The sequence below is a fragment of the Lepidochelys olivacea genome (genome assembly GCF_965140295.1).
Source record: "Lepidochelys olivacea isolate rLepOli2 genome assembly, chromosome: 15".
Lineage (NCBI taxonomy): Eukaryota > Metazoa > Chordata > Testudines > Cheloniidae > Lepidochelys > Lepidochelys olivacea.
Window position 1 is genome coordinate 2,258,718 of NC_140425.1, and position 71,148 is coordinate 2,329,865.

Below are 71,148 nucleotides of genomic sequence, written 5' to 3' on the forward strand. Positions count from 1 at the left end.
GGCTGGATCCAGGCATGAATAGGAGCTGTGGGAATCAGAGACAGGCCTGGCAGAGGCATCTTTCAGAGCAGCAACTGGGCTTCAGCTGGGGCATCTCTAGCGGCTGGTCCAGAACCCTCCTACCCAGGCTAACAGTGCCAGTCTGTGAGTGGGTGGGTGATGGATGAAGCATCCCTCACCGTACAAAAGAGACAGGCCTTGATTGTAGTGACTAAAAGGGGATTCTGTACTGAGGCTACTAGACACAGATAGACCCTGTGGTCCTCTTTGGCTGTGTATCTGCCATCCTGAGCTGCGTAGTTTGACCGCACAGGGTCTTCCTACATCCTGGCCTGGCCGCAGTGGTCATAGAAGGGTCTGCTGATAGTGGAAATGAGGGGTAATAGGAGATGATCAGCGATGGAGGTTCAGCAGCTATATGAAGCCACCAGAGGAACTGATTAGACACTAGGGGCTGAAATGCCAGCCACACACAGGTGGCACCCAGCTCTATGTATCCGCTCTGGCAGATGTGACCAGCTCCCTCTCCCTGTTCTCCTGGTGCCTGGCTGGGACCAGCCCCTGGACAAAGAGCAGCTGGTGAACACCACACCCAGGTGAGACAGAGGCAATGCTGCTATGAAGAGGGAAGTGCCATGAAGATCTCTCCTCTTCCATAACTTCCCCCTCAATCAAGGGCACCTGCTCCTTGGGGATACTGGCTGCCCAAATAGCCCAGACAGCACAAACTGCCCTCCTCTGACTATGACTAGCCAGACAATCATGCCCTGTCCTGTCTGACACAGACCTGGCCACGGTGAGGACATTTAGGACTTCCCAGCTCCATTAGGGCGGTTCAGCTGCCACGATGGAGCTGCACACCCTGGGTATATGCCAGCTGGTGCCATGCACAGCAGCCTGTCCGCTTAGCAGCACACCTGTGCCCTGAGCACAGCACCCCAGCGCTGCACCCCATTGAACAGAGACCAGCGCAGGACCCTGCTGTCCCAGCCCTCCAAGGAACAGGCCCTGCTGCCTGAGAGACGCCTCTCCCTCCGCGAGCACAATGTCCCATGACAACTATGTACCTCCGGGGCCCGACACTGTCTCCAATGGGGGAGGTTCGTGAGTACAGGAGTCAGAACCCTCATGGGCGAAGGGCTTAGATTGTGGAACTCCCTGCCACATGAGAGACAAGACCACGGGCCTCAGAGGGATCAGAACTCAATGCAAAACTCATCTCTTCAGCTTAGTTTCCCCTCAAGAGCTCTCCACACACAGGCTTTGTCTTCACTGCCAAATAATATGTGTTTTTACACTGAAAATGGATGCAAGAGGCTAGGCAAGGTCAACCATGGGCAGCAGAATATTGTTGACCCATGGTAGAACTCCACTAGAACTTGACAGTGGGCTGGCTAACGTGCGGTCATGACCCCCCCCCCGAAAAGAAATCCATCTGTGTTGCAGAGAAGACAATAGCCAGAGGCAAGATAAGCCTTGGCCAACTTCACCCACTTAAACACACCAGAAAAAATAATGCTATGGCCTGTCAGTGAAGAGAGGGCAAGAGAGTTTGTGTGATTGTAATTGGACTTTAATAACTTGGCAGGGACTCAGCTGCTCCCTGATGATGCCCATAAAGGTCTATAAATAAATAAAGAGATAAGTGGTGGGGATCAGCGATTCCGTTAGAGAAAGGCTGGCTGGGGAATCAGTGAGACCGGGACAGTGATGAGTGAGCAGGGACTGAGCAGGCCAGGCGTGGGCTGTGAGATGTCAGCTTCTGGCTTGGAATCGGGATAGGGCTGAGCAGAGACAGACTCTGCCTTGGACAGGATCTCTGAGACAAGCCTCGGCCACAGAGTTCAGATCCAGATCACAGCTCCCCCCAAGGTCAAAGCAGCAAGGTTGCCCCGCCCAACCCCCCTTTTCAAAGCCCCCTCTGGAGTGGAGCTAAGCCTCTGGGAAAAGGCTGGCCCCTCCCAGTCTGCGAAGCAGTGTGCTCGAGGAGGTGCTTGGAGCAGTGCCAGCCACCTGCGGTTTCCAGCTCGCATGCTGAGCCAGCTCCAAAGGCCACTGGAGTCTATGGAAAGATCCCCACTGATTTCAATTGGCTTCAAACCAGGCCCACTGTGAGCAACCTCCTGAGCAGTATGAAGCCATTTCCCAGCCCCAGCACATGGGAGACCATTCCTCGCCAACGAGCAGCTACAGTGGGGCTTGCTGTCTGCCTCTCCCCCAGCCCTGGTGGGTGGAACAGGCCCTGCTGTATTGAACCTCTTACTGTGTGTTTACTGAGAAATCTCAGCCAATCTTGAAACCCCATCCCTGCTAGCAGCTGCCAGGTGAGCCAGGAACCCGTCCGTCTCCCAGCCTGCCACGCCTGCCTGCTGGGTTACGGGTAGGGCCCTCTCCACTAGCCACCAATGGAAACCTGTCCTGTGGTCAAGTGGGACCTGGCCCCAAAAGCCAGTGGCTCCACAAGTGAACACCAGTGCCTGCCACAAGCTCCCAGCCCTGGCTGTTTTATCTGCATGCTCTGGGCCCTGGGCTCCTGCCATGGTTGGTAAGGCTGCATTTTTCTGTGCCTAGCAGGAGAAATGGGGAAGGAGTGCATGGTCTTCAGTGACAATGTCTTTGTTGATGTCAATGCTGCAGAAGGATACAAATGGTTCTGTTGTTCTCAGCCCCGGAAGGGAGGGCTGTGAATGAGCTCTCTGTGCGGCTTGAAGTGGGAGGAGGGACAAGCCAGGGAGCCAGCTAGGGTGATGGTGAGAGTTCATTCTCGGGACAGTCTCCCTCCAGGAGATGGTGGGAGGGTCCAGCCCCAGCTCCACACCTGGGAGGAGAGTCTGAGATCCTGGAGATAGCAGGCACCATTGGAAAGAAACTGCCTGTTCCAAAGTCCCAAGCTGATGGCATGGCCCTGGCACCGTGGAGTTGGCATAGGGAAGGTGGCCACGACTTCTAGGGAGGGCTGAGCTGCCTTGTAAGAGCTGGCACTGGGATAGTTGCCCAGGAGATTCCATGTTGAAGCAGCATCCCAACGCCCTTTGCGTGCAGTCTGGTCCGACTGAGCCCTGGAAGAAAAGGGAAGTTTGCAGAGAGGAGCTTAAGCCAAGGAAAAGGTGAGGTTCACAGCGGTTTTTTTTACAACATATCTACTGCAATGGGGAGTGCGTGTGTGAGAGAGAGAGAGCGTGCAGGGGACATGTGTGTGTGAGAGAGCATGTGGGGGAGTGTGTGTTGGGTGTGTGTGAGAGAGAGAGAGACCATGCATAGGGGATTATGTGTGGTGAAAGAATGGAAAGGGGTGAGGGGGTGATAGAGTGTTTGTCTGTAATGGGGAAGGGAAAGCATATAGTTAGAGCACTGGGTGGTTGCGTGCAGTGGGGTAGTAGAGTCTGTGTGTGCCAGGACACTGTTTGTAAAGAGTCTGGCTGTCACTGAGAGTGTTTGCGGGTGCAGCAGGGAGCATGGGCTTGGGAGAGGGAGATGTATGGGGAAGAGTGAGAGCCCTCCTTTTCCTCTGGGATGCCTGCTCTGCCGGAGGAGTGCCACTGGGGACAGGCTTTCGGGGCTGGGAGGGCTGCAGGGGTGGGGGTAATTGTGGGAAACCTGCTGTCTCTGGGGGTAGCAGTGGGGGTCATGTGTGTCTACAGGAAAGTGGGGGTAGCTGTAGGGGACATGCTGTCTGGGAGGGGCAGTTGGGGCCATGTTCTCTGTATGGGCACAGCTGTGTTACTCTCGTTAGGAAGGTGGTAAGTCACCATGCCCCTGCTCCCAGTGCTAACAGGGAGCCACAAATAACAGGAGCTGCTCCTTGCCACCTGCCTGCAGGGCTGCAGCCTGCATTAATTATTAATCTACTCACCTAAGGCAAAGTCAATACTGAGGCTGGGCTATGAAAACGATCCCAGGAGTATTTATTTATAAACATCCCAGTGGAGGCCAGGCCTGGGTGGAGGAGAAAGTACTCTCTAGCATCCCTGGGAGCAGGGGGAAATGCCCCCTCCACTCTAATGACCATGGATTGGGGATTAGAGACTCTTACTGCAGAGCAGTCACCGGCTGGAGGAGGCAGTTACTTGTTTCACTGCCCGTGTCTCAGGATTTACAGAGCTGGACTCCAGCTAATAGGCTTTTGTGTGTTTCTTTTCACATTTCATTGAACCTCTATAGCTTGGGTTTAGCCAACATCCTGCAGTGTCCGCAACCCAGCCTTGGGCCAGTGCATGGGAACCAGGAAGTGAAACTGACAAGAAACAGAACCGGAAACTGACCAGCCTGTTTCACTGTTTGCTGAGTAAAAGGCAAAAAGTAAATAAACTGAATGGGCAAAGAAAAGTGAGTTAGATGCTTACAGTGAGACCCTGCTTTGAATGTGTCTGCAGCAGTGACCCTCTCCATACTCAGCAGACCTGCTAGCTGTTTGTGTCTGACTCAATTTTCCTGACCTTAGTGACCAAACAAACAAAAACCCCAATAACTTTTGACTGCTCTTAACTGCTGGAAAGTCACATAGCTCTGGGAGAGTGTGTCAGATTGTATTCTGGCTTTTGCATAATTATAATCAATAATAATAATTATGATTAATAAAATATTAATAATAAATACCTACCTCTTATGTAGCACTTTTCATCAACAGAACTATCAACTGAGTTTCAATGACAGGGCCCCAGTTATCTGATCCCAGAACACAATGGCATTACTGAAGCTGTAATGTGGTCTGCAGAATTTTAATTACCAGCGATGATGCATGGGAAGGAATGAGCCCAGTTTTGCTCTCTGATCCAAGGGCTGGCTGTCAAAAACTGAGCGCATTTGTTCTGGAGGAACAAGAAACATGAAAACCATTGTACCATTTTTATAGTCCCTCCTCAGGGAAGAGATGCTCCTTATAATTGTTTCCCGTCAATAATCACAGGTATAATTAGTGGCAGAGGGAAGGAGCTTGGCCCAGATTCTAATCATGGCAATACGTGCACATCTAGTGCTATGCTTAAAGTCATGGCTTTGCTGTACCCTTGGTAAAGAAAGTGGGAAGGAGTGAGTTTTCAATGCAGTCAGTCTTCTGATGTCACAACCCCTTTATGCTCTCATCACTCATTTGAAAGCTATCTACCAGGAGTGACATTTTGGTCTATGCCTGATCTGCACACAGACTTGTGCCAGTTTCACTATAATGTGCTGTTAAATCAGTGAAAAACCTGTGTGGATACACCTAAATTGATTTAAATGTGGCTTACAATCATTTAGTTTAATTTGGCTTCTAAGTGGTTTAAACTGAATTGAGAAAAAACACTTTTAAACCAATTCAAGAGTGCACATGCGTCTTTGCACTACACCACTAACTTAAGTTGATTTAAAAGCAATTCAGTGAAACCAGTACAACTTTGTGTGTAGACAAGGCCACAGTGAGAATGGCTTGACTGACAGGCCCTTTGCACAGCAGTTTCCCTACACATAGGTGGGGCCCCACCAAATTCACAGTCCATTTTGGTCAATTTCACGGTCGTAGATTTTTAAAAATAATACATTTTATTATTTCAGATATTTAATCTGAAATTTCACAGTATTGTAACTCGGGGTCCTGACCCAAAAGAGGGTTGTGGGAGGGGGGGGTCACAAGTTATTGTACGGGATTCGCAGTATTGCCACCCTTACTTCTGCACTGCCTTCAGAGGTAGGTGGCTGGAGAGCAGCAGCTGCTGTCCAGGCGCCCAGCTCATAAGGCAGCACTGCCACCAGCAGCTTTGCAGAAATCAGGATGGCATGGTGTGATATTGTCACCCTTCCTTCTGCGCTGCTGCCTTCAGAGCTGGGCCCTCAGTCAAGAGCTGCCGTTCTCCAGCCGCCCAGCTTTGAAGGCAGCAGGGCAGAAGGAAGGTGGCAGGGCGTTGCCACCCTTCCTTCTGCACTGCTGCTGGCAGTGGCACTGCATTCAGAGCTGGGCGCCTGGACAGCAGCTGCCGCTCTCTGAAGACAGCACAGAAGTAAGGGTGGCAATCCCACAACCCCTCCTACAATAACCTTGCGACCACTGTTCCCTCTAAGCTGTGCGCATGTACGCACGCACACAGATCCTAAACCCCCCGCACACGGCGAAACACCATGCACACAAATATTTGCACAGAAGCACAAAAATTTGCACAGAAGAAATTTTTTGCACGCACAGCCTGTCAAAAATTAGAGGGAACTTTGCTCGTGACCCACCCCATACCTCTTTTTAGGTCAGGACCCCCAGTTTGAGAAACAGTGGTCTCTCCCATAAAATCTGTATAGTATAGGGTGAAAGTAAACAAAAAAACAGATTTCACAGCAGAGACCAGATTTCATGGTCCATGATGCATTTTTCACAGCTGTGAATTTGGTAGGACTCTACACATAGGGCAGCCTTTTACTGCTAGTGATGGTATTTTCTTTCTATTGTGTAAAAAGAGATTTATTCCTACTTCAGCAGCCAGAGAACCCTGGCTGCCTGTGTGGAGCACCTTGGCCCAGATGCTCAAAGGGATTTAGGTGCATTTCAATGGGAACTAGGGACATTGGAGAATGTGGGCCCTTCTCCCCACCTCAGCAACTTCTGCATGGCAAGGGAGACATGTTTACAAATGCTTCCACTATGCTGCTCATTTTTACACGTTGGGCACTTTGTGGGGTAGAACAGATGCTTGAGTTTGCTGGTTCTGTCAGAGAAAATCTCTCTGTTTCCAGATTAGGCTGTAATAATAATACCTTGCATTTCTATGGCATTTTCATACCAAGTGTGCTGGTGGAGGGGCTACTGTCTTTTGGATGAGCTGTAAAACCAAAGCCTTGGGTGTGAAAGATTCCAACTCACTTCTCACAAATATCAGGGTAGTAGCTCTGGTCCTGGCCCATTTCTGACTATGGTGTCATTTATAATCGCCTGTTCTTCAAATTTCCCCCTGAATTTTCAGCTGAATGCAGGACTTAATATCCTAAATTGTTGTTTAGTGTTCTAGGATTCTGTTAAAGAGCTGCCATGTTCCACCCCAGAGGTGGCTGCATGGCAGTGCTGGGTGAAGTGATTCCTTTTTTGGCCTCCTTTGGGCTAGAAGCTGCTATGAGAACATAGGCCATTATCTTACCATTACTGCCACTCTTGAGAATACTTACAAAACTGTCCCCTGAAGAGAACCTATTAAACCCCAGTCTCTTCTCTGCCAGACGTGTCTGCTGACCATTTGATAAAATCACCTTGGGGGACTATAGAGGTGGGAGTCAAGAGCCGTTAGGTGCATTTCAGTGGGGCTCAGGGGGCTGCTTGTCTAATGAGACAAACGATAGCCTGACCCTGTTGCATTTACACAGCAATGTGATGTTGCCTCTGCATGTTTCAAGGACACAGGAGGTGAGTTATGGTGCAACCGCTCCAGTAGTAGGTTTCCTGTCTAGCATGAAGGTAGAATCATAGAATCTGAGGACTGGAAGGGATGTCTTCTAGTCCAGTCCCCTGCACTTAAGGCAGGACTAAGTAATTATCTAGACCAGCTTTTCTCAAACTGGGTTCTGCGGACCCTGGGGGTCCCCGAGGATACTCCAGGGGATCTGCAGGCATCGCTGATCAACTCCTCCTCCCCTCTATTTTCCGGAGACTACTGAAGCCAAACTGGGAGATTTTAGGTGCTAAAAGTCTGGCAGCACAGCAGGGCTAAGCAGGCTTCCTACTTGCCCTGGCTCCACACGGCTCCTGGAAGCAGCTGGCACGACCCTGCAGCTCCTGGGTGGAGGCCAGGGGTCTCGGTGTGCTGCCCTAGCCCGAGTGCCAATTCTGTAGCTCACATTGGCTGTGAACTGTGGCCCATAGGAGCTGTGGGGCAGTGCCTATGGGCAGGGGCAGTGCACGGAGAGCCCCTGGTCCCCCCACCTAGGAGCCACTGCCAGAGGGGTGTGCCAGTCGCTTTCGGGAGCCATGCAAAGTAAGAGCCGCCTGGCCGGAACCCACACCCTCTCCCACACCCCAACTCCCTGCCCCAGCCCAGAGTCCACACCCTGCACCCAAACTCCCTCCCAGAGCCTGCACCCTGCACCCCCCCTGCACCCCAACTCCCTGCCCCAGCCTGGTGAAAGTGATTGAGGGTGGGGGAGAACGAATGATGGAGGGAGTGGGGATGGAGTCAGCGGGGGGTGGGAAGAGGTGGGGCGGGAATGGGGCCTTGAGGGAAGGGATGGGGTGAGGGCAGGGCCTGGGGCTAAGTGGATGGGCTTGGGGGGTCCCTGAAAAATTTTAAATCAAAATGGGGGTCCTTGGGTTGCTAAAGTTTGAGAACCGCTGATCTAGACCATCCCCAGCAGATGTTTGTCTAATCTGCTCTTTAAAATCTCCAATGGTGGAGATTCTACAACCTCCCTGGGCAATTTATTCCAGTATTTAACGACCCTGATAGGATATTTTTCCTATTGTCCAACCTAAACCTCCCGGGTATTCCTGGTGCTGCCATCCCAGTGGTATCAGCCATTTCAGTCTGTGCCTACATAGATCCCCTTCTAGCCTGGAGGTGTTGGGGTTGGAAACACAGACTGGTGTTTGATGATGATGCCTCTGGTTGCTGATGGGGTGTCTTTGTCATAAGCCCAGGAGGAGACTATCTTTCCTGCGTCAAGCCTGGGGTCATGATCACTGGGCTAGAGGAAGAGAAGTTCATAGAATCATAGAATATCAGGATTGGAAGAGACCTCAGGAAGTCATCTAGTCCAACCCCCTGCTCAAAGCAGGACCAATGCCCAACTAAATCATCCCAGCCAGGGCTTTGTCAAGCCTGACCTTAAAAATATCTAAGGAAGGAGATTCCACCACCTCCCTAGGTAACGCATTCCAGTGTTTCATCACCCTCCTAGTAAAAAAGTTTTTCCTAATATCCAACCTAAATCTCCCCCACTGCAACTTGAGACCATTACTCCTTGTTCTGTCCTCTGCTACCACTGAGAACAGTCTAGATCCATCCTCTTTGGAACCCCCTTTTAGGTAGTTGAAAGCAGCTATCAAATCCCCCCTCATTCTTCTCTTCCACAGACTAAACAATCCCAGTTCCCTCAGCCTCTCCTTATAAGTCATGTGTTCCAGTCCCCTAATCATTTTTGTTGCCCTCCGCTGGACGTTTTCCAATTTTTCCACATCCTTCTTGTAGTGTGGGGCCCAAAACTGGACACAGTACTCCAGATGAGGCCTCACCAATGTTGAATAGAGGGGAACAATCACATCCCTCGATCTGCTGGCAATGCCCCTACTTATATATCCCAAAATGCCATTGGCCTTCTTGGCAACAAGGGCACACTGTTGACTCATATCCAGCTTCTCTTCCCTGTAACCTCTAGGTCCTTTTCTGCAGAACTGCTGCTGAGCCATTCGATCCCTAGTCTGTAGCTGGGAGTCTCTGCTGGGAGCTGAGGTGCCAGGTCCCTCTTGAATGACTTGGAGGAAGCGAGGCATTAGAAAGACGGTAGCTGCTGCTGCCAGGCTGGTGGGAAGAGGATCAGCTTTCCGATCCTTGTGTTCAGGTACAAAGGCTGCCAGGGATACACCAGTGAAGGGTAGAAAGGACAGCAGCAGAGAGGCAGTTTGTGAGAGCATCCCCGCCCCCTCCCCGGGAGGTCTGCCTATCACTAGACGATGACAATAGCCAAAAGGCTGGCACCCTCCTGCCCCCACCCAGCTTCAGATCTGGAACTTTTCCTGTGGACCAGTTTTAGTGGAAGGGAAGCAGCTGGTTCTGCCCGAGACACTAGGCTGCAGTGTTGGGTGTCAGGGATAAGGGAGTCCTGTTACCAGCTGCTGCCCTCAACTTCAGGATCCACTTACAATTTCCATTCATTATTCAGTGCGATGGGAATCTCAGCGGCAACCAGTCAGCACTGAGTGGCGCCCGTGAATACTGCTCCAAAACCAATTCTTCCTAATATGGTGTCTGTTATATGAGGATGTTTCCCTGTTAACAGACTGGCATTTCTTGACTTCTGCCTTTCTGCAACATTGGTTTCTGTAAAGACAGTTAAAATGATTATTAATCCTTTTCTGCCTAATGCAGTAGGGTTTTTTTGTTTGTTTGTTTGTTTGTTTAACACAATACGCAACAATGCTAGCAACAAGACAAACACAGAATCATAGAATCATAGAATATCAGGGTTGGAAGGGACCTCAGGGGGTCATCTAGTCCAACCCCCTGCTCAAAAGCAGGACCCATACCCAATTAAATCATCCCAGCCAGGGCTTTGTCAAGCCTGACCTTAAAAACTTCTAAGGAAGGAGATTCCACCACCTCCCTAGGCAACGCATTCCAGTGTTTCACCACCCTCCTAGTGAAAAAGTTTTTCCTAATATCCATCCTAAACCTCCCCTACTGCAACTTGAGACCATTACTCCTTGTCCTGTCCTCTTCCACCACTGAGAATAGTCTAGAACCATCCTCTCTGGAACTACCTCTCAGGTAGTTGAAAGCAGCTATCAAATCCCCCCTCATTCTTCTCTTCCACAGACTAAACAATCCCAGTTCCCTCAGCCTCTCCTCATAAGTCATGTGTTCCAGACCCCTAATCATTTTTGTTGCCCTTCACTGGACTCTCTCCAATTTATCCACATCCTTCTTGTAGTGTGGGGCCCAAAACTGGACACAGTACTCCAGATGAGGCCTCACCAATGTCGAATAGAGGGGGACGATCACGTCCCTCGATCTGCTCGCTATGCCCCTACTTATACAGCCCAAAATGCCATTGGCCTTCTTGGCAACAAGGGCACACTGCTGGCTCATATCCAGCTTCTCGTCCACTGTCACCCCTAGGTCCTTTTCCGCAGAACCGCTGCCTAGCCATTCGGTCCCTAGTCTGTAGCTGTGCATTGGGTTCTTCCGTCCTAAGTGCAGGACCCTGCACTTATCCTTATTGAACCTCATCAGATTTCTTTTGGCCCAATCCTCCAATTTGTCTAGGTCCCTCTGTATCCTATCCCTGCCCTCCAGCGTATCTACCACTCCTCCCAGTTTAGTATCATCCGCAATGCTGAGAGTGCAATCCACACCATCCTCCAGATCATTTATGAAGATATTGAACAAAACCGGCCCCAGGACCGACCCCTGGGGCACTCCACTTGACACCGGCTGCCAACTAGACATGGAGCCATTGATCACTACCCGTTGAGCCCGACAATCTAGCCAACTTTCTACCCACCTTATAGTGCATTCATCCAGCCCATACTTCCTTAACTTGCTGACAAGAATACTGTGGGAGACCGTGTCAAAAGCTTTGCTTAAGTCAAGATACAATACATCCACTGCTTTCCCTTCATCCACAGAACCAGTAATCTCATCATAGAAGGCGATTAGATTAGTCAGGCATGACCTTCCCTTGGTGAATCCATGCTGACTGTTCCTGACCACTTTCCTCTCATGTAAGTGCTTCAGGATTGATTCTTTGAGGACCTGTTCCATGATTTTTCCGGGGACTGAAGTGAGGCTTACTGGCCTGTAGTTCCCAGGATCCTCCTTCTTCCCTTTTTTAAAGATTGGCACTACATTAGCCTTTTTCCAGTCATCCGGGACTTCCCCCGTTCGCCACGAGTTTTCAAAGATAATGAAATCACAAGACAAAACATAAAACACAAAACAATTTTTGTCACGACAATAGATTCATGGAAATCTGGGTTGCTCTTCAGCTGGTATCAGCTTTTCCTGATTTTTTGAAAGACAAAAAGAACATGTCTCTACCCCTTTTGGGGTGGCAGATTTTTGCTTAAAATATCCCTTTCTTTTACAAATACTCTTGCTGATTGCAGGCAAAACAGAGGAATTACCCCCATACTTTCCTGTGTTTTTGTTCTAGAGGGAGGCCAGGTTTCAATGGCTTCTACCTTTTAAGGGTTTAGGGGAAATTATCCCACTGTTTAGTCATTAAACTCATGAGGTGGTGTACCTCAGTTTCCCTTGCTATATAGGAGACCAAGTTTGTAATGTTTTTTTGCTGTGCTAAGTTTTAAGTTTATTCACAGGTAATAGCTGAGAAGCATCATTACCATATGACCTTAAAGGTTTTTTTGTTTTGTTTTTTTTCCCAAAAATCATACCCTTTACATTGTTACAGGGGTACTTATTAACATTAAATTTATCCCAAAGTTTAATATTAACAATAACATTAGCATCAAATTTATTAAAGGTATCTTGTTATATATACCATGAATTTTATCCTTGGGGTTTTGGTGAATTAAAAAGGAGAGTCATGCATTTAAGCAGACCCCTTTTCATAGAATCATAGAATCATAGAATCATAGAATATCAGGGTTGGAAGGGACCCCAGAAGGTCATCTAGTCCAACCCCCTGCTCAAAGCAGGACCAATTCCCAGTTAAATCATCCCAGCCAGGGCTTTGTCAAGCCTGACCTTAAAAACCTCTAAGGAAGGAGATTCTACCACCTCCCTAGGTAACGCATTCCAGTGTTTCACCACCCTCTTAGTGAAAAAGTTTTTCCTAATATCCAATCTAAACCTCCCCCACTGCAACTTGAGACCATTACTCCTCGTTCTGTCATCTGCTACCATTGAGAACAGTCTAGAGCCATCCTCTTTGGAACCCCCTTTCAGGTAGTTGAAAGCAGCTATCAAATCCCCCCTCATTCTTCTCTTCTGCAGGCTAAACAATCCCAGCTCCCTCAGCCTCTCCTCATAACTCATGTGTTCCAGTCCCCTAATCATTTTTGTTGCCCTTCGCTGGACTCTCTCCAATTTATCCACATCCTTCTTGAAGTGTGGGGCCCAAAACTGGACACAGTACTCCAGATGAGGCCTCACCAATGTCGAATAGAGGGGAACGATCACGTCCCTCGATCTGCTCGCTATGCCCCTACTTATACATCCCAAAATGCCATTGGCCTTCTTGGCAACAAGGGCACACTGCTGACTCATATCCAGCTTCTCATCCACTGTCACCCCTAGGTCCTTTTCTGCAGAACTGCTGCCTAGCCATTCGGTCCCTAGTCTGTAGCTGTGCATTGGGTTCTTCCGTCCTAAGTGCAGGACCCTGCACTTATCCTTATTGAACCTCATCAGATTCCTTTTGGCCCAATCCTCCAATTGGTCTAGGTCCTTCTGTATCCTATCCCTCCCCTCCAGCGTATCTACCACTCCTCCCAGTTTAGTATCATCCGCAAATTTGCTGAGAGTGCAATCCACACCATCCTCCAGATCATTTATGAAGATATTGAATAAAACCGGCCCCAGGACCGACCCCTGGGGCACTCCACTTGATACTGGCTGCCAACTAGACATGGAGCCATTGATCACTACCCGTTGAGCCCGACAATTTAGCCAGCTTTCTACCCACCTTATGGTGCATTCATCCAGCCCATACTTCCTTAACTTGCTGACAAGAATACTATGGGAGACCGTGTCAAAAGCTTTGCTAAAGTCAAGAAACAATACATCCACTGCTTTCCCTTCATCCACAGAACCAGTAATCTCATCATAAAAGGCGATTAGATTAGTCAGGCATGACCTTCCCTTGGTGAATCCATGCTGGCTGTTCCTGATCACTTTCCTCTCATGCAAGTGCTTCAGGATTGATTCTTTGAGGACCTGCTCCATGATTTTTCCAGGGACTGAGGTGAGGCTGACTGGCCTGTAGTTCCCAGGATCTTCCTTCTTCCCTTTTTTAAAGATTGGCACTACATTAGCCTTTTTCCAGTCATCCGGGACTTCCCCGGTTCGCCACGAGTTTTCAAAGATAATGGCCAGTGGCTCTGCAATCACAGCCGCCAATTCCTTCAGCACTCTCGGATGCAACTCGTCCGGCCCCATGGACTTGTGCACGTCCAGCTTTTCTAAATAGTCCCTAACCGCCTCTATCTCCACAGAGGGCTGGCCATCTCTTCCGCATTTTGTGATGCCCAGCGCAGCAGTCTGGGAGCTGACCTTGTTAGTGAAAACAGAGGCAAAAAAAGCATTGAGTACATTAGCTTTTTCCACATCCTCTGTCACTAGGTTGCCTCCCTCATTCAGTAAGGGGCCCACACATTCCTTGGCTTTCTTCTTGTTGCCAACATACCTGAAGAAACCCTTCTTGTTACTCTTGACATCTCTGGCTAGCTGCAGCTCCAGGTGCGATTTGGCCCTCCTGATAACATTCCTACATGCCCGAGCAATATTTTTATACTCTTCCCTGGTCATATGTCCAACCTTCCACTTCTTGTAAGCTTCTTTTTTATGTTTAAGATCCGCTAGGATTTCACCATTAAGCCAAGTTGGTCGCCTGCCATATTTACTATTCTTTCGACTCATCGGGATGGTTTGTCCCTGTAACCTCAACAGGGATTCTGTTTGTTCTGTTTGTTTTGTACCTGTCTTCAGATTTCAGCACTGCATAGTGCATTTTTCTACTTCAGGTTAACCTGTTCCTCTCTTATTTTTAGGTTTGACCTCTTTTTCCACCTTCCTCTGGAGGGTCATAATTTAAGCCTTTTGGTTTCAGGTAGTTTCTTTGCTTACCAGGTATGTTCTTTATCTGCAGCTCCTTTGTGCTGCCATTTCTGTGCAGTTCTCTCCTTTCTCTATCAGTTAGCTAATTTGCATCAACACAGATGCTTTCTGGCTTGCTTTTGGATCCAAAGCCATCAGCCATCAGAGACTGTCTTAAAAGGGATACAATCAACTTTCACCAGAGTTCTGATTACTTTTAACTTTCAACTCCTGCTTCCAAAACACACAGCAATCTGAAAAAGAAAACTCAACCTATCTTGGCTCCTTTTGGAGCCCTAATAGGATTTTAATTAAGTAGCATGTTTTATTTGCATTTCTTTTACCGCTTCTACAATATACACTGCACACATCCTGGGGAAAATGCACATTTCTTCCATAGTTTAACTTCTATAACATTGTATTAGCCATATCAATTTTTACATAAGATGTAACTGTTTCTTTTGTGCTCACCAAGTTTTCATATACCCTTATCAAAGTAAAAAGAAAAGGAGGACTTGTGGCACCTAAGGGTATGTCTACACTATGAAATTAGGTTGAATTTAAAGAAGTCGGTTTTGTAGAAAGCGGTTTTATACAGTTGATTGTGTGTCCCCCCACACAAGTGCTCTAAGTGCATATAGTAGGCGGAGTGTGTCCACTGTACAGAGGCAACCGTCGACTTCCGGACCGTTGCACTGTGGGTGGCTATCCCACAGTTCCCGCAGTCTCCGCCGCCCATCTGAATTCTGGGTAGAAATCCCAGTGCCTGATGGGGCTAAAACATTGTCACGGGTGGTTCTGGGTACATATCGTCAGGCCCCCGTTCCCTCCCTTCCTCCAGGAAAGCAAGGGCAGACAATCGTTTTGCACCTTTTTTCTTGAGTTACCTGTGCAGACGCCATACCACGGCAAGCATGGAGCCCTCTCAGCTAACCATCACCATATGTCTCCTGGGTGCTGGCAGATGTGGTACTGCATTGCTACACAGCAGCATTTTATTGCCTTTTGGCAGCAGACAGTGCAGTATGACTGGTAGCCATCATCGACGTAGTCCTGGGTGCTCTTTTAGTCGGGCGCCTGGGCAAAAATGAGAGTGATTCAGCCAAGTCATTTCCCTTTTAAGTTTCGTCTCATGGCGATTCAGTCCTACCGGCAGTGCACTGTCTTTTAACCTCCAGCCAGCAGAAGATGATGGCTAGTTGTCATTCTGCACCGTCTTCTGCCGAGCACTTAGGAGATGATGACGGCTAGCGGTCATACTGCACAGTCTGCTGCCAGCAAGATGTATAAAGATAGATGAAGTGGCTCAAAACAAGAAATAGACCAGATTTATTTTGTATTCATTTTCTCCTCCCTCCCTCCTTCCCTCTGTGAAATCAACAGCCTGCCAAGCCCAGTTTTGAGTTCTATCCTTGAGGTTTTGAGTTCTGTCCTTGAGGGGGCCATTCAGTTTCTCGCAAAGCCACCCCTCTGTTGATTTTAATTCTCTGTAAGCCAATCCTATAAGCCATGTCGTCAGTCGCCCCCCTCTCCATCAGGGCAACAGCAGACAATCGTTCCGCGCCTTTTTTCTGTGCAGAGGCTATACTACAGCAAGCATGGAGCCCGCTCAGATCACTTTGGCAATTAGGAGCACATTAAACACCATGCACATTATCCAGCAGTATATGCAGCACCGGAACCTGGCAAAGCAATACCGGGCGAGTAGGCGACATCAGCGCGGTAACGTGAGTGATGAGGACATGGACACAGACTTCTCTCAAAGCAGGGGCCCTGGCAATGTGGGCATCATGGTGCTAATGGGGCAGGTTCATACGGTGGAACGCCGATTCTGGGCTCAGGAAACAAGCACAGACTGGTGGAACCGCATACTGTTGCAAGTCTGGAATAATTCCCAGTGGTTGCGAAATATTTTGCATGCGTAAGGGCACTTTCATGGAATTTTGTGACTTGCTTTCCCCTGCCCTGAGGCGCAAGAATACCAAGATGAGAGTGGCCCTCACAGTTGAGAAGTGAGTGGCAATAGCCCTGTGGAAGCTTGCAACGCCAGACAACTACCAGTCAGTTGGGAATCAATTTGGAGTGGGCAAATCTACTGTGGGGGCTGCTGTGATGCAAGTAGCCAACGCAATCAAAGATCTGCTGATATCAAGGGTAGTGACCCTGGGAAATGTGCAGGTCATAGTGGATGGCTTTGCTGCAATGGGATTCCCTAACTGTGGTGGGGCCATAGACAGAACCCATATCCCTATCTTGCCACCGGAGCACCAAGGTGGTGAGTACATAAACCGCAAGGGGTACTTTTCAATGGTGCTGCAAGAACTGGTGGATCACAAGGGACGTTTCACCAACATCAACGCGGGATGGCCGGGAAAGGTACATGACAATTGCATCTTCAGGAACTCTGGTCTGTTTCAACAGCTGCAGCAAGGGACTTACTTCCCAGACCAGAAAATAACCGTTGGGGACATTGAAATGCCTATATGTATCCTTGGGGACGCAGCCTACCCCTTAATGCCATGGCTTATGAAGCCATACACAGGCAGCCTGGACAGTAGTCAGGAGCTGTTCAACTACAGGCTGAGCAAGTGCAGAATGGTGGTAGAATGTGCATTTGGATGTTTAAAAGCACGCTGGCGCAGTTTACTGACTCGGTTAGACCTCAGCGAAACCAATAGTCCCACTGTTATTACTGCTTGCTGTGCGCTCCATAATATCTGTGAGAGTAAGGGGGAGATGTTTATGGTGGGGTGGGAGGTTGAGGCAAATCGCCTGGCTTCTGGTTTCGCACAGCCAGACACCAGGGCGGTTAGAAGAGCACAGGAGGGCACGGGGTGCGCATCAGAGAAGCTTTGAAAACCAGTTTCATGACTGGACAGGCTACGGTGTGAAATTTCTGTTTGTTTCACCATGATGAAACCCACCACCCCTTGGTTCACTCTACTTCCCTGTAAGCTAACCACTCTCCCCTCCTCCCTTTGATCACCACTTGCAGAGGCAATAAAGTCATTGTTGCTTCACATTCATACCTTCTTTATTCATTCATCACACAAATAGGGGGATAACTACCAAGGTAGCCCAGGAGGGGTGGTGGAGGAGAGAAGCACCAGGAGGGGTGGTGGAGGAGGGAAGGACAAGGCCACACAGCACTTTAAAAATTTAAAACTTTAAAACTTATTGAATGCCAGCCTTCTGTTGCTTGGGCAATCCTCTGGAGTGGAGTGGCCAGGTGGCCAGAGGCCCCCCCACTGCGTTCTTGGGCGTCTGGGTGAGGAGGCTATGGAACTTGGGGAGGAGGGCGGTTGGGTACACAGGGGCTGTAGCGGCGGTCTGTATTCCTGCTGCCTTTCCTGCAGCTCAACCATACTCTGGAGTATATTGGTTTGATCCTCCAGCAGCCTCAGCATTGAATCCTACCTCCTCTCATCACGCTGCTGCCACATTTGAGCTTCAGCCCTCTCTTCAGCCCACCACTTACTCTCTTCAGCCCTCTCCTCCAAGTCATATTGTTCTTTCCTGCACTCTGACATTGTCTGCCTCCACGCAGTCGTCTGTGCTATGTCAGTGTGGGAGGACACCATGAGCTCAGAGAACATTTCATCACGAGTGCATTTTTTTTCGCCTTCTAATCTTCACTAGCCTCTGGGAAGGAGAAGATCCTGTGATCATTGAAACACATGCAGCTGGTGGAGAAAAAAAAAGAGGCAGTGGTATTTAAAAAGACACATTTTCTAGAACAATGGCTACACTCTTTCATGGTTAAAACCTTGCTGTTAACATTACATACACAGCACATGTGCTTTCGTTCCAAGGTCGCATTTTGCCTCCCCCCACCATGTGGCTAGCCCCTCACACCCCACCTGCCCCCGTCTAACAGCGGAGAACATTTCTGTTCAGCCACAGGCAAACAGCCCAGCAGGAATGGGCACCTCTGCATGTCCCCTTAAGAAAAGCACCGTATTTCAACCAGGTGACCATGAATGATATCACTCTCCTGAGGATAACACAGAGAGATAAAGAACGGATGTTGTTTGAATGCCAGCAAACATACACTGCAATGCTTTGTTCTACAATGATTCCCGAGTACGTGCTACTGGCCTGGGGTGGTAAAGTGTTCTACCATGGTGGGTGGAATAAGGCTGCCCTCCCCAGAAACCTTTTGCAAAGGCTTTGGGAGTACATCCAGGAGAGCCACAAATGCCAAGGCAAATTAATCATTAAACATGCTTGCTTTTAAACCATGTATAGTATTTTAAAAGGTACACTCACCAGAGGTCCCTTCTCCACCTGGCGGGTCCGGGAGGCAGCCTTAGGTGGGTTCAGGGGAGACTGCCTACAGGTCCAGGGTGAGAAACAGTTCCTGTCTGTCGGGAAAACCAGTTTCTCAGCTTGCTTGCTGTGAGCTATCTACAACTTCATCATCATCATCTTCCTCATCCCCAAAACCTGCTTCTGTGTTGCCTCCATCTCCATTGAAGGAGTCAAACAACACAGCTGGGGTAGTGGTGGCCGAACCCCCTAAAATGGCATGCAGCTCATCATAGAAGCGGCATGTTTGGGGCTCTGACCCGGAGCGGCCATTTGCCTCTCTGTTTTCTGGTAGGCTTGCCTCAGCTCCTTAAGTTTCATGCGGCATTGCTTCGGGTCCCTGTTATGGCCTCTGTCCTTCATGCCCTGGGAGATTTTGACAAATGTTTTGGCATTTCGAAAACTGGAACGGAGTTCTGATAGCACGGATTCCTCTCCCTATACAGCGGTCAGATCCCATACCTCCTGTTCGGTCCATGCTGGATCTCTTTTGCAATTCTGGGACTCCATCATGGTCACCTCTGCTGATGAGCTCTGCATGGTCACCTCTGCTGATGAGCTCTGGCCAGCGTGGCAAGCTGCAGGTGACCATGCAAACAGGAAATTGAAATTCAGAAGTTTGCGGGCCTTTTCCTGTCTACCTGACCAGTGCATCTGAGTTGAGAGTGCTGTCCAGAGCGGTCACAATAGAGCACTCTGGGATAGCTCCCGCAGGCCAATACCGTCTAATTGCGTCCACAGTACCCCAAATTTGACCTGGCAAGGCCGATTTAAGCGCTAATCCACTTGTCAGAGGTGGATTAAGGAAATCGATTTTAAGAGCCCTTTAAGTCGAAAAAAAGGGCTTTATCGTGTGAATGGGGGCAGGTTTACATCGATTTAATGCTGCTAAATTTGACCTAAACTCCTAGTGTAGACCAGGGCTAAGACACTAACAAATTTATTTGAGCATAAGCTTTCGTGAGCTACAGCTCACTTCATCGGATGTTTTTGCAAATACAGACTAACATGGCTGCTACTCTGAAACCTTATCAAAGTGACAGTTTGATTACTCAGAGCTACCTTAAGGCTCAGTGTTTCTAACATTGCTTCTTTGTGCACCTCACCCCTGCTGTTGCTCCAGAAGGGCACACTGTCTTTTTTAATTTCTTATACTTTTACTACAGCTCTTATCTGCTATTTTGTTACCAAAAAACAAATCCAGAATCTTTTCCTATTTTCCTGGCTTTGACTGCTCTGCTTGCAGCCACAGCTTTGGTTTTTAAAAAGATATTGAACATTATAAAGCATTAAGGTACCTTAAGGGTTAAATGCTAAATACCAAAGCCAAACAGCACTAGTTACCTGTGTCTGGCAAACAGTGTCTGTCATTTCTGCAACTTTTAATGAAAGATTTGAATGGATTTTAGTGGTATTATTTAAAAACAGAACAAAACCAATTCATCTTAAACCTGCAGACCAGGAGTATTGATTTAGGTCCTTAAAACCTCACATATTTACACAATATATTTACACACACACATTATTTTTTCTTAACATCCCTTACACTGCTTTAATTTTTACACAGTTATACATAGATTACATGTGTATACATTTGCGGGAGGTAAAGTTTCAGTAGAAACCCCTTATGTTCTTTTAGTGAATTTAACTAAATTGTTCATAGTCAAATGATTTAAATCAGATTGTCTCTTTGCCTGGCTTATTTACAGACATTCCTTTGGAAAAGAGCCCATTTTTCCTTCAGAATGTCTGCAAAGAAACCAAGAATTCTTTTTCTATAACACTTTTCCTTTTTAACATTTTGACAATGTTCAACTGCTTAATTCCCTTCAGAATCTGCAGTTAACTTCTCACTCTCTTTCCTTAAATCACTTGCTTATCTCCCAAAATGACACCTTCATCAACTCAGATTTCACCATTCCGAGTACAGTAACTCCTCACTTAAAGTCGTCTCACTTAACATTGTTTCGTTGCTGATCAATTAGGGAACATGCTGTTTAAAGTTGTGTAATGCTCCCTTATAATGTCATTTGGCAGCGGCCTGCTTTGTCCACTACTTGCAGGAAGCTAGTGAGGGCTTGGAACCAGGGTGGGCCGGCAGCCCCGCATCAGCTCCCTGCTCCCCTAAGTTCTCTGTGTGGCAACTGCCCAGCAGGCTATCAATTGCCGGCAGTTCAGCTGTCCCTCCCCCCACTGCCCTGTGCTGCTCCTGCCCTCTGCTTTAGAGCTGCTCCCTGAGCCTCCTGCTTGCTATGTGCAGGGGGAGGGAGAGGAGGAAGAGGGGGGCTAATGTCAGGGTGTCCCCCTACCCCGGCTGCTGCACCCCACTTACTCCATCTTCAGTAGAGCAGGGGGGACACACGACAGGGCTCAGGACGGAGGGAGCTTCCTGGCAGCAGCTGCGGTCTCAGTTTGCTGATCTACTTAACAAGGTAGGGTATTTAAGAGTGTGGTCTGGGGTCAGCATACTTAAAGGGACAATGTGCATTTCTCTCTCTCACACACACAGTGTGTGTCTCTGTCTGCCATGCTGTCTCCCCTCCCTCCATTCGTGCTGCCTTGTAGAGTGTGAGGCTACATTAACAGCAATGAGTTAACCCTTGAGGGCTCAGCCAATTGCTAGTTCATCATTTAGCAGTAAGACACTTCCTGCTATCTATTCAGGGGACACCATCATAGGGCCTAATCACATCAATCACACTATCACACTATCGTTCACCTGCGCATCTACCAATGTGATATATGACATCATGTGTCAGCAGTGCCCCTCTGCCATGTACATTGGTCAAACTGGACAGTCTCTACATAAAAGAATCAATGGACACAGATCAGACATCAAGAATTATAACATTCAAAAACCAGTTGGAGAACACTTCAATCTCTCTGATCACTCGATTACAGACCTAAAAGTGGCAATTCTTCAACAAAAAAAACTTCAAAAACAGACTCCAACGAGAAATTGCTGAATTGGAATTAATTTGCAAACTGGATTTTCATGTTCTCTGTATATAAATCTCCCCACTGTATTTTCCACTGAATGCATCCGATGATGCTCATGAAAGCTTACGCTCAAATAAATTTGTTAGTCTCTAAGGTGCCACAAATCCTGCTTTTCTTTTTGCGAATACAGACGAACACGGCTGCTACTCTGAAACATTTCCTGAGAAGTACCCCACCCTCTGACTTCACCACCTCAGTCAAGCTTCACAATCACCATCGCTGTGTAGCAGTATTAAATTGTTTGTTTAAAACTTATACTATGTATAATATAGTCTTTTGTCTGGTGAAAAAATTTTCCCTGGTACCTAATCCCCCCATTCACATTAATTCTTATGGGGAAATTGGATTTGCTTAACATCGTTTCGCGTAAAGTCGCATATTTCAGGAACAGAACTACTATGTCAAGTGAGGAGTTACTGTATTGTCCCAGGGATCTGAAATCCCCATGCCTATCCTTTCCTTACTCCTGCCACTAGGCCCCTCAGGGCTCCCAACCTGTTTTCCAATCTCTTTATCTGTTGCCTGCCTGCTTGTCTGGATCTGATCCTGCTTTCCTCGCTGAACTATCCCTTCTTATGGGCACAGGCTTTGTCCCGCTAACCATTTAGCAAAGAGGGTGGGCTCCTCAATTAGCCCCCACACTTCCTGGTCCCTTTTGTTTAACATTTTTCTTAAAATTGTGAAATCACAACAATATCCCACACTCCAATATCCTTCAGAGTGAGGTTTTACAGAAATCTACTCCTTATTTGCCCACGCTTGTGCTGGGACTTACAAAACACAAAAAATCTATATCCATAAAGAAAAGGAGTACTTGTGGCACCTTAGAGACTAACCAATTTATTAGAGCATAAGCTTTCGTGAGCTACAGCTCACTTCATCAGATGCATAAAAACTCTGTTTGACAGAGCAGGAGGGGGGAACGCTAAGCCCCCTACCTTTTGGGCTACGACCGAGGGTCTATTCACCTATGTAATTTTTCCCCGAAAGACGGGTCGCCCCGAGGACTCTAATCCTCCCCCTATTGCCTGGCACTTCTACGACCGGGGGTGTGCACATCAGAATGATCAATCACTTTATATGTATGGTATATCTTTTAGCAGTATTTAGCAGTGTTTTCAACAATCACAGTGCATGTCTTCCCCCTTTTGCAATTCTCCACCAAAAATGTTATGCTTAAAGAAGCACAGGGGATCTTTTTCAGGGGAAAAGGCAATACACCACTTTATTGAAGATACAACAATTAGCATATGCATTCAATCACACGCACACACACACTGTTCTGCCAGTCATTGTTATAGTTACCAGTCCAGAGTCCAGATCAATCTAGTGGCCAGGTAGGTTGATCACGGGTAGAGAGGAGCCGGGTTCTGTCAGTTGCGACACAATACTTCAGGGAAGTCTTGGCAGGATGAACCCAAAGTGATTTTCCTTCCTTGGGAACCAATGAGTTTTGCACCATCATGCTGTAATCAACTGTTGTTTGATGAGTGCTTGTTTTCTTACATTGTTTTTCTCATCCTTTATCTTGTTCTTTCATTAAGTCTTTCAGGGAGTTATCCCTGCTGGTTTTGATCACTGCTATCTTGTCCCCATTGATAGGTGCCTGTCTCATTTTTAGAGTCGTCAATCTACCCTCCTCTGATATTTCAATAGGGGCATGTTTCAGCCTCCTGGCACCCTTGTGTCTGTCTCTGGTTCCTCCCTAGAACATCTGGTTCAGCCATGGCCTTCACACTTATCTCTTAACACCCATTCCTCATTCACACACAAAAGAGAATTAATTTACACAGAACATTTTGAACAGGAACATCAAATTGCAATGCAGAAGAAAAACAATCATGGCATTCTTTTACTTATTTTAAAATGCTAAGCCTACAACAAAGTGGTGACCCTCAAAGGTCTGTTACTGCCTTGAAATCAGCTCAGATACAGAATTATACAAACATAAAATCCTACTACTACAACAGGCCTCTCCCCCCCCTTCCCCCGCCTGCCCTCCCCATCCTCTCCCCTCTTTGGTCTACACATGGTAATGTTTTTGGAAGTATGAAGGGGCCTCAGTTTCAGATTTTTGCCCTGAGTCGCCCAAAACCTTTGTGGGCCTTGCCTGGAGCATTGCTGCAAGCATAGAATCATAGAATATCAGGGTTGGAAGGGACCTCAGGAGCTCATCTAGTCCAACCCCCTGCTCAAAGCAGGACCAATCCCCAACTAATCATCCCAGCCAGGGCTTTGTCAAGCCTAACCTTAAAAACCTCAAAGGAAGGAGATTCCACCACCTCCCTAGGTAACCCATCCCAGTGCTTCACCACCCTCCTAGGGAAATAGTTTTTCCTAATATCCAGCCTAAACCTCCCCCACTGCAACTTGAGACCATTACTCCTTTTTCTGTCATCTGCTACCACTGAGAACAGTCTAGAGCCATCTTCTTTGAAACCCCCTTTCAGGTAGTTGAAAGCAGCTATCAAATCCCACCTCATTCGTCTCTTCTGCAGACTAAACAATCCCAGTTCTCTCAGCCTCTCCTCATAAGTCATGTGCTTCAGTCCCCTAATCATTTTTGTTGCCCTCCGCTGGACGCTTTCCAATTTTTCCATATCCTTCTTGTAGTGTGGGGCCCAAAACTGGACACAGTACTCCAGATGAGACCTCACCAATGTCAAATAGATGGGAATGATCACGTCCCTCAATCTGCTGGCAATGTCCCTACTTTTGCAGCCCAAAATGCGATTAGCCTTCTTGGCAACAAGGGCACATTATTGACTCATATCCAGCTTCTCATCCACTGTAACCCCTAGGTCCTTTTCTGCAGAACTGCTGCCTAGCCATTCGGTCCCTAGTCTGTAGCTGTGCGTGGGATTTTTCTGTTCTAAGTGCAGGACTCTGCACTTGTCCTTGTTGAACTCATCAGATTTCTTTTGGCCCAATCCTCTAATTTGTCTAGGTCCCTCTGTATCCTATCCCTACCCTCCAGCATATCTACCACTCCTCCCAGTTTCGTGTAATCTGCAAACTTGCTGAGGGTGCAATCCACACCATCCTCCAGATCATTAATGAAGATATTGAACAAAACTGGCCCCAGGACCAACCTTTTGGGCACTCCGCTTGATACCGGCTGCCAACTGGACATGGCGCCATTGATCACTACCCATTCAGCCTGAAGATCTAGCCAGGTTTCTATCTGCTGTAGTAAGAGACCCTGAAATACAAACCCTTGTATCAGAGGCCTGGTCTGAGGCCTAAAGCCTGAACCAAAGTACTTCCAGGCATTGCTAAGCAAAGCTGGGCTGTGAGCCAGAGGCAGGCCCTAATTGCAGAACTTGGCAAGAAAAGGGATCCTAGAAAGCATGTGCTAATGATATAAGTAGTAATAAGAGGAACGTGTACCAAGATGGCACCTGGACATCCCAATACGAGGACACTTCACAGAGATAACAAGGAACAGCCAGATGCACCCCAAAGACAGGGTCAAAAGGACAGCATGATGGACAGATCTGTTTGTTTGAACCAACATGATCAAAGGGGGAGACAGCACCCTAATGAGTCAAGGGGCTGTACCTCAATATGTCAGTAGGGATGAGTAATCTGTCCTGCAACTGTATAAAAATAGGTCCCGGAGTGCATATCTTTGCCCAGCCTAGGGGGCAGTGGAGTGTCCCGCCACTGACTGAGCTGTGTCCATTGCCAGGGGGCACATATTCGTAGTAAGTCCTGGAGAGTCTGTAGGAAACTATTCCTGGGCTTCGTTTGACAATAAACCGGGCCAGGTGCCTTCGTACCTTACGAGAGTCTGTGGTCTTTGGGGGTTCTCTTGGGGTCTGCTGTGTCAGCTATCTGCACAGAGCTGGGGCAGCACACAGAGGGAACACGCATGCAGCCGACTGTTATCATCATCGAACCAGAGCAGAGCACCTCACCAGTAGCTACCGACAACATCCACCTTATAGTCCATCCATCCAGCCCATACTTCTTTAACTTGCTGGCAAGAATACTGTGGGAGACAGTGTCAAAAGCTTTGCTAAAGTCAAGGAACAACACATCCACTGCTTTCCCTTCATCCATAGAGCCGGTTATCTCATCATCGAAGGCAATTAGATTAGTCAGGCATGACTTGCCCTTGGTGAATCCATGCTGACTGTTCTGATCACTTTCCTCTCCGCTAAGTGCTTCAGAATTGATTCCTTGAGGACCTGCTCCATGATTTTTCCAGGGACTGAGGCAGCTTTCCCATCCCCAAGTAGCATGTCTCCTTGTCCTAACACAGAGGACAGCATTGCTGCAATGCAGTTGCTCACACGCTACCAGGCAGCTCCAGCCTCAGTCAGTTGTCAGACCTTGGACCTGCTCATCCCCTCTGCTCCCTGGGACTTCCAGAGAACTCATCCCTTGCAGGTTGCAGCTGATGGTTTGCAGGTGCTGTACCCTTTTAACTTCCCTCTGGTCCCTGCTGGCTGGCTCAAGGCTTCCTAGACAAGCTGAGGGGGTCGGACAGGAGGGGCTGGGCTTCCCAAGAAGGGTCATGTGCACCCTGTGCATAGGGTGGGGTGGTAAGAATGAGTGGTGCAGGTGATCAGGTGCATCCCTGTGTGCCTATGAACCATGGAACTAGAGAGCAGCAGGAGGCTGTCCCTGGGGAGGCTAGGCTACAGGGCTCAAGATGGGGAGAGCCCTTTCCTTGGAGAGCAGGTGAAAAGTTCACTGCCCCATGGATATTTATAAGGCTGTCCTGGCAGGTACACGTCTGTGCACTGCTGGCCCCTGTGGGAGTGAATCAGACGTGTGTGTCCTTCTGCTACCAGGTGTGCAGACTTAGGCTACATCTATACTAGAAACTTCAAAGCACTCCCGCAGCAGCGCTTTAAAGTGTAAGTGTGGTCACGCGCTCCTGGTAATCCACCTCCATGAGAGGAGTTGCTCAGAGCCTGTCCACGCTAGCGCTGTAAAGCACTCAAACTTGCTGCACTGAGGGGGCGGGATTTTTCACACCCCTGAGCCAGCAAGTTAGAACGCTATGAAATGTAAGTGTAGCCAAGCACTTAGACCAGGTTACGTGTATTTCTGGGCACCCCTGCCCCTGCTTGGATGGTTTGGCTTTCGTGTGTGTCCCTGTGTGCGCACAGGTGGCTCGAGGCCCCTGGAAATTAGTCTGAATGATGGATGCAGGTCCCCACACACCTAAAGAAAGCCACAGTCCCTGCCCTGACAAGCTTACAGTCTAAAGAGAGAGGGAGCTGGACAGGAGGGCAAAGTCAGAAGGCCTGGGACCCGCGTGACCCAGCGACGCACATCCTGTTACACACTTGTGTGGCAATGCTGGTCCCTCTGGGCTCAGACTGGCTGCTGCTGTCGCCCATGTATACTGAGCTGATTGGCGTGAGTGTAGGGCGAGGAGGGGGCTGTTTGGAGACACAGGTCAAATGGTTACAGCTGCTTCTCTGGACTCCACGGGCACAGCATGGGCTTCTTTAGTGGAAGTGCCTGTGCTCTTGCCCAGAGTCATTGGAGCCTGTGTGCTGGGTGCAGATTACTATCCCCTTTTGCCTTTTGACTGCAAGTTGCTGCCTTTGCCCTGCCTGTTGCCCATTGGCTGATGCCCTAAGCTAAGCAGTGCTTGGGCAGGAGGCCCCGTGCAGCGTGTCCAGCGTGTGGCTGGAAGTGAAGCTGGTGACGAAGTGGAAGGAGATGATCCACCTGGAGCTCTGCTGTGCAGTGAGATGTGAAGCCAATGACCTGAGCTGCTTTCGTCCAGCCCTTGTGGGAATGTCATGAATGCTCAGCCTTTGTTTCGACCACCCACAGGGGCTGCTACTGTTGTGGTCACGAGAAACAGCCCAGCACCACCTGGTGGCGAGTCAGTTTCTGCTGCTGCTCCCAGGAGAGAGCTTGGCCCCTGTGAGTATCAGCTGCACTTGGTGGCCCTTCCAGTCCTTGGCTTCCCCAGCTTGAGCTGCTCCCCCCTCCAAGGGGCAGTCCCTCTTTTCAGGCTGTGAACAGCCTTTAAACACTCTGCAGGGACTCCTAGGGATAACGAGCCATAGTGGTGAAATAACAGCTTCCACGAGAGGAAAGCAGGAGCAGAGCAGGTGACCACGTGCCCCAGAGGGAAAACTACCGGTTAATATAAAGATGACAGCTTGAGGTTCAGTACCCCAGCCAGAAGAAAATGTGGCTCCGTCTAGATCCCACCTGCTGGCCCATAGTGCTGTCCTTTGGAGCTGTTGGGCCTGCCATCTCACACAGGGGAACTGCACCTTTGCTGGTTTCAGAGTAACAGCCATGTTAGTCTGTATTCGCAAAAAGAAAAGGAGGACTTGTGGCACCTTAGAGACTAACCAATTTATTTGAGCATAAGCTTTCGTGAGCTACAGCTCACTTCATCGGATGCATCGAAAGCTTATGCTCAAATAAATTGGTTAGTCTCTAAGGTGCCACAAGTACTCCTTTTCTTTTTGCACCTTTGCTGTGGCTGAGGGAGCAATGCAGGTCTTAATTACTGTCTACTTTCTGCCTATAGTCTAAATCAGCCGCGAGGTCTAACAAACACAGCCACCTTTCACCTGGAATCCATAGTCAACCAAACACTCAGCTGGGCCCTCTCTCACTATCACTATCTGAAGATCTGTTCAACACCCAGTGGGTAAATTGAGACAAAAGGGGTCTGGATCCAGTCCAGCCAACTGCCCCCCTCACAAAAAACTAGTGCTCTTGGCTCTCCAGCCTCCCTGCCAGGCTACCTCCTACTTCTGACTCACTAGGGCATTCCCAGAACTCTCTGGCCATTGGCCCTTTTCCCACAGAGCCTGGAAGCCAGACTTTGTGGATCCCTGAGCTTTCCTCCCACCCAAGGACTGGATCCCTAGATCATGCCCTAATCCACCCCCTGGTAACCCCTGTTGTGAATTTGTTCCTGGCAGAACACCATGGTTAATGTACAGAAGGCTGTGTTCTGACAGACAGCTGGGCTGGCAGCTGCTCACTCAATCATCTTTCTCCAGCTATTTCATTAGAGCTCAATCTGCTTCGCTTAACAGAGAGAGAAGCTTCAGCGATGACTTGATCACAGCCTATAAATAGCTACATGGGGAATAAATATTTAACAATGGGATCTTCAGTCTAGCACACAAAGGTCTAACATGATCCAATGGCTGGAAGTTGAAGCTAGACAAATTCCGACTGAAAATAAGGTAACTGAAAATTATGTAGCCGGTTGTAAAAATTTAACAATGAGCATAATTAACCATGGGAACAATTTACCCAGGGGTCTGGTGATTCTCCATCCCTGGCAATTTTTAAATCAGGATTGGATGTTTTTCTAACAGCTCTGCCCTAGGAGCTTTTATGGGGTAGGTTTCTGGCCTGTGTGAAACAGGAGGTCAGATGATCACGGTGGGCCCTTCTGACCTTGGAATCTAGGACTCTCCCACCATTTCTGTAGCTCAAGCAGCTGGACATGGCACAAACAGGCTTGTTTTTACCATCCCAGCACTGTGTGCCTGAGCTGCTTTTAATAGCTACCCTGGTCTTCTGGGGTTGAGGTTGCTGGTATTTCTTACCCTTAACGTGCCTGTGTTTTGTCTGGAAGTTTCTTTAGGTTTTTTTTTTAAATGATTTAGAATTTATCAGTGAGAACAGTCAGTGCGGGGGTCTTTAACCCGTCATGGTCTAAGCGGGGCTCTCTAACTCTACCAGGTTCCCAGGGAACACTGAGTAGGGAGCCTGGGGACAGACGGCCTGAGGCCTCACTTCTGAGGAGGCCTCTTAGAGGTTAGAGGGTTGCTGAAGCAGAGTCAAGCCATGTGGGAGTCCAGGGGAGCCTGAGGAAGAGCAGAGAGGAACGGGATCCACTGCAGGAGCGCGGCCAAACCCCATCGCCCCTAGCGGCTGAGAAGTGCACTTATGAAGCATGCAGCTGCTGTTTCTGACACCTTGCCAGTTGTTTTGTTGTTGTCTGTTTGCAGCTGGTTGGAAAGGATGTCACCATCCAAGCAGCCAGGAGAAAGCAGGACCTGGTGAGAGAGGTGACATGGTGAGATTAATTAGCCGTGTGTCCTTCTCAGTAGAGGATGTTTTGGCAACAGGCCAAAGATGAGAGGCTTCCCACAGGAAAGACTTTAAATGTGTGCTTGAAAAACTGCTTGCTCCTTCATCCCATTCTTGAATTTTTCAGGGGACTCCTTTGGGTCCAGAATGCTAGGAGGTGGTTGAGGGAACTGCTGTAAGCCATTAGGTAGGGTCCGTGGTAAACTGACAATGTTAAAGCATGTGTGATTTGGAGCAGTGGTTCTCAACTTTTCCAGACTACTGTCCCCCTTTCAGGGGTCTGATTTGTCTTGCATACCCCCAAGTTTCACCTCACTTACAAACTACTTGCTTACAAAATCAGACATAAAAATACAAAAGTGTCACAGCCACACTATTACTGAAAAATTGCTTGCTTTCTTATTTTGTCTGTATGCTAGTGCTTTTTATGTAGCCTGTTGTAAAATTAGGCAAACATTTAGATGAGTTAAGGTACCCCCTTGGAATCTATGAATTTATTAATTTTGTTAGAAAAATAATTTAAAAACGGAGGTGGTCGAGAATTTTGGGGTCAACCATTTTTCATAAGAAAATGCTGATTCATCAAACCTGAAAACCTTTGTGGGAAAAGGTCAGTTCTGACAAATGTCTTGTTTTGAACATTTTTTGGAAAAAATGCTTTTGAAATTGTCGGAATGAAAAATTCAACTTTTTTGGTTTGGAATGATGTTCTGTTTCTAAATGTCAACTAAGCAGAGTAAAAATGATAAAAATTAAAAAGGTCAAAATTGAAATGAAACACTGAAATTATTGAAACAAAACAGTGGGATTGACGCAGATTATTGGTTTGGCAAAAAATTTCGAGATTGTAACTTTTCATTCTGATTTGGGAGAGGACATTTTTTTGAAATCTCAGCATTTTTCCCAGGACAGGAAACCGCTTTCCCTCCCAGCTCTATTTAAAAATGACAATGGCCATCCTCAATTTGGCAGCTTGGTTGGAATGTTCTTTATCCCCGTTCGATGTTCTTCCCCTGTCCCTGAGGGCTTGTCTATACTACCTCTTAAGTCGAAGTAACTTATGTTAGTGACCATAATATAATAACATTTAACATTCTTGTGGCGGGAAGAACACCTCAGCAGCCCAACACTGTGGCATTTAATTTCAGAAAGGGAAACTATGCAAAAATGAGGAGGTTAGTTAAACAGAAATTAAAAGAACAGGAGTACTTGTGGCACCTTAGAGACTAACAAATTTATTAGAGCATAAGCTTTCGTGGGCTACAGCCCACTTCATCGTATGCCTAGAATGGAACATATAGTAAGATATATACAGATAAGTTGGAAATTATCATACAAACTGTGAGATGCTAATTAGTTAAGATGAGCTATTATCAGCAGGAGAAAAAAACTTTTGTAGTGATAATCAAGATGGCCCATTTAGACAGTTGTGACATCTTCATCATCTGGACCCATGGAAAAGAAGCCCTTGAGGAATTCCACCATGATTTCGACAATTTCCATCCCACCATCAACCTCAGCCTAGACCAATCCACACAAGTGGTCCATTTTCTGGACACTACTGTGCTAATAAGCAATGGTCACATGAACACCACCCTATACCGGAAACCTACTGACCGTTGTACTTAACTACATGCCTCCAGCTTCCATCCAGGACACACCACACGATCCATTGTCTACAGCCAAGCTGTAAGATACAACCGCATTTGCTCCAATCCCTCAGACAGAGACAAACACCTACAAGATCTCTATCAAGTGTTCTTAAGACTGCAATACCCACCTGCTGAAGTGAAGAAACAGATTGACAGAGCCAAAAGAATACCCAGAAGTCACCTACTACAGGACAGGCCCAACAAAGAAAATAACAGAACGCTGCTAGCTGCCACCTTCAGCCCCCAGCTAAAACCTCTCCAGCTCATCATCACAGATTTACAACCTATCCTGAAAAATGATCCCTCACTCTCACAGATCTTGGGAGACAGACCAGTCCTCGCTTACAGACAGCCCCCCAACCTGAAGCAAATACTCACCAGCAACCACACAACAAAAACACTAACCCAGGAACAAAAAGAAAAGGAGTACTTATGGCACCTTAGAGACTAACCAATTTATTTGAGCATGAGCTTTCGTGAGCTACAGCTCACTTCATCGGATGCATTCCATGGAAACTGCAGTAGACATTATATACACACAGAGACCATGAAACAATACCCCCTCCCACCCCACTGTCCTGCTGGTAATAGCTTATCTAAAGTGATCATCAAGTTGGGCCATTTCCAGCACAAATCCAGGTTTTCTCACCCTCCCCCCCCCCACACACACACACAAACTCACTCTCCTGCTGGTAATAGCCCATCCAAAGTGACCACTCTCTTCACAATGTGTATGATAATCAAGGTGGGCCATTTCCTGCACAAATCCAGGTTCTCTCACCCCCTCACCCCCCTCCAAAAACCACACACACAAACTCACTCTCCTGCTGGTAATAGCTCATCCAAAGTGACCACTCTCCCTACAATGTGCATGGTAATCAAGGTGGGTCATTTCCAGCACAGATCTAGGCTTTCTCACCCCCGCCCGCCCCGGGGAACACACACACACACACATAAACTCACTCTCCTGCTGGCAATAGCTCATCCAAACTGACCACTCTCCAAGTTTAAATCCAAGTTTAACCAGAACGTCTGGGGGGGGGGGGGTAGGAAAAAGCAAGGGGAAATAGGCTACCTTGCATAATGACTTAGCCACTCCCAGTCTCTATTTAAGCCTAAATTAATAGTATCTAATTTGCAAATGAATTCCAATTCAGCAGTTTCTCGCTGGAGTCTGGATTTGAAGTTTTTTTGTTGTAAGATAGTGACCTTCATGTCGGTGATTGCGTGACCAGAGAGATTGAAGTGTTCTCCGACTGGTTTATGAATGTTATCATTCTTGACATCTGATTTGTGTCCATTTATTCTTTTACGTAGAGACTGTCCAGTTTGACCAATGTAAATGGCAGAGGGGCATTGCTGGCACATGATGGCATATATCACATTGGTGGATGTGCAGGTGAACGAGCCTCTGATAGTGTGGCTGATGTTATTAGGCCCTGTGATGGTGTCCCCTGAATAGATATGTGGGCACAGTTGGCAATGGGCTTTGTTGCAAGGATAGGTTCCTGGGCTAGTGGTTCTGTTGTGTGGTATGTGGTTGTTGGTGAGTATTTGCTTCAGGTTGCGGGGCTGTCTGTCGGCAAGGACTGGCCTGTCTCCCAAGATTTGTGAGAGTGTTGTGTCATCCTTCAGGATAGGTTGTAGATCCTTAATAATGCGTTGGAGGGGTTTTAGTTGGGGGCTGAAGTTGACGGCTAGTGGCGTTCTGTTATTTTCTTTGTTAGGCCTATCCTGTAGTAGGTGACTTCTGGGAACTCTTCTGGCTCTATCAATCTGTTTCTTCACTTCCACAGGTGGGTATTGTAGTTGTAAGAAAGCTTGATAGAGATCTTGTAGGTGTTCGTCTCTGTCTGAGGGGTTGGAGCAAATGTGGTTGTATCGCAGAGCTAGGCTGTAGACGATGGATCGTGGGGTGTGGTCAGGGTGAAAGCTGGAGGCATGTAGGTAGGAATAGCGGTCAGTAGGTTTCCAGTATAGGGTGGTGTTTATGTGACCATTGTTTATGAGCACTGTAGTGTCCAGGAAGTGGATCTCTTGTGCGGACTGGACCAGGCTGAGGTTGATGGTGGGATGGAAATTGTTGAAATCATGGTGGAATTCCTCAAGGGCTATTACCAGCAGGAGAGTGAGTTTGTGTGTGTATGGGGGTGGGGGGGTGAGAAAACCTGGATTTATGCTGGAAATGGCCCACCTTGATTATCATGCACATTGTAGGGAGAGTGGTCACTTTGGATAAGCTATTACCAGCAGGAGAGTGAGTTTGTGTGTGTGGTTTTTGGAGGGGGGTGAGGGGGTGAGAAAACCTGGATTTGTGCTGGAAATGGCCCAACTTGATGATCACTTTAGATAAGCTATTACCAGCAGGACAGTGGGGTGGGAGGGGGTATTGTTTCATGGTCTCTGTGTGTATATAATGTCTGCTGCAGTTTCCACGGAATGCATCCGATGAAGTGAGCTATAGCTCACGAAAGCTCATGCTCAAATAAATTGGTTAGTCTCTAAGGTGCCACAAGTACTCCTTTTCTTTTTGCAAAGACAGACTAACACGGCTGTTACTCTGTAACCCAGGAACCTATCCTTGCAACAAAGCCCGATGCCAACTCTGTCCACATATTTATTCAAGTGACACCATTATAGGACCTAATCACATTAGCCATGCCATCAGGGGCTCGTCCACCTGCACATCTAACAATGTGATAAATGCCCCTCTGCCGTGTACATTGGCCAAACCGGACAGTCTCTATGCAAAAGAATAAATGGACACAAATCTGACATCAGGAATCATAACATTCAAAAGCAATAGGAGAACACTTCAACCTCTCTGGCAACTCAGTAAAAGACTTAAGGGTGGCAATTTTGCAACAGAAAAGCTTCAAAAACAGACTCCAAGGACAAACTGCTGAGCTTGAATTAATATGCAAACTAGATACCATTAACTCAGGTTTGAATAGAGACTGGGAGTGCCTGGGTCATTACACATATTGAATCTATTTCCCTAAGTTAAGTATCCTCACACCTTCTTGTCAACTGTCTAAATGGGCCATCTTGATTATCACTACAAAAGTTTTTTTCTCCTGCTGATAATAGCTCATCTTACTTAATTAGCCTCTTACAGTTTGTATGGCAACTTCCACCTTCTCTGTATGTGTATATATATATCTTCTTACTATATGTTCCATTCTAGGCATACGATGAAGTGGGCTGAAGCCCATGAAAGCTTATGCTCTAATAAATTTGTTAGTCTCTAAGGTGTCACAAGTACTTCTGTTCTATTTGCAGATACAGACTAACACGGCTGCTACTCTGAAACCAGAAATTAAAAGGTACAGTGACTACAGTGAAATCCCTGCAAGCTGCATGGACACTTTTCAAAGACATCATAATAAAGGCCCAACTTAAATGTATACCCCAAATTAAAAAACACAGTAAAAGAACTAAAAAAGAGCCACTATGGCTTAACAACCATGTTAAAGAAGCAGTGAGAGATAAAAAGGCATCTTTTAAAAAGTGGAAGTCAAATCCTAGTGAGGTAAATAGAAAGCAGCATAAACACTGCCAAATTAAGTGTAAACATGTAATAAGAAAAGCCAAAAAGGAGTTTGAAGAACAGCTAGCCCAAAACTCAAAAGGTAATAACAAAATGTTTTTTAAGTACATCAGAAGCAGGAAGCCTGCTAAACAACCAGTGCGGCCCTTAGACAATTGAGCTACAAAAGGAGCACTTAAAGACGACAAAGTCATTGTGGAGAAACTAAATGAATTCTTTGCTTCAGTCTTCACGGCTGAGGATGTTAGGGAGATTCCCAAACCTGAGCTGTCCTTTGTAGGTGACAAATCTGAGGAATTGTCACATACTGAAGTGTCGTTAGAGGAGGTTTTGGAATTAATTGGTAAACTTAACAGTAACAAGTCACTAGGACCAGATGGCATTCACCTAAGAGTTCTGAAAGAACTTAAATGTGAAATTGTGGAACTATTAACTATGATTTGTAACCTGTCCTTTAAATCAGCTTCTGTACCCAATGACTGGAAGACAGCTAATGTAACGCCAATATTTAAAAAGGGCTCTAGAGATAATCCTGGCAATTACAGACTAGTAAGTCTAACGTCTGTACTGGGCAAATTAGTTGAAACAATAGTAAAGAATAAAATTGTCAGACACATAGAAGAACATAAATTGTTGGGAAAAAGTCAACATGGTTTCTGTAAAGGGAGATCATGTCTTACTGATCTATTAGAGTTCTTTGAAGGGGACAACAAACATGTGGACAAGGAGGATCCAGTGGACATAGTATACTTAGATTTCCAGAAAGCCTTTCACAAGGTCCCTCACCAAAGGCTCTTACGTAATTTAAGTTGTCATGGTTTAAGAGGGAAGATCCTTTCATGGATTGAGAACTGATTAAAAGACAGGGAACAAAGGGTAGTAATAAATGGTAAATTTTCAGAATGGAGAGAGGTAACTAGTGGTGTTCCCCAACGGTCAGTCCTAGGACCAGTCCTATTCAACTTATTCATAAATGATCTGGAGAAAGGGGTAAACAGTGAGGTGGCAAAGTTTGCAGACAATACTAGACTGCTCAAGATAGTTAAGACCAGCAGACTGTGAAGAATTTCAAAAAGATCTCACAAAACTAAGTGATTGGGCAACAAAATGGCAAATGAAATTTAATGTGGATAAATGTAAAGTAATGCACATTGAAAAAAATAACCCCAACTATACATTCAATATGATGGGGGCTAATTTAGCTAAAACTAATGAAGAAAGAGATCTTGGAGTCATCGTGGATAGTTCTCTGAAGATGTCCACGCAGTGTGCAGCGGCAGTCAAAAAAGCGAATGGGATGTTAGGAATCATTAAAAAAGGGATAGAGAATAAAACTGGGAATAAAACTTATTGCCCTTATATAAATCCATGGTACGCCCACATTTTGAATACTGCGTACAGATGTGGTCCCCTCATCTCAAAAAAGATATACTGGCATTAGAAAAGGTTCAGAGAAGGGCAACGAAAATGATTAGGGGTTTGGAACAGGTCCCATATGAGGAGAAATTAAAGAGACTAGGACTTTTCAGCTTGGAAAAGAGGAGACTAAGGGGGAATATGATAGAGGTATATAAAATCATGAGTGGTGTGGAGAAAGTGAATAAGGAAAAGTTCTTTACTTGTTCCCATAATATAAGAACTAGGGGGCACCAAATGAAATTAATGGGTAGCAGGTTTAAAACAAATAAAAGGAAGTTCTTCACTCAGCCCACAGTCAACCTGTGGAACTCCTTGCCTGAGGAGATTGTGAAGGCTAGGACTATAACCGGGTTTAAAAGAGAACTAGATAAATTCATGGAGGTTAAGCCCATTAATGGCTATTAGCCAGGTAAGGAATGGTGTCCCTAGCCTCTGTTTGTCAGAGGGTGGAGATGGATGGCAGGAGAGAGATCACTAGATCATTACCTGTTAGGTTCACTCCCTCTAGGGCAGCTGGCATTGGCCACTGTTGGCAGACAGGATACTGGGATGGATGGACCTTTGGTCTGACCCAGTATGGCCATTCTTATGTTCTTATGTAGTTCAGGGGTGTGAAAAAATCACACACACACCCCGAATGATGCAAGTCCATACCAGTGCTAAGTTGGCGGGAGACTTTCTCCCACCGACACAGCTTCCACCTCTCATTGAGGTGGAGTAATTATGCTGACAGGAGAGCATTCTCCATATGCGCTACATCAGTGCAATTGTAGTGTAGACTAGCCCAGTGGCTCTCAACCCTTCCAGACTACTGTACCCCTTTCAGGAGTCTGATTTGTCTTGCCTATCACCACGTTTCACCTCACTTAAAAACTACTTGCTTACAAAATCGGACATAAAAATACAAAAGTGTTACAGCCACTATTACTGAAAAATTGCATGCTTTCTTAATTTTAACCATATAATTATAAAATAAATCAATGGGAATATAAATATTGTACTTACATTTCAGTGTGTAGTACATAGAGCAGTATAAACAAGTCACTGTCTGTATGAAATTTGTTTGTACTGACTTCACTAGAGCTTTTTAAGTAGCCTGTTGTAAAACTAGGATAATATATCTAGATGAGTTGATGTACCCCCTGGAAGACCTCTGTGTACTCTTAGGGGTACATCTAACCTTGTCTGAGAACCACTGCACGCTAACTCTCAGACATCACTGATTTGTATACATGGAGCAGAGTCTGGTAGCACAGAATTATAGAATCATAGATTAGGGTTGGAAGAGACCTCAGGAGGCCATCTAGTCCAACCCCCTGCTCAAAGCAGGACCAACACCCACCAAATCATCCCAGCCAGGGCTTTGTCAAGCCTGGCCTTAAAACCTCTAAGGATGGAGAGTCCATCACCTCCCTTCAGAAGAGCTCAGTCTAGCAATAAGGGGCAGTGAGGGTAATTAACCATTGGCTCAGTTCACCAAGGGGCAGTGAGGGTAATTAACCATTGGCTCAGTTCACCAAGGGTTATGGTGGATTCTCCATCGCATGCAATTTTTAAAGCACGATTGGCTGTTTTAGTAGAAGCTCTGCTCTAGTTCAGGTGGGATGGATTCAGGGAAGTTCTCAGTTACGCAGGAGCTCAGACACAGGTCACAGTTGCCCCTGATGGGGTAATAATCTAGGAATCAAAACTCTTTTCTTCCCAGGGGTGTTCGTGTTCTCCGCATCTCCTCTCCCTTTCCCATCCCTTCTCCCTGGGCCATCCTCTCACTCTCTGTCTGTCTCTAGGGAATTACTGAAGACTCCTCTCTGGTTGCCTGCCTCCCTAACTGCTCTTCTCTCTGGGATTTGCAGGTGGCCGCAATGCTGCAGAAGAAGAAGCACTGGAGGTCCATGTGCAAGGGGCTTGTTCTGGGAACTGTCCTGACCAGCTTCATGCTGCTGCTGTACTCCTACATCATTCCCCCTCTGCAAGTCAGCATGATGGAGTGAGTGAGTCCCGCCTTGGCAGAGGGTCTGCACTTTCTCTAGAACAGCTCCTTTCCAGCCGCTCAGAAATGCTGGCTCCAGGGGTGGGGAAGGGCTGGCTCAGGGGATTGGCAGGTGGGGTACGGAGCCACACTGGGTCAGCTCCAGCCCAGGTGGATTCAATCCAGGAGTGCAATGGTACAGCTACACTGCAAAGAAAACCCCCAGCAGTGAGTCTCAGAGCCCACGTCCACTGACTCAGGCTCACGTTACAGGGCTAAAAATAGCAGTGCAGGTGTTCTCGCTGGGGCTGGAGCCCCGGCTCTGAAACACAAACCCCTGGCCGGGTTTCAGAGCCTGGGCTCCAGTCCGAGCCCTGGCACCTACACAGCTATTGTTAGCCTTGTCTCACAAGCCCAAGCCGGCTGCCCTGGGCTCTGAGACTCACTGCCACGGTGCGGTTTTGTAGTGGTGTTATCCTGAAAGTTGTCGTCTGTGTGAAGTCAACTGGGGGGCTCAGTCCAGTTCTAATGGACAAGGATAAATGTCCTAAAACAACACCCCAGTTCTCAGAAGAGAGCCGATTGCTGGAAGAGCTCCCATGCCCCTAGTTGTGGATCCTGCAGGGCAAAGTTGAGCCCCCTTGGCCAGAGAGGCTTGCTCAGCTGCCTTTACCTGTGATGGGCTATTCTGATCTGTGAAACATTACCCACCTGTGTGCTTTCTCACTTGCACGCCTTTGAGATCTACAGATGCAAGGTGCTGCATTAGAGCTTTGTATTGATGTATAATTATTATCTAGCCGTGGTGGAGAGCGGTAGATGGACAGTCCTGCCCTGGCCGGATCCCTTCTAAAGGAGAGTTCAATCTCCCGTCTCACGAAATTATCCTGAGGCTGCTGACAAGAGGCCAGTGGGTGCCAGTCATGATGGAGGTGTTTGTGATGGGGACGCGTGTGTTAGAACTGGGCTGAGACACACCAGTCTCATTGCACATGGGAACAGCCACCCAGTTGTACACAGCCCAGTGTAACGATAGCCCCGTCCACTGCAGCCTTCGGTCCCAATGTCCTCCCCAGTCCCTGGGCTTCTCACACTGAGCCTGAGCTATCGCCAACCTAGAAGCCGTTCCTCAGGCAGCTCTCTGCACTCTGGCCAAATGCTCTGTGTCTCTAATGAGAAGGGAAAGGACAATTGGCAGTGCAGAAATGGCAGAGCAGTGAAACCTCCAGGCTCCTGCCGATTCACAGGGACAAACTCCTCCTTTTCCTTGGGGTAAAGGGAGGGGACTGCACAGAGGTGGGACAATAAGGGCTGCACTATTGCAGCATTAGAGCCAATATGGGGCCGTGTTGAAGACTAAGGAACATGCCCTCTCCAATGAGAGACAGCCTGGCTCCCACCTCTTAATCGATGCAGGGGGAGGGCGAGGTTTAGGCTGACCCTGTGTACCCCCGCCACCCCTCCTGGCAGCAGGGATCAGTGGGGCTTTCCCCACTTTAAAAAACGACTTCTCCAAGGAGTGGTTTCAGAGACGCTAATAAGTCCACCAGGGACTTTGCTATTGCTAGTGATTTTATGTGGAAGGTGTTCAGATACTACAGTGATGGGCAGCAGAATAAAACTCTTTACATAGATCAATAGATAGATTCAGAATAGGGAAGATCAGACTTGATGAGCGGGTGTTTGCTGCCACATACAGATTTAATCTGGTGAAGGGGAGAGGAGACAAAATCCAACAGCTTCAGTTATTGCAAGTGCCAAAGGTCCCGCAATCCAGCCAGAAAAGCACCTCAGCAACAGAGTGAAGGGAAGGGGCTGGATTCCAGTCTGTGTCACCCTGGTGTAAATCCATAGTAACTCTAGTGAAATCCTCACTGACTTTGCAGTTTACCCCACTGTTCCTGACAAGTGCTGGCCTCAGGCTGCCATGATTCTCTGAAAGGACGAACTTGCTTTCAAACCTTGGGGCCAAATTGTGACTTCAGATCAGTGGCAATTGATGGCAGAGTTTGGTTCACTGCATTCGTACCAAAGGATGCTGGCTCCTGGGGATTGGTTGGCTCAGGGGTTGGGAATGGAGCGTGGAGCCTTTCATAGAATCATAGAATCATAGAATATCAGGGTTGGAAGGGACCCCAGAAGGTCATCTAGTCCAACCCCCTGCTCAAAGCAGGACCAATTCCCAGTTAAATCCCAGTTTCACCCCAGCCATTGTTTCTAGTCGAGCCCAGGACAGCGGGGTGGATTGGAAGTTAGGAGCCTAACTCCTTTTGCGCATCCCCCCCGCCCCCATAGTGACTAAAGCAGCTCCCAGCTGATGGCTGTGCAGAGGCCAAGGTTACTTACAGTGATGTCAGGGTAGTTCCTGCTGGGAAGGTGTGCACATCACCCCTGCACTCATTGGCACTCTTGCTGGCAATGATAGCAGAGAGGCTGAGCACTGAATGGGCCATGGACCTAGCCCAGGTACTGACGGAAAAGGCTCTGTCAAAATAGCTAGACAGAGTCTGGTCTCCTCTCCACCCCACAGCTGGTCCTTGGGGAACCTGCCATGTGGCTGTCTGTGCTGTACCCATTCAGGGGATCAAGAGAGGGCTCCAGTGCCCAGAGCCCTTGAGCCAGCATCTTTCCCCAGAACCAGACTCCCTTGGAAAGGAATGGCTCTTTTCTGCAGGGTCCTCGTGGCTAGTCACTGGGGATCCTGGTGGATGAGCAAGGCCAGCGCAGAGATCCAGCCCTCACCGATGTGCCTGTTCTTTCCTTTCCTCCAGCATTCCTATCCCTTACTCCTGCTCCTCCTATCCTGCCCAGGCCAGGGTGCCAGGTGTGGTGAACAGCACCCACAGTCCCCTGGGGCAAGGGTGTCTGCCCAAGCTGGACATCATGTTCATGAAGACACACAAGACAGCCAGCAGCACCATCCTAAACATACTCTTCCGCTTCGGTGAGAAGCACCGCCTCAAGTTCGCCTTCCCCAATGGCCGCAATGACTTCTACTACCCCTCCTACTTCGAACGCAGCCAGGTCCAGGACTACCAGCCCGGCATGTGCTTCAACATCATCTGCAACCACATGCGCTTCCAGTACCAGGAGGTGCGCAAGCTACTGCCGGCTGACACCATCTTTCTGACAGTGCTGCGTGACCCTGCCTACCTCTTCGAGTCCTCCTTCCACTACTTTGGGCGCATCATCCCCCTCACCTGGAAGCTGCAAGGCGAGGACAAGCTGGCAGAATTCCTCCGTGACCCATGGCACTACTATGACCCTAACGGGTTCAACGCTCACTACCTCCAGAACCTGCTCTTCTTTGACCTGGGCTATGACAACAACATGAATGCCAACAGCCCCTTGGTGGACCAGTACATCCAGGAGATCAACCAACATTTCCATCTGGTCATGCTGTTGGAGTACTTTGATGAGTCCCTAGTGCTCCTGAAGGACCTGCTGTGCTGGGAGCTGGAGGACGTCCTCTACTTCAAGCTCAATGCCCGCAAGGACTCCACTGTCTCCAAGCTGACAGGTGAGCTCTATGAGAAGGCCACCTATTGGAACCTCATTGACACCAAGCTCTACCGCTACTTCAATGCCACCTTCTGGCGCAAGGTGGAGGCCTATGGGTGGGAGCGAATGGCCAGGGATGTGGCCGAGCTGCACCGGGAGAATGAGAAGATGAAGAGCATCTGCATCGATGGAGGGCGCCCTGTGGATGCCAACGCCATCCAGGAGTCCTCCATGCAGCCATGGCAGCCGTTGGGCCAGAAGTCCATCCTGGGTTACAATTTGAAGAAGAAGATCAACAAGAAGCACCGGAAGCTGTGCCGCAAGATGCTGACGCCTGAGATCCAGTACCTGACTGACCTGGGAGTCAACCTCTGGATCACCAAGCTCTGGAGCCACGTGCGGGAGTTCTTAAAGTGGTAACATGTGAACTGCAGCTGTTCCCAACTCCCTCCCCTCCGCTGCCCTCATCCTCACCCAAGAGGAGAACCAAGTGCTTTCATTTTCGTTTCTTCCTTATGTCTGTTGGCTGGATGCAGGACATGACACGCAGAACTGACTTGAGGCTCCAACAGGGAATATTGCTTTTCACAATGTGTTTTCTTCTTGCTTCTTTTTGAAAGTAATGGGGGCACCGTCTGTGGCAGTGGGATCCCAGCCTGGGTACCTCACTCATGTTAATAGCAGTATACCTGTCACAGCGTAAACAGGAGACAAGATATGGAGTTGCAAGTGTGTGTGTTTGTTTGTACTGATGACTGGTTTTGTGTGCTGCACACTGATGGGTGTATGCTTTAATGTGTGTGCTTTACTCCAGCTGCAAGAATGTGTGTGCAATGCATTGCAATGTGCGAAGGAATCTCGGGGTTGGGAGGTATGTCAGATATGTTATACTGTATATTCTGGGTGTGAGTGCGCTTGTGAACCACACATTACTCTGTGTGTGTGTAAATAGTACATGACAGTGAACACTGGTATTAATGGGGGTGTGGTCAGTATATTTGCTGGTGGTTGCGGGGGGAGCCTTAGCCTGTTACATTACAGGATTCTCTCTGTGTGTGAGAGATTGATCTGTTCACACAACAAATACACAGTGTAACAGTACTCTGCAACAAACATTGGTCTCTCTAGGTGTGTCACTATGTCACTGTGTGTATTTCAGTGTGTGCAGGGTGTACATACAGGAATCTGTGCATGGTTGACATGTGGTGGCTGTGTACAATACCGTACAGTGAATATCCAGATCTTGTGTAGGGGATGTAAGAGATGGATGTATTACAGTGTGTGTGTGTGAGAGAGAGAGAGAGAGAGAGAGAGAGAGACCAACCTGTTATCGGGTGTATGGGGATCTGCGTGCATATTTCACTCAGTATGTGTGAATCTGACCAGCCTGTTTGCCTGCATATCTGTTTAGAGCTGCACAAGTCACACTATGGCTGATATACCAGACAATACTCAGTACTCTCTGTCCATTCTAGAGACAGCCATTTGCACTGATTCACACTGGCCTAGAGACTGTCAGTTCCATGTAGACCACATACAGTCTGTGTGTGAAAGTCAATATGTGTCTACATGCTGGTTTTTATCTGCATCAGAGGGCTTAGTTTGCCACAACAGTCTTCAGCCTGCACTGACTCAGACCAGTCCATATATGGGAAATAACAACCAAGGCAGCGGTCCTTAAATACATTAAGACGGCCAATGTGTCACATTTAATCAAACTAGTTCTCCCATAGCACTGATTTTGAACAGGCTATGCATGATTCATACTACTCCAAGTGGTAGATATTACCAGCTCAAGCTGCACCTAACTCAACCTCCATGTACGTGTTTTTATGGTGTTCAATGAGCTCAGACAGTCTGTAGTTGACCATGGGTCCTTATAACACATTATTGACTAGCAGCCAGAAAAATGACTATATTGTTTGAAGCAGCATCAACACTTGAGTTTCAGGCATGTATAAAAACCCCACTACACAAGCCTTCTGTGGGTTTGTTTGTGGTCCTTGAATTTCTAACCAGCCTGGCAGGTTCAAAGGAAAACAAAAGAGTCTTTTCAGGGTGTCTGCCAACCAAATCCCAGCCTCCAGCAGCTGTTGCCTGTGGAGGTTTCACTGCATGAACCTGGCCACTGTCAGATCCTTTGCTGCAGGGTCTCATGCCTACGGCTGGATACTGGATGGTAGGTTTCCACTGTAACCCATAGCTCCAGTCGCCATGTGTTTATCATTCCCTGAGCCACCATGGGCTCAGTGCTCCAAGCTTCCTGTTGGACCATGGCTGGTTGGCTCCCAGCAGAGCAGAGTGTGTTCTCTTCCTGCCCCCACACCACCAGTTCGAGGGTCCCATGGTGCCCCTCCCTAGAGGGGAGGCTGGGTGTGAGCCACGAGACCTGGTGAGAACTGGTGGGGGTACAGGAGGGCTTGGGAGAGAGGCTGAGGGGGCAGGACAGCATGTTCCCTGCTTTCTCTTCTTGCTTTGAGGCTTGGCTGGGGTGGGGAGTCCAGAGGGGAAGAGGGAACAGGAGACAAGCTCCCAACAGCTGCCATGCTTGTGACCCCTCACAATGAGCCCCCCGCTAGCCCTGCAGCCACTGCACCTCTCTTCAGGAGAATGGGACAAAGCCGAAGGGCAAGGGGACCCAACCAGGGTGTTTAGTATGAGGGCGATCAGCCTGGGAGGCACTGGGCTGAGCAGCAGCCATCATGGATGTGTTAGGAGGGAGCCAGCGAGCAGGGAGGGGCCCCAGGGCTGTGCAGCTAGGAGGCACAGTTCATCGGGCTACACAGGGAGTAACCAAAGCACCAGGCCTGGAAAGGGATGGAAGCAACCCAGCTGCACAGAGGCAAGGAGGGAGGGTGGCGAGAGCAGACTGAGGGCAGACCTTTCAGGGAGCACTGTTTGAAGAGGGGAAGGGTTGGGGGAGTCCCCGCTTGGCACTGAATCCCCCAGCTTTATGGCCCACCTGCCACCATGAGCTTGGACTCTGGGAATGCAGCAGCCGGAGACTCCCTAGCAGTAGGGGAGGGGGACAAGATTCCAGCCGCCCCCCAGCAACACCAGGAATTTCCAGCAGGGGAGAACTTGCCTGTCCTGCATTTGCAGCCCAGGGCCCTCCGCCCCCATCCCATGGACTCAGCCTCCCATGGCCTTGGGGGAGCTGGGGTGGCCATATGCCACTCGGTTCACACCCAGGGGCAGCAGTTCGTGGAGTGACAGGAGGCCCAGTGAGAGCAGGGAAAGCGCTAAAGGCTTCTCCCCCCGCAGCCCATATGCGGCTGCTGGCAAAGGGGTCCTCTGCTGAATCTGCAGCCCAGGGTGCTCCAGAGGGGGCACGGTGGGGATTGGGGTGCGGTGGCGTGTGGCATCAGCAGAGGAGCTGGTTGCAGGTGGCTGGAAGATGAGAGCCGGGGTGATGCCCCCACCCCCAAAGACACCTGCTTGGAGCATAGGCCCCAGGTTCACGGGGCTGCACAAGAGAGAGACTTGCCTCACAGACAGGGCTTGGGGGATATGTTAGAGTGAGAACAGGCAGCTTGTGGGAAGGCTGGTCCCTGTCTCTCCCCTGTGAGTGGACTCCAGGAGGCAGCAGCTGGTCATGTGCCCCGTCAGCCCTGCCCCAGTCCTTAGTTCTCAGCACCGTCTCCAGGGCTGCGGCGGGAGCCTAAGGGCAACCCCTAACTGGCATATAGTGGAGCAGAGTACGATGCCGCATCCTCGGGGTGGCCTATGGGATGGCAGTGCCAGCACGCCCTGCTCTGTCTTTGAAGATGCTCAGATGCAGAAGGAGCCGCGCAGGCGGGGATCTGTGGTCCTTGTGCACCGCCCGCATGTTTTAAAGCGGAAGGTAACCCCAGACCTTGCTGTCAAACGGCCTCCTTCCTCTCCCGGCTGTAGCCGTTGGGTGCCATCGATACTCCTTGGTGGGAGGGTGTCTAACGTCCTGCTCTGCTTGGAAAGACAGGGAATAAAATGATCATTTTGTATGACAATTATACTGTATATTTGACAGTTTTTAATATATGAACTGTTCAGCTGTTCTTGTTGTGGTCTCTTTCTTCTCCCCCGGGAGCTGGCAGGGGGGTCTTGGCCCCATTAGCAATGGATATGGAGACTCCTGGGGCAGCAGCCTCAGGAGATAGGGGGACCTGGCCCAAGGGACAAGTCTGCCTCCATTGATTGCAGAGGGCAGATTGATTTCATTTCCCCCCTTCTGACCTCCTCTGCTCAGGCCTGACCTCTTGAGAGGAAATCCCAGGAGGGCAGATGGAGAGCAGGTGGGCACAGCCTTATTCCTGGATCCTGAGCAGCTGTCGCTGGCTACTCCTGCTGGAAAGGGCTTTCCCAGCTGAGTTTCCCCCTCCCTGACTCTTCCTGCCATTGCCGCCCCACTGCAGTCCCCCAGCAATTCCCCCTGCTGATGCCAGATTCCTGGATCCATTCTCAGGCAGCCTTTCTGACTCACTGCTGGGGGTCCCCAGCGCTTGCCTATGCGGGAGAACCTACCCAACTCCCCTTCTGGCAATCTTCTTCAGCATGCTTCACTGGCAGGGCCTGCTGGGATTCTCCAGCAACTGCCACTGCTCAGTGAGTGGTGTCCTAATCTGGCCTTGCCTGCATGGGAACACGGCACTCGTACTAAATCAGGTTAGAAATTGATGCAGGTAAATCAATGCAACGCGCTGGTGCAGACAGTTTTGTTTCTGGTTAAGAGAGCTCTACAGTGCCCTAGGTTAACTCAGTAAGAAATCAGTGAGTCAGGCGCTCTGAAACAGAAGTGAGTGTCTACACACGGGTTGCACTGAGTTAACCCAGTCATTGCACAGACGCTCAGAGTGCGGAGAAAGAATCACATTCATGCTTGTGCATTTTCCACCCATGAACATTACAGTGTGGGGGAGGGATAGCTCAGTGGTTTGAGCATTGCTCTGCTAAACCCAGGGTGGTGAGTTCAATTCTTGAGGGGGCCGTTTAGGGATCCGGGGCAAAAATTGGGGATTGGTCCTGCTTCAAGCAGGGGGTTGGACTAGGTGACCTCCTGAGGTCCCTTCCAACCCTGATATTCTATGATGCTATTCTATGATAGGGCAGGTCAGTATTGTCATCCACAAGCTACAGATGGGGAAACTGAGGCATAGGGTAAGACTATAACTTGCCAAGTTCACCCAGGAAGCCAGCGGCAGAGCCAGGAATAGACCCATATTCAGAATGGAGCCCGGGCCACTGAAGCAGTACAGATGCCAACGCCTTAATCCTACAAACGTCCACACACTTACCTTTAACCATGTGTGCAAGTGCAGGACCATCTAAAAGTGCCCCTTGCAGCAAATAAAACACCAAGATCCTGCAATGAACCCAGGTTTCCTTGCAGCTGCATTGCCTTTGCACAGCACTCGAGGATGCTGGCAGAAGTAGGGGACCTGCAGGTAGCAGGATTTATATAAGTGAAGCAGCTGCTGGCACAGCCACCACAAAGGTCCCATCCCTCAGCAGCCGGTGATAACTGACACTTCTAGGCCGCTTTGCAGCCCAACACCCTCTGGAGACGCTGCAGGATTCATCTGACCCAGGACTGAACCGTGGCAGCTGTTTAATAGCTCACAGCAGGGTCATTTTAGGACAGGGAATGAGAGTGTCCTCTCCAGGTGACACTGCAGGGATGACTTCAGGGAAGCAGAATACAGGTACCTGGGTGGATACATGGCTAGACCCCACCTTCCTTTTGCAGAAAGTGCCCTGGGATTTTAATTACTCCAACCAGTTAGGACATCAGCTTTATGGGTCACCCAAAAGACAGTGCCTCCTCATGTGGCAGCTCTGTGCTAACTCACTGGAGAGGAGAGAAAACAGCTCACTTCTTAGCGCACCTCTTCTTTTCCTATGAAAGTCTTCCATCTACACTGCTGCCCTTATTATAAATTAGCAGTAGCACGCAGAGGCCCTCATCCGAATCAGGCCCTGTTGTGCTGGGTGCTATACAAACACTTCTGAAGGTGCAGTCCTTGGTGCAAAGAACTTACAGCACACAGCCCCAGTCCTGCAGCCTGCTCCTTGATACCTGCCCAACTTACCACTGACTTGGATGAGGCATAGCAAAAGCATAGGACAGCAGCCAAGAGCCCTGCCCACATCTGTAGGTGACACTTCTGCCTGCTCTCTGGGCCTAGGACTAGCTGAGCAGCCCTTTTGCCTGGAGACAGTTGGGTTTGTCTGTGGGGGTCTGAAAGCTGGCTCTCCTGATGGGGAGGAAGATGAAGAATGCCCAGCACCTGAGTTGAATGCTGCATTCTGCGGCTCCTGGCTGGGGCTGCTTGTGGAGGTTAAGGAGGTGGCTCTGATCACAGCAGTAGCCTATCACTAGATGGGTATATATAGCTTCTGCCCAGGAGCTAGAGGTATGTTGCCTTCCTGCTAACCTGAGTGTGGGTTACTAGCATCATGGGGCTGTGGAAAGCATTTCTGGGGGTGCTTATCTGGAGCTCAGCTCTTGCTGCTCAGAGAGGTAAGTGTGTGGTGATAAGTCTGTCTGTCTGTCCCCGTCCCCCCCCCATGGGGGTTCTGAGCTAAGGTCCAGTACTCAGTGATACCAACTTCAGTGTTCAAAAATCAAGGGTATTTTGTTTTTAAACACACTTGTTATCTGCCCTCTAGCTTTTGAACCTTCTGTTTCAAAGCTTGTCTCAGCAACCAAATCACTTCGCTCTCCAGTGAAGTTGAGTCTCAGGCAATAACTTGACTCCAGGGGCTGGCTCTGTAAGAAACCTCCCATGTCCTAACTCTAGTTCTAAGCTCCCTAGAGCTGCCAGCGCTGACTGCTCTCTAAAGGGGGACCTTTGCTTTGACCCTGCTCCTTTGACCTTTGCAATTAAGGTTGTAAATGCAGTAACCCAACCTGAAAGCTGCCTGCAGGCTATTTCTGAGACTCGGCTTGCCAGCTCCTTTTTGCAGAGTGAGCTCCTGCTTGTGCTGGGAGTGACATCTAACACTAGCTCTTCACCACCAGCTGTAGCCAATTCTGGTAGCTACAGCAGTGCCACTTTGAAGGCTAATGAGAACTTGGTGCTGTCTCATGCTTGGCTACAGAAGCATCTTGAACAGCTGTAACCCTTTACCCCACAGGTGCTGACTTTCTTCTTTCTGGGTGGGGGCCCCAGGGCCCCCTCTTCTGCCCCTCCCCTGGACTCTGAGCACACCCCACCCTTGCTCTGCCTCCTTCTGCCCTGTTCCTCTCCCTCCCACCCACTGGTTGGTGCTGGCTGCTGAGCACCCATGATTTTGCCCAAGGGCTCTCCAGCTGCAGAGCACCAAGGAAGGGTTTCCTTTCCTTAAAGGAGCCTGACCAGCAGGGACAGGCTCTAAGACTTCCCTGGAAGTCCCCAGGTGATGGGTAGGGTGGGGGTAAAAGACTTCTTTTTAATAAAGTAACAAGCACAATGGCATTTGTGACCACGGGATGGTGACACACCCCTATCCTCAAGGGGAGTGAGGCCAACAGTGAACCAACGGCATGAAATTCATCTGTTATTTACAGATAATGGCACTGAAGCCAGATCCTCTAGCTAGAGGGTCAAAGAGCCTGGGCAGTCAAACCTCCAGGTGCTGGCTCCTTTCTAGTAACAGCAAAGGTTCTGAAGGGCTGGCTATCTGATCATTTTGCTAGCTAAGCCAATGGCTCCTCCCAAGGAGGACTCCTCTGACATTCTTGTCCAGAGAGCCTGCCACCTGGTGGGATTACAGGAGGTCTGGGGGAAAGATTGTCTCTGGGTGCCTCCCCAGAGGGTTATGTCAAGTCGGCTCACTCTCCTCTAGCACCCATTAACTCTGTACTCTACGAGTGCAATAAAACCAGCATCCACCTGGCTGTAAAGATAGACCCCTTGGGAAATGGACTCCTGCTGGATCCACAACTTGTGCACCTGGGCAGCTGCCTCTACTCCATCAACGACCTACAGGGCTTTCTGCACTTCCAGTACCGCCTGAAGGACTGTGACTTCTCTCGGCTGGTGAGTGAGAGAACCTTAGCTGGGGCGCAGCCTTGTGTTCTGTGCAGTAAGGTGCTGTCTGCTGCTTGGATGCCTGCAAGCTGGCTCATTTCGTGTACTCTGGCTGTGTGGGTGAAAACAAACTGCCTTCCTGTTGGGTGAGGGATCTGAGTGTCCCCCCTCATGTGCTGAACTGGCAAGGGAAGGGATGGCTGTGTGAATGGATATCCCAAGGGCCTATTACTTTGGATTTGGATCCTGATTCTCTGTTCTGGGGGGAGGCTGGGTCCTGGCCCACTACCTGAACAGCATGTTGGCCCCCCTGGCAGAGGGGAGAAATGCTAAATGGCAAAGGCCCCTCCCAAGTGGCTCTTACCTAGCTGGGCTTCTGTCCATATTCCCAGTTTAATACTCCCAGTAACAGACTGGTGCCCTGCCAGGGAATGCTGGGGGGGAGGCAGTGTGGAGCAACATCTCTCCCTTGCTTGTCTCAAGGAACAGAAATACTGTTTCACTTCCTTAGCAATGAACCAACCCTCCCACTTTGCTAGGCCAAGAGCTACAGGAGGAAGCTGTAACTGATGCTAGTGCTGACTGCAACCCTCTCTGATTTCTTCCCTCCCCACATGCACACATCTCCAGACATCTGGGAACATGATTGAATACTTCACAGACCTGGTCTACAGGCCTTCCCCTGGCACAGGCAGACGCTATACCACCTCCTTCACTGAGAGGATCAACTGCACTGACTATGAGTAAGCTGCCAGCACTTGGCTTATGCTAGCACCCTAAGGGACTGATGCTAAAATTTCCCAGACTCTCATGGGCTTCACTGAGGGGCAATAGGACCCCATAAAAAGCAGCAGGGCTGCAAGACAGGGCTCTACCCAGCTGATGGGGGGGGGGGGTGATGTGCACCCCTAACTGTCAAAGGGATGTTGATCACAGGGTTGGAGCAAAGCAAGCTCATGTGGGATGAGTTGTCCTGGCTATTGCCATCTAGTAAACCTGGCTCATATCCCTAGTAACATAAAACCTAAAATACCCCCAGGAGCCAGGCAGCTTGGCATGAGGTGGGAAGGGTAGCAGGCAGCCCTGAGTACTGCTGACAAAGGGACACTAGTGCTAGTAACAGGTTTCAGCAAAAAGAAAAGGAGTACTTGTGACACCTTAGACTAACAAACTAGTAAAGCATTCGTCTTGGGTGCAAGATAGGAGTGTTTAGGAGCCTCTATGAACTGTGAATGGACTGGAGGGTCTTATGCTGCCCCTCCTGTCAGGATGCATTCCAATGATATTTTGGGGGCAGGGGGTTAAAACTCAAGACCTCAGCCCAGGGAGTTGAGGACCTCTCATGCTAGAGCCAATACAATGGGGGTCTAGAACCCAGGAATCCAAATGAGACTCCACCTGGAAGATGGCGCTAATGAAGGTGGATGAGAAATGACTCAGTGGGAGGGGACAGCCTGGGGGCGTCAGTGGGAGTCAAACTATATTAGTGATGCTTGTGGGACTTGCTGTGCCACGTCTTCACAGCAGCACATGTTGGGGTCACCAGCATGAGCTGACCCTGCAAAAAACTGTCTGCAAGTGAGCCTGGGATATGCAAGCCCCCTGTGGACATGAGGGGTGGCCCAGGGTCAGCTTCACTCCAGCTCTAGAGCAGCCTCTGTTAAGTAAGCTATGGAGCTGGGGTGACTTGAGCTTTCCAGTCCAGCTGAGATGGCCTCTGGCCTAGCACTCCCTGATACAAGCAGGGAGAACTCCCTCTTCCTAGGGAGGGAATGAGAATCTGATCCCTGTAGAGTAACCCTTTTCTGCCTCTCCTAGGGCAGGGCACTTGACTCCTATGTACATCTCTTCAGAGACTGGCCACCTGTCTGCCTCTGGAGTGCTAATGTTCACGGTGACCCTAATGAATGGTAAGACACCTGGGGAAGGGGTGGGCAGTGCCAGCTGATCTCCCACACAGCCCATCCTGACTGCATCTCCTGCAGCTTCAGGCAACATCCAACCCAGTTCCCTCCACCTCAATACTCACTTTGCCTCTCTAAGATGGCGTCTTAGGCTCTTGGCACCATTGCCATCTCAGCTTCTAGGAAACTACAAAATCATGAGGCACAAGTCTTTGCTTCAGTAATGTGTTCACAAGAATACCCATTGGAACACACCCCTCCCCATTTCCTCCCCAAAACCTGCAGGCATGTGCAGAAGGCTCTGTGCTTGGAGTCTCCTTCTGAGACCAGCATTCTGTACCATGCACTTTGACTAACTCTTGTTTTCTTGCAGTGGACTTCAGTGCCCCATCAGACTCCAAGATCTTCTTCCTAGGCTCTCAGATCCATATAGAGTTTTCTGTAAAGAGTTCTTTCCACCAGCCTCTGCAGATCTTTGTAGATGAGTGCACTGCCACCCCAACCCCAGAACTTAGCAAGTCTCCGAGGAACTATAGCATCATTGCAAACCATGGGTAACTATCTCCAGGAGACAACCGCTCTGGGGTGCTTGAATGTCTGAAGTGGAGTAAGGTGTGAAACATGCTCCTGGGACTGCCCCAACTCCATTGTAATGGAACATGCTGGGTTCTTAAGGCTCCTACATAAATCCTAGATTTGGGGGAGAAAGGCTGGTCTCTGACTCCAGCTGATCCGACTAAGCCACAGACTACCAAGAGACAATAGTAAATGAAGATGTCTGGCTTGGCCTCTGGTAACCACATGGCCCCTTAAAGAATTGGACACACTGGCACTAGTGTTAGTTGATATATCCAAAGCCTTTGCTGTTGCTAGGGCAACTTCATGTTCATATTGCTCTGTAACACTTGGTGTAGGTCTTTGAAGCTCTTAAACTACTGACTGCAAGTGGAGAGAGAATAATGCAGTAGGCCTCTCCTAGGGTTAAACAGTTCTTCTATCTCTAACAGTCCCTGGAGCAGTGAGTTTAACTGTCTTCCTGTTCCAGGTGCCTTGTGGATGGTAAGGTGGCAAACTCCCAGTTCCTGCCCAGACAGACCCCTGAAGCTATCCAGCTGTCCCTGCAGGCCTTTGAATTTGTAGGTGTGGACTCTGATGTAAGTAACTAAGAATCTGAATTAGATGTACAGCTTCCTTCAAGGGCTGGAATGTCCAATGCCTGCATACTCTGAATGCAACTTGCAGATGGCTCAAGCTAGAACTCATTTTTCACTGATGGGTTGGTGAAGGGCTCCACACCATTAACACTTCATGGCTTTAGTTTCAGCTAGACTCTAGCTTGTGGAAACTGGCACACAACTGCATTAAGAACTGCAGTTATCTCAACTTATCCAACAACCTAGCAAACAGTACCTGAGGAGACTCCACCTCTCATGTACTTCTGTGAAGCCTAGAAATTTAACTCCCCTACCAGCATGCTTCCCTTAGGTTGAGAACCACTGGCTTATTTACCATTATGGGCTGCACATGCAGCTCTGTTATGTGGGCTGCAGCCACACAACATATGTATGGCCCTGAGGATGTCACATGGGCTGCAGCTGTGTGCTGACTGGGCCACCAGCAGGCCATGAGTTGAGAACCACTGCCTTAAGCACTGAAAGGCACCTTCAGACAGCATCTAGCCTCTGACATGCCCTGCCTCCAAACTAGGGCATCAGCTATGCTCCTAGCAAACAGGCCTTCACAAAAGAAATTCCATGCAACCAGCTGCTTTGTTACTCTCACTAACATTGAAGTGGCCTAGTTAGTCCAGAGCTGGATGTTCTGGCCACCCAAGGCTAGTATCGCAAAGCTTCATCATGGTGATGCTGAGCATTGCTGCTCCTAGAAAGTCACTGGAATTAACAAAGCTTGATTGGCCCCCAGGCTCTCTACAAGGATGGTTTGTGGGAGGGGAGACCTCAGAATAGCATTCACAAAAACCAGCACCCTAGGCAGCTCCTGGCTGAAATTAGCCACTGGGAGGGGGTTGCTAAAAACCTATCCCTCTCTTGGAGACAGGCACCTAAATCCCATCTGCAGGGAAGTACCTAGCTGGGCTTGGGATTCTCAGACAAGCCTGGTGGTCCCTGTTCAAATCCCCTCTACCCTCAGGGGTGTGGGGGGGGGAGGGGAGAGGAGGAGTGGTCCTCCTAATCCCAAGTGCTGGGCTAAAAATGGAGGGAAGCTCCTCCTTCCCCAGATGTCTCACGCAGGATGCCTCTAGGGGCCCAATAAGTAGGTAGGGGCTAAGCAAGCTTACCAGACTAGGCCCTACAAGCAGGTCTGTGTCCTCCACCTCATCCCCAGGTCATTGTTCTAGGGCTGGATGCCCAGCATTGGGCTGCAGTGTGCATGCCCAGAGATGGAAACCTAAGGAACTTAGGCCAGAAATCTAGGTCCTGAGCAAGGTTAGGCCCCTATAGGTTGGACAGCCCAGTGGGGCTTCTGTGAAGCCTAGTAAAGCCTGCTTCTGGGATTTAAGCACTTAACTGCTACTTTAGATGCCTAATTCCTCTATGAATGCAGCATTTTAGGGGCTACAAATAGGCAACTGCCTGGAAGCCCCATCTAACTTCTTCATAGCAAGCATGGGGTCATGACAGACCCATCCACAAACCAGAGCATCTCTGAAAGGCAGCATGTGGGGGACTTGTAATGGGACTCCTGGTATCTGGACTGCACTTGAGCAGAGCAGCTATACTGAGTAGGGCTCTTTCTCCTCTCCTGAACACCACCCCCCACAGCTTCCCCCACCACCAGTGAAGGATGTTTCTTCCTGATAGGCAGTGGGGATAATCTCAATCTGCTTTCTTCTCTTCTCTCCCCTCCCACCCCCCAAGATCTATCTCCACTGCCAGGTACTGGTCTGGGATCCCAGCGTGCTCATGGATCCCACAAGGAAGGCCTGTTCATTTCACAGGGACACCAACAGGTAAGGACCCTTGGGGGAGAAGGAGGAATTGCAATTCTCTAAAACTAAACCAGCTAGAACAGAATCTGGTTGTTCTACATGGGTATGTCCCAGTGACGTGCCATACAGGAGGGAACAACCTGCAGAGATGCTTGCAAACAGTCCTCTGGAGACTCTCTTGTGGACAACAAACTTGGCTCTAGTGTCCAAAGCAACTTCAGCTCATACCACTTGCTTCTTCATTACCCTTATTTCTCCTACCTCACTGGTGGAGAGACTATAATGGCAAAGCCAACAAACTGGGAGGGACTAGCTGGACAACACTAAAAGCCTTCAGGTGAACTCCATTAGATTGGGAATGGTGGCAAAGGCTGGTTTCCCTTGCAAACCTACCAAGGGAAACTACCTAGCTTCAAGTGCTGTGCCAAAGTGACTTGGTTCAAAGCAGGACAGAAAGGTCCTGCCATAGTGTTCCCCCCCCCCCCCACAACCCTTTCATGAGGGTGGGAACATGGCCCCTAGAAACATGGCGTACAGGCTGCTCTTGCAGTAGTGAGATTTGTTCTAACAAAGAACAGGCCAAGCACTAAGTGTAGAGGGGAAATCCAGGCCTGCCTTGAGAAAGGCACCAGGCAATTCACATGATCTCTACCTGCTTCCCTCTGTGATGGGTAGTGAGCTTTACCAGGGTTTCTAGCATGCTCAGGACTAATAGCCCCCATGGGATGCAGTGCTGGACTTCTTTCCTTGGCAGACCAATGACCAGTCCGTATGCTGCAGAGTCCATGAACTTTGTCTGAACACTCAAGATTGGCTGAAGTTCAGGTGCAAACCAGCAGCTGGCCAAGCAAACCTGGGTCTCTAGAGCTACAGCCACATCACGAGCTCTCGTGGGGGCTGAGTCCCAGGCCAGCCAGACACAATGGCACTAGTGCTGGCATAGCAAAGCTGTAACACGGGCATACCCGTGGAGTCAGGTGGGGTTTGTCCTCTGGATAGTAGCGCTGTTCATACACATGCTGCTGCTTATCGAGTTAGTGGGCATACGTACATAGCTGGATTCTCACCCTGATCAGTGTAGATGTAGCCTAAAACACCATGCTTGTATCTTACAACCACTCCCAACTTCTCCTTGCTGCAAGGGACAATGCTCCCAGGCAGCTCTACCATCCATTCCTGCTCTGCGCCTCTCACTTAGGACAGAACTGCTGATCTTCACACCAGTCCTGTTGCAAGCAGATGCTCAACCTTGCCCTAGCTCTCCTGAAAGCCTCAGTGCCCAGATGAGTTAGAAGCTGCCTGGGGACTGAGCCTAGGGACCTCACAATCCCATGTAATTCCTCAACTTTTGAGATGTTGATCAGCAGGGGTGAGTCAGCTTTGTACTACTCTCCTCCAACAGGTGGGAACTCCTGGACAGTCCCTCTCTGAGCTCTGGCTGTAGCTGCTGCGACTCCCTATGCCAAGCCACAACCTCTCGCCACAAGAGAGACCTGGAAGGTACTACTTCTGTTGAGAAGGAAAGTGTGTGGGGATGGGGCAGGATGTTCTGTGTGGTCATTGTTACTGATAGTGGAGACTTGGCCAAGTCTGGCAGGCTTGGTTTGGGGTGCCCCTTCTCCTGTGGTGCAAAGGTGGCTTTCATTGTCACATGGCATCAGTATTCCAGCATCTCCGCTCTAGTGAAGTAGAGACCTGGTAATGGGGCTCTCCCCCAAGCAAAGGGAAGAGGTAGGAGATGCTGAGCTCTTCAGAGCCAGCTTTGTAAACAAGCTCCTGGCCAAGCAAGAGATAAATTGTTCAGTATTTTTTTGGGAGGGGCAGCAGATTTGTAATATTTTGGGGTCCAAGTCCCTCCCACCCCCACACATGGCTTGTAAGCCTATATATGTACTAGAAACAGTAAGTGTCTAACAGTTTCCTTATATTGCACTGGGGAGGAGAGCTCTGGGGTGCAGGCAGGCTGCCCTGGGGCTGGGGCCACAGGACTCTCAGGTTTAGGAAGCCCCCTCGCCTCCCTTTGTGGTGGGGAGGGGGGAAGCAGCCATCACATGTGTGCCTCTTCCCTCTGCTGCTGGTGTTGCTTCTTCTGTAGCTGGTGGCAGCTGGTGAAGGGGCACAGAGCAGCAGGGGATGCTCTGGGGGTGGCAGGTGGGGCTGGGGGAGGCTCATGGCAGGGTGATGGCAGGTGGGGCCAGGCCCATATAACTTGCTGCCCCAGGGGTCTGAAGCTTCCCATCTCCATTTGCCCCAGGCTCTGCAAGGGAAGGTGGACTTGTCCATGCTGTTGTTGTTGGCCCCTTGAAGGTGCAGAAACTAGCTGCAAAGACTGGAAGCTATGACTGGGACTCAAATGGCTTTCCTGCAATCCAGAGTCACACAGGTAACTACCCTCGTGGGTTGAAGCTGTGTTCCATAGCAACCAGACAACCACTGGCTACAGTGGGGAGTCCTGACAGGCAGGGAATGGAGTTGGTACAACAGCCCCAGAAAGCTCAGTTGCCCAGTGGGAGGGGAGTAGAGTTTGAACTGTCTGGTGCCTTGCTCAAGAGAACTGAAGTGTCTACTCAGTGGGTAGGTGTGGGCAGTTACAGCCATACCCCCTCCAGATTTCCCACCCACTACTGGCCTTGCCTTAACCAAGGGAGCCATTGGGTGAAGACAGCTCCTCTCCATGAGGAGTTGGACACCCACAAGCTCCTCAATCCAACTTCTAAATCCTAGTACACTCTGGAATCTTTCTCCTCTCTAAAGAGCAAAGAACCCCAAGGAAGTCAGAGCAGGTGCTTGCTAGTCTAAAGCCCAGCTGAGCCACCCCTGAGAATTCTATGAGGCAGAGGTGCCAAAAATGGGAGGAGAAATAACTAGCTTGATGCCTTCCCTGAGCACAGTGAGGGGCAGTTAGTCCTTTCCACCCCAATTATGATGGGCTTGTCAACATAACTAAACTCCCACAAACATCACACCTGTACCCCATCCTGACCCAAGGGTTTCCCAAAAGATACATGGCCCATTGTTGCAGGGATGGATGGCTTTGGGAAATAAGCTGTCAATGTCCAGCTGCATCTTGACACTTTCCTCTTGCAGGAGGGAAACCAAGTGTGATGTCACCTCCTGTTGGTGCCCTGCTGCTGGAAGTTGCTCTAATTGCTGTAGTGTCCCTGGGTTTCTGCCTGTACAATAGCCATCACAAGAAGCTCTGTTTCAGAACCAGGGGGGCTGCAGACTCCTGCACAGAGGGGCTGGTTACTGCAGAACAGGAGTGTGCAAGCATTAATGCAGATGTGGAATGAATCCAAGTAAAACCTTAACAAATCCAGCTGGTGTGTGCATGTCACTTATGGCTGGGCTGGGAGCTTCTGGGGTGGAAGGGGACCAGCAAGTTGAAAGCTGCATTTGAATATCTCATGCTGCTTTCTAGCTAAACTTCATCTTTCTCTACCAATATTCCCTCACTAGCCTGAGCCAGGGCAAGTCTCCAAATACTCCTTGTGGAAGAGCTTCTCTCAGGCTTGATCCTAGACCCTATTAGTACTGGAACCAAGACACTACCAACCTCTGGGAATGTCCCCTTCCTGGGGAGGCCATGCTCTGGACACTCCATATGCTGGATGTCAAGCAAGAAAACCTTCTGGTGTCCCAGTAACTGCTCAAAATGCTCTAGCTCACTGACTTGCTCTGACCTGCTTAAAATGTGATCTAACTGCTGAGCTGGCTTGCTCCTTCAGCTATAGATCCAGTAACTCAAGTCCTTGTTAGGACCCATAGGAGGAGGTCAGGGACTTAGACTAGTCAGACTGAGCCAACCTTTAACAAAAAAAAAAAATAACAAGCCAGTTTAGCACTGGTAATGTCCAAGTGCAGGTGTAGTCCTGCTAAACCCTCTTTGCTATTCTGGAAAGCACAAGTGAGATTAGAATATTCTAGCTCCTGAATAGACTTAATATGGGGCAAGCCAACATGAGTTTAAAAGACTCAAGGACAATCTTTTAACATGGGGTTGGTTTTTGTGTGTGTTTTTTTTTTTTTTCTTAAAGGCATTGGTGGGGCCCCTTGCTGATCTAGGGAAAGTAGCTCTGACAGAGGCTTTCTAAGGGTAGAGTTGGACTGGATTTGACAGTGTTGGAGGGGACTACTAGTTAAACCTTTTTTAATTTAAACCCCGCTCAGTGAGCTTACATGCCAGTAACTGGCCTGCAGCAGGACTCACTGCTCCAACCACAGGAGCTGAACTGCTGTTGAGAATACAGTAGAACCTCCATTACGAACACCTCAGGAATGGAGGTTGTTTGTAACCCTGAACAAAACATTATGGTTCTTTCAAAAGTTTACAACTGAACATTGACTTTATAATACAGCTTTGGAACTTTATGGTGCAGAAGAAAACTACTGCTTTTAAGTATCTTAATTTAAATGAAACCAGCACAGACAGGTTCCATAGCTTGTCAATTTTTTTCAGAACTTTCCCTTTTATTTTTACTTTTTTTTTTTTCCTCTGCTGCTTGCATAATTCCAAATGAGGTGTGCAGTTGACTGGTCAGTTTGTAGCTCTGGTCCTCATAACTCTGAGGTTCTACTGTAGCTGGGGAAACAACTGAAAAATGCCTTCAGGACCTTCCTCAAAAGGAGATGGTGCCAGACAACTTCTGCACTTAACCTCTTCTACCCTAGTCTTGTAAAGTTAGGGCAAGGCTGCCCTGCTCAACCCTCAGCTGGCTTACAATCATAGGGGGGAAACCCTCTCTTCAAAGGCCTTTCCAGGGTGTTTATCAAAATACCATCAGAGCATCTGAGAGCACTAGATCTCAAACACTATTAAGTGGATGCACAGAGGGGAAATGACTTGGCTCAGGTCATCCAGGGGCCAAGCTGGGCTTAAACCTAGACAGTCTGAGGCTCCAGGCCTGGTATGTAACCACTAGGCCACATTACCTCCCAGTGCTAGGGCACAACTAGCCGTGTTTAGGAAATGTAGCTAATGAGGTCCATAAACTGAGTTGCTCAAGTTCCTCCATGGAAGGCTTATGTCAGAGCCAAGCCTCTGCTTTTGCCATATAACTATCCTCTCTGCTGTGAACCCTGCAGGGTGGTACCTAACCCATCCTTGCAGGGGAGAAACTGAGGATCCTTGAGTTCAAGGAGAAGCAAAGCAGCAGACTTGCCATGAGGCACCTTCATTGACTCAGGGCAGTAGCTGGGAGCTGAAGCCCCCATGCCGTTGTAGAGCAAGGGTATTGAGTGCTAAAACCAGTCTGCAATTTAAGAGAAGGGGGAAGGCGAAGCAGCCTCTGCATGAACTGATTATTCAGAGATGGGGTATCTAATCAGTAGTGACATGCCTGGGATTTTATTCTGTAATCTAGCCGGTCTGAATCCGTGTGATACTAAGCACCCCCATGGAGCTTTTTGTTCAGACTATCACCAGGTTCAATCACTGGGATTCATGGGCTGTTACCATTCAGTTTAAGTACTCAGCCCTTTTTGGCTGTTTGTACACATGTGACTTTACAAATGACACTTGTGCACCACCAAGACTTTTTGTTTCCATACCAGTACCACCTTGGAGTCCTGATCTCAGCTGTGGTCCCTTCATGCTGGGGACTGGGCAAACATTCAGCCAGCCTTGCCCCTCAAGAGTTTACAGTCTAAGCTGATCAGGGACAGTATAAGAAGTGACTTGCATGATGTTGCAGGGCAAGTCAGTTGCTGAGGTGGGAGTAGACCTCTGTCCTGTGCACTGAACCATACTCCCTTTCATCATTTTTACATGTGCACACACTGCTTACTAGATGTTCATGATGTCAAACTTCTCAGCAGTTTCACCAAATTTAAAGTGGTGCTAATTTAAACTGGACTCCGGTGTGGAAATGGCTAGTGGTGGTGGTCCAAGTCGCAGGTAAGGTGCTGCTATTAGGAGGAGGTTAGCCTTTGTTTACTTAGTACAAATATGTGCTCTCTCTAGGGCATGCATGTAAACACCCTTTTGCCAGTCAGTTTCATTGCTGGCCACGGTAATTTCCCCTCGTTTGCTGCTGCTGCTTCACCGTGACACAGGAGATCGATGCTTCTGTCGGGTAAGAAAAGGGGCTTGTACGCACACCAACAACAGCAGCCGCAGCACCTGAATCTCTGCCTCCTTCCTCAGAAATGCCTAGATTTGACTCCCACTTTAATGGTATTGTCTGCCCATGTGTAAGCGGGGGAATGGCCCTGCTCTTGTGGAGAGCTTTCCTGGCTTCTGCATTACCCTGGTGCAATGGGCTAGTGGAAGGATCTGAGTCCTCGCTCCCACTTCCCTTACCCGGAGGCCTTCCTCCCTACTCTCCTGTCTGGCAGAGGCCTCGTAACCCCAACGAGGCTGGGCCCAGGATTCCTGGGGGGCTCGACCCCCTAACCCGACTGTGGTCACCTACGACAGGGGCTAGGGTGTCCCCACTGCGGGGTACTCTCTCTGCACTGGACACTTCTCTGACCCACTGATCATTACATACAATTTAAAGCAAATACAATTTATTTAATCAACAATTAGTTTAAAAAGGAATAAGGAAAAATGGGAAAGGTTAAAGGAAACACATCACCCTGCTCTGTGGCAGGGAACATCACAAACGGTGTCTCTGGATTGTCCAGGCAGTTCACAGTCTGCTCCTTTTAAGTCCCAGGCCCCCTGCTCCGGCCCTGGCTGTGCTGCAGGGATGCTGTGGGTTGGACACTTGCTCTGGTGGTGGCCACATGCTCTCAGGCTCGAAGTGGCAGGACCCTTCTGCCCAGTGTCACGCCCCCCCCCCCCGTCGGGGTTACGATCTAAGCCTGGCCTGCAGAGCCTCTTGGCTGAGGCGTCTCCCTGTGCAGGGCCCGCTGCCCAGGGTCCCCCTCGCTCTCCCCAGCTGCTCACCGCACCCAGCTCCGGACTGCTCCAGCCCCACCACTCGGTCTCTGTGCTGCTGCTCTGCCTCCAGCTCCCTGGGCTGCTTCTCTGGCCCCTCTGGCTCTGGTTGCTGCAGCTCTGCTCCCAGGGCAAGTCTGCTCTCTCTGGGCTGCGCCTCTGGCTTTGGGGCTGCAGCTCTGCTCCCAGGACAGGGTCTGCTCTCTCTGGGCTGCTTTTCTGGTCCCTCTGGATCTGGCCCAGCTCTGCTCCCCAGCGCAACTTGGGCCCCTGCTTTCTGCTTAGCTTGGCCCCACTCTGTCTGACCCAGGCAAATCCAGCTGACACGGAGGACGGGACCTCCCTGGCCTCTTGACTCCCTGATTAGCCTGCCCACCCTGTCATTCAGGCTGACCTGCAGCATTGGCCTCTCCCCATTGTTCCTGGGGGCTGTCCATCTCAGGGTCCTGATTTCCCATCTACCCTTCCCCTTTTAGTACTGGGAGCTAGCCAAACAAAACACCCCCACTGAATGTTAGTAAGGGGGCAACAGTCCCCGTACATTCCCCCTTGCTAGAATTCTGCCACAGCCACAATATTCACACCAGTACATCCGGGCCCCATATTAACACCATATATCCACATCATGTTATATTAAAAACCCATTAGCAAAAGAACATTTAACATATTTAACATTTCACATCTACTTCTTCATACTATACATAACAATATTCATTAAAACACTACATAGAACCAATAACATCATTATCTCTAAGTCTAACAGGAAGTACACCCTTATTAGACCTCTGGGACCTTCTTAAGACTGGTGGTTCGTTACCCATATTTTCTGTTTTCCTGTCCTCGGATAATACTGGGTCAGTTTGAGGGATCTGGCCATTTTCGTTAGGGTTTGGGTTTGCCCCATTGGTTTCAGTCTCCTCAGGAAATAGCTATTAAGGCTTTGAGGCAGCGTGCCTCAGTTTCCCCCCTCACCCAGCAAACCAGGTTTGTTATGGTTTCTCTGTTGTGGTATGCTTTAAGTCTGTTTACAGTTATTAATTATAAAGTAGCATTATCATAAGGTTTAACATCTGTGTCAAAATTCTTATCCCCAAAACTTAACATTAATACCAAAATTTGTATATCAGATGTGCGTTTACAAGTATCTTTATGATACCATGCCATCTGTTCAGTATGAGGTTAGTTTGTTCATTACACATGATGTCCTTCGACTTTCTTCCATGTAATCAATCACTGGCTTTTCTTTCCCTCCAGTGTTCCCCTCTGTGCGGGCTCTTAATTTAATCATGTTTCTGGAATTTTAATGCCTCAGGGTCTGGCAAGATAGGTGTTCAGGGGGATCCTGCCCATTGGCTGGCCCTTTGGGGAGTGGTCTCTCAACCCCAGGACTGTACATATACAGAAAATCCAGCTCCCTTTTTGGGGTTACCTGATACTTCCCTCTCCTAGCACTGAGTGCTTCCTTGCCCCCTTTTCCTAGAGGGCTGTGATCTGTGCTGTCTGGGCTAGGTATGTTTACCTTTGATCAGATGCACCTTTTCCTAGCAGCTTTTCCATAAGTGGCTTGACTAATTCTGGAGGAAATTTCCTTATTGAGGGTACCGTTACTCAAGATGGTACTGCCCAAATACTTGAACTGCTCCACATTTTTCAACTGTGTGCCTTGGATGAAGATGGATGGCACTGGGGCATTGGAATGAGGTGCTGGTTGGAACAAGACCTTGGTCTTCCTGAGACTGATGATGAGACCAAAGAGCTGAGATGCTTCAGAAAATCTATCAATGATGATCTGAAGGTCATCATGTCTATGGGCCATCAAGGCACAGTCATCTGCAAAAAGGGCCTCAGTGAAAAGCCTCTCCAGTGTCTTGGTCTTAGCACTGAGTCTTTCAAAGAGGGAGCCATCGAGTAGGTAGCAGATGTATATCACCTGATCCAAGTCATCTTGTTGCATGACTGAGGAGACCCGCAAAAAACAAGTATGCAACCTTGCTTCACTCCATTTGAGATTTCAGACGCATCGGAAAAGTCACCACTGGCGAGTACTTGCAATGGCATGTGGTCATGGAACAGATAGTTGATTTGTATCAACCTTTTTTGGGCAGCCAGTTTATGCAGAATAGCCCATAGATCCCCCTCTGTTGACCACATCGAAAGCTTTGGTCAAATCAATGAAAACTGCATACAAGTACATGTTCTGCTCTGAACATTTTTGCTGAACCTGCCTTATGACAAAGATCATGTCCATATGTAACCCACACACCTCCTGGGTGTGGTGTTCTGACCCATCTAGTGGCACCGAGACCACTTAGAGAGAAAGTTAAACGAGTCTTCTCTACAGCCTTAGGTAACAGGCAGTTGGCTTTTAGCTCATGCGGTAGAGGCTCATGCACTAAGCTCCAGAGGTTCAATCCCTCCTGCTGACGACCGGGGTCTGTCGGCATTACACATAGTACTACAACCTGGTCTGAAACCACACTGTGCTTCTGGAAGATTCTCCTCAGTGATGTTTGCAATGAGTCTGTTCGGTAGAATGCAAGCTAGTATTTTCCCTGCTGTACAGAGGAGAGCAATGTTTCTGCAGTTTCCACAATCAGCTTTGCTGCCTTTATATTTGAACAGTGATACAATAATAGCATCTTTGAAGCCTTGTGGCATTTCTTCTTCCTCCCAAATGCTACTCAAGTTGTCATGAAACACCTTGATGGCCTTGGGGTGGCTACTTTATACAATTCTGCTGGGATGCCATCCTTTCCGGAGGCTTTGCCAGAGTTCAGTTGTTTGATGGTGTCAAGGTTCTTTCCCCACTCTGAACTCTAGGGTACAGATGTGGGGACCTGCACGAAAATCTCCTAAGCTTACTTTTACCAGCTTAGGTTAAAACTTCCCCAAGGTACAAACTATTTTACCTTTTGCCCTTGGACTTTCGGTGCCACCACCAAACATCTAACACCTGTTACTGGGAACGAGTCCGTTTGGAAACGTCTTTCCCCCCCAAAATCTTCCCAAATCTTACACCCCCTTTCCTGGGGAAGGTTTGATAAAAATCCTCACCAATTTGCATAGGTGACCACAGACCCAAACCCTTGGATCTTAAGAACAATGAAAGAGCGTTCAGTTTCTTAAAAGAAGAATTTTAATAGAAGAAAAAGTAAAAAGAATCACGTCTGTAAAATCAGGATGGTAAATAGATTCAAAACATAGAGAATCCCTCTAGGCAAAACCTTAAGTTACAAAAAGACACAAAAACAGGAATATCCATTCCATTCAGCACAGTTTATTTTCTCAGCCATTTAAAGAAATCAGAATCTAACGCATATCTAGCTGGATTACTTACTAAGTTCTAAGACTCCATTCCTTTCTGTTCCCAGCAAATGCATCACACAGACAGAGAGAGCCTTTGATTCTCCCCACCTCCAGCTTTGAAAGTATCTTGTCTCCTCATTGGTCATTTTGGTCAGATGCCAGCAAGGTTATCCTAGCTTCTTAACCCTTTACAGGTGAAAGGGTTTTTCCTCTAGCCAGGAGGGATTTTAAAGGTGTTTTACCCTTCCCTTTATATTTATGACACACACCCCAAATCACAGATAGGGTAAAACGCTGGCTGGGATTTCTTCCTGGAGCTCTAGGAGAAAACAGAGTTAATAAAACACATGCACCTCTAAATATACTACTAACTGTATAAAGACTAACAATATTTTCCACATCTCAAGGACGATTTGAACCAGTTGATTCTGGGAAACTTTCAAGGGAGAGTGCATTAGCCACTTTGTTAGAAGCTCCTGAGATGTGTTGGATGTTGAAATCAAAATCTTGGAGAGCTAAACTCCACCAAATAAGATTTTTGTTATTTCCCGTGGCAGTATGAAGCCACCGTAGCGCAGCATGGTCGGTTTGCAGGTGGAAATGCCGTCCCCAAACATATGGGCATAGCTTTTCCAGAGCGTAGATAATGACGTAACATTCTTTTTCACTGACTGACCAGTTGCTTTCCCTCTCAGACAGCTTCTTGCTGAGAAACACTAAAGGGTAGAATTCTTGATCCAATCCTTCCTGCATTAAAACTGCTCCCACACCATGCTCGGACGCATCTGCGGTTACTAGGAACGGTTTGTAAAAGTCTGGGGCCCTTAGTACAGGGTCAGACATGAGTGTCGCTTTAAGCTCGTTAAAGGCCTTCTGACACTTTTTGATCCACTGAACAGCATTTGGCTGTTTCTTTTTGGTTAGGTCTGTCAGTGTGGCAGCGATTTGGCTGTATTGCGGTACAAATCGTCTGTAATAACCGGCCAAGCCTAAGAAGGACTGAACCTGTTTCTTTGACTTTGGGACAGGCCACTTTTGGATAGCATCCACTTTGGCCTGTAGGGGGTTGCGCTCGAAGACTTTTTGTAGATGTTCCAGGTGTTCTGCCCAGGAATAGCATCCACTTTGGCCTGTAGGGGGTTGATAGTTCCTTGGCCCATCTGGTGTCCAAGGTAAGTCACTCTGTTTAGGCCTATTTGACACTTCTTAGCCTTAACAGTTAGTCCTGCCTCCCTTATGCGCTCGAAGACTTTTTGTAGATGTTCCAGGTGTTCTGCCCAGGAATCCGAAAATATGGCCACATCGTCAAGGTAGGCAACTGCATATTCTCCCAATCCCGCTAGGAGACCATCTACAAGTCTTTGGAAGGTGGCGTGTGCATTCCGCAGCCCAAAAGGGAGTACATTAAATTCATACAGCCTGACATGTGTCGTGAAGGCTGACCGTTCCTTGGTGGATTCATCTAGCGGTACCTTCCAGTACCCCTTGGTTAAGTCCAAGGTAGAGATGAACTGGGCCCATCCCAGTTTCTCTAATAGTTCATCTGTGCATGGCACTGGATAGCTGTCGGGACGAGTTACATTTTTGCGTGGACTACCGTAAGCTAAATGCTGTATCTCCCCATCTGGTTTGGGAACTAGAACCACTGGAGATGCCCATGCACTGCCACAGGGGCGGATTACACCCATCTGTAACATATTCTGGATCTCCCATTCTATAGCAGTTTTAGCTTGAGGAGACACCCGGTAAGGTTGGACCCTAATTGGGTGAGCATTACCTGTGTCAATGGAGTGGAATGCCCGTTCAGTCAGTCCTGGGGTGGCTGAGAACATCGGCGTGTAGCTAGTGCACAGCTCCTTGATCTGCTGTCGCTGCATACGCCCAAGGGTCATGGAGAGGTTCATCTCTTCCACACCACCAGCACTTTTCCCTTCGTAGTAGACACCTTCGGGCCACTCAGTGTCATCTCCTCCCTGGGCTGTAAACTGACAAACCTTTAATTCTCTGGAATAAAAGGGCTTTAGAGCATTAATATGGTACACCTTAGGCTTTCGGTTGGAGGTGGGGAATGCTATGAAATAATTAACAGCTACCAGGTGCTCCTGGACTGTGAATGGCCCTTCCCATGACACTTTGTGGGCCTGGAGCACCTTTAACACCATGACTGGTCCCCTACTTTGAAGGAATGCTCTCTGGCATGTTTATCATACCAGGCTTTTTGCTCTTTTTGAGCATCCTGGAGGTTTTCTTTAGCAAGGGCTAGAGAGGTTCGGAGGGTGTTTTGTAGGTTGGTTACAAAATCCAGAATGTTAGTTTCTGGAGAAGGTGTAAATCCCTCCCATTGCTGCTTCACCAACTGTAATGGCCCCTTAACCTTGTGCCATATACAAGTTCAAATGGTGAAAACCCTAAACTGGGATGTGGTACAGCTCTGTAGGCAAAGAGCAACTGCTGCAACACTAGGTCCCAATCATTGGAGTGCTCATTTATGAATTTACATATCATGGCCCCCAAAGTCCCATTACACTTCTCCACAATGCCATTTGTTTGGTAAGGAGTGGCAACCAAGTGATTTACCCCATGAGCTTCCCAAAGGCTTTCCATAGTTCCTGCCAGGAAATTAGTTCCTGCATCTGTGAGGATGTCGGAGGGCCAACCTACCCTGGCAAAAATGTCTGCTAGTGCCTGGCACACACTTTTAGCCCTGGTGTTGCTTAGAGCTACTGCTTCCGGCCGTCGGGTGGCAAAATCCATGAAAGTCAGTTTGTACTGCTTTCCTCTGGGTGTCTTTTTCAAAAAAGGACCTAGAATATCCACAGCTACTCGCTGAAATGGAACCTCAATGATGGGGAGTGGCTGGAGAGGGGCTTTGACCTGGTCTTGGGGTTTTCCCACTCTTTGGCACACCTCAGAAGACTGGACATAGGTAGAAACATCCTTGCCCATTCCCTCCCAGTGGAATGACCTCCCCAAACAGTCTTTGGTCCTGTTCACCCCAGCATGGCCACTAGGATGATCGTGGGCTAAGCTCAAGAGCTTGACCTGGTACTTAGTTGGAACTACCAACTGTCTCTGAGGATGCCAGTCTTCCTCCTGTCCACCAGAAAGAGTTTCCTTGTATAAAAGTCCTCTTTCTGCAACAAACCTGGATCGATTAGAAGAGCTGAGAGGCTCCGTGCCACCATCCAAGCTCTCTGGAGGCTTTCATCTGCTTCCTGTTCGGTCTGGAACTGTTCCCTTGATGCTGGAGACATCAGTTCCTCACTGGATTGTGGACCTAGGCTTGGTCCCTCTGGAAGCGATGTAGGGTTGGGGCTGTTTCCGTTGACTGTGAACCGCTCTCCACTGGTGCACTATGTTGGGATTCAGGCTCCGGCTGAGCCTCTTGTGTAGGGTTATCGGCTGCTGCCGGTTCAGGTTCAGTGAGGCCCTCTGGTGTTCGGGTTGCAAGTACTGGGTTCAGTGCTGGCAGTGGGTCTGGTGCTGGTTGTTCCACCGGTTCCGGTTCTGGGGCTGGTTCCGTCTGGGTCTCTGGGATTGGGTCCACTACTGCTGTTGCAGACATTGGCCTAGGGTCCGGTTCCATCACCTCTGACCAGGTCCTGGTCGAAGTTTCCAGAACAGAGCTAGGCGGGACAGCTGGTTTAGCCTGGCTGCGAGTGACCATTCCCACCCGCTTGGCTTGCTTCACATGATTGGCCAAGTCTTCCCACAACAGCATGGAGATGGGATAATTATCATAGACTTCAAAAGTCCACGTTCCTGACCAGCCCTGGTACTGGACAGGCAACTTGGCTGTAGGCAAATTGAAAGAGTTGGACTTGAAGGGTTGAATCGTCACTTGGATCTCTGGGTTGATTAAATTGGGGTCCACTAAGGAAGCATGGATAGCTGACACTTGTGCTCTGGTGTCCCTCCACGCGGTGACCTTCTTCCCATCCACACTCACAGTTTCCCTCTGCTCCAAGGGTATCTGGGAGGTATCTGGGCCTGAGGACCTCTGGTGTGATTCCAGTGCAATGAACTGTAATCTGTTGGGTTTCTTGGGGCAGTTGGCCTTTACATGCCCCAGCTCGTTACATTTAAAACATCGTCCAGCTGATGGGTCACTGGGGCGATGGGGGTTGCTGGAGAACGGTGTGGCGGGACAATAAGGTGGCTGGAGGGTTCCTTGGGGGGTAGGTGGGGCCTTGGGCTGCCCCTGGTAGTAGGGTGTGGTCTGAGGTTGTCCCTTCTGGTATCCACACCAACTGCGACCAGTTTTTTTTCTTTTCTGCCACCTCCACCCATTTGGCTCCAATCTCCCTCGCCTTGATTACAGTTTTGGGTTTCGCATCTAGGATGTAGCTTTCTATTTCCTCAGGAACACCCTCTAAGAACTGCTCCATTTGCATTAGGAAGGGCAAATCTTCTGGAGATTTAACACTTGCTCCCGATATCCAGGCATCCCAATGTTTCACAATGTGGTAGACATGTCGGGTAAATGACACGTCTGGTTTCCACCTTAGGGCTCTGAACCGCTGATGGGAATGCTCGGGTGTTAGCCCCATTCGGACTCTCACCTTGGTTTTAAACAGTTCATACTTGTGCATGTGTTCCTTAGGCATTTCAGCCACCACCTCAGCTAAGGGTCCACTGAGCTGCAGCCTCAGCTCTACCATGTATTGGTCTGTAGAGATGCTGTACCCAAGGCAGGCCCTTTCAAAGTTTTCTAAGAAGGCCCCGGTATCATCGCCTGCCTTGTAGGTGGGGAACTTTCTGGGATGGGAAGTGGTACCTGGAGAAGGATTGTTAGGGTTTGTTGGTATATTCTGCTGAGCCTTTGCCTTCTCCATCTCCAGTGCATGTTTCCTCTCTTTTTTTCCTTCTCCTCCATCTCCATCCGTCTGAGTTCTACCTGTCTTTCATGTTCCTTTTGTTTTTCCTCAGCCTCAAATCTGGCTAATTCCAGCTTTTGTTGAACCGTGGAGTCTGTCATCCTAATCTCTCTGGTTTTTAACTAACTTTACTCCCAAGAGTTAGAAAGAAAACAAAAAAAAAAAGTAAAAAGAATCACCTCTGTAAAATCAGGATGGTAAATACATTACAGGGTAATTAGATTCAAAACAGAGAGAATCCCTCTAGGCAAAACCTTAAGTTACAAAAAGACACAAAAACAGGAATATCCATTCCATTCAGTACAGCTTATTTTCTCAGCCATTTAAAGAAATCAGAATCTAACGCATATCTAGCTAGATTACTTACTAAGTTCTAAGACTCCATTCCTGTTCTGTCCCCAGCAAAAGCATCACACAGAGAGAGAGGCTTTGTTTCTCCCTCCCCCCAGCTTTTGAAAGTATCTTGTCTTCTCATTGGTCATTTTGGTCAGATGCCAGCGAGGTTATCCTAGCTTCTTAACCCTTTACAGGTGAAAGGGTTTTTCCTCTGGCCAGGAGGGATTTTAAAGGTGTTTACTCTTCCCTTTATATTTATGACAGATGGCTTTATAACTTCCTCAACTGGAAGGGAGGGAGATCGAGATCCTCTTTGATAGGTTTCTCAGATAAATGATCAAGGACACGCCAAATGACTGTGGATGGTCTATTGAGTAGACTATTGAAGTGTTCAGTCCATCTCTGTACGATTCCCTCCTTGTCTTTGATGAGAATTGTGCTCTCTGCCGAGTTCAAGGGGGCTTTGCCAGATTTAGATAGTCTGTAGACTGCTTTGAGAGAGTCAAAGAACATCTTTGCGTTGTTTGTATCTGCGTAATGCTGGACTTCTGCAGCTTTCCTCTCCCACCACTCATCCTGCATTCTCCTCAGTTCAGACTGGGCCTTGCTCAGTAGGTACTTAATCTCACTTCCATCTCAAAGAAAGATAGGTTTATCACATCATTCAACAAATGCTTTCTCCTTGTCACTTAGGAGTTTGGAGATATCCTCGCTGTTCTCATCGAACCAATCCTGGAGCACCATTTTCTTTGGCCCCAGCACTGATTTAGCTGTGTCAATAATCACATGTTTGAACTGGTTCAATTTTTCTGTTGGGTTGCCAGGAATTGGCAGGCATGAAAAAAGCTTGTCATCAAGTGACTTCTGAAACTGCACCTGATAGTTAGTGTGCTTGAGCTTTGCTCTGTTGAAGGCTGTTCTATTAAGTTTGGGACACCTATGCTGTCAAGGGACTATATGCAGGTTGAGCACTGCTCTTACCAATATGTGGTCTGCCCAGCATTCTGCACTACGCATG

General features: G+C 48.6%; 2 protein-coding genes across 4 annotated transcripts; both read left to right on the forward strand.

The window, feature by feature from the left end:
- The first annotated feature begins 2,726 nt into the window (after window positions 1–2,726).
- Window positions 2,727–45,920, forward strand: GAL3ST1 (galactose-3-O-sulfotransferase 1). Of its 3 annotated transcripts, XM_084648934.1 has the most exons (4): window positions 2,727–3,107; window positions 34,727–34,770; window positions 38,267–38,400; window positions 41,154–45,920. In XM_084648934.1, the coding sequence occupies exons 3-4, from the start codon at window positions 38,276–38,278 to the stop codon at window positions 42,301–42,303; spliced, it is 1,275 nt and encodes a 424-aa protein (XP_084505060.1). In that variant the 5' UTR covers window positions 2,727–3,107; window positions 34,727–34,770; window positions 38,267–38,275; the 3' UTR covers window positions 42,304–45,920. The 3 variants fall into 3 exon arrangements, with proteins under 3 accessions (XP_084505060.1, XP_084505061.1, XP_084505059.1); XM_084648935.1 differs by lacking the exon at window positions 34,727–34,770; XM_084648933.1 differs by lacking the exons at window positions 2,727–3,107; window positions 34,727–34,770 and adding an exon at window positions 28,799–28,936.
- Window positions 45,921–48,318: 2,398 nt separating this feature from the next.
- On the forward strand, window positions 48,319–58,021 carry LOC311531417 (zona pellucida sperm-binding protein 3-like; the record flags this gene model as incomplete). The annotated part of the gene is made up of 10 exons (XM_084648776.1): window positions 48,319–48,382; window positions 49,690–49,883; window positions 50,505–50,617; window positions 51,693–51,784; window positions 52,152–52,332; window positions 52,824–52,932; window positions 54,658–54,749; window positions 56,131–56,228; window positions 56,983–57,111; window positions 57,816–58,021. 10 exons carry the CDS (start codon window positions 48,319–48,321, stop codon window positions 58,019–58,021), a joined length of 1,278 nt encoding a protein of 425 aa, XP_084504902.1.
- Between the last annotated feature and the right edge of the window lie 13,127 nt (window positions 58,022–71,148).

Coding starts and splice junctions, on each gene's coding strand:
- GAL3ST1 (XM_084648933.1), top strand. CDS start 28,886: ATGATCCAATGGCTGGAAGTTGAAGCTAGACAAATTCCGACTGAAAAT. Junction 28,937..38,266: donor AAATTCCGACTGAAAATAAG/GTAACTGAAAAT, acceptor TGGGATTTGCAG/GTGGCCGCAATGCTGCAGAA. Junction 38,401..41,153: donor CTGCAAGTCAGCATGATGGA/GTGAGTGAGTCC, acceptor CCTTTCCTCCAG/CATTCCTATCCCTTACTCCT.